This window comes from Amphiura filiformis, chromosome 5, assembly GCF_039555335.1.
Source record: "Amphiura filiformis chromosome 5, Afil_fr2py, whole genome shotgun sequence".
Lineage (NCBI taxonomy): Eukaryota > Metazoa > Echinodermata > Ophiuroidea > Amphilepidida > Amphiuridae > Amphiura > Amphiura filiformis.
The window spans coordinates 53,227,681-53,288,882 of record NC_092632.1 but is presented as its reverse complement, the minus strand read 5'-3'; the positions used below and the strand labels follow the sequence as shown (position 1 = coordinate 53,288,882).

General features: G+C 35.4%; 1 protein-coding gene across 1 annotated transcript; it reads right to left on the bottom strand.

Annotated features, from left to right (window-relative positions):
- Window positions 1-12,599: 12,599 nt before the first annotated feature.
- On the bottom strand, window positions 12,600-42,290 carry LOC140153355 (lysosome-associated membrane glycoprotein 5-like). Its single transcript, XM_072176084.1, has 7 exons — window positions 41,920-42,290; window positions 30,110-30,282; window positions 25,036-25,194; window positions 23,517-23,681; window positions 21,160-21,253; window positions 18,022-18,216; window positions 12,600-15,082 (listed from the first exon to the last, which is right to left on the bottom strand). The coding sequence occupies exons 1-7, from the start codon at window positions 41,978-41,980 to the stop codon at window positions 14,916-14,918; spliced, it is 1,014 nt and encodes a 337-aa protein (XP_072032185.1). The 5' UTR covers window positions 41,981-42,290; the 3' UTR covers window positions 12,600-14,915.
- Between the last annotated feature and the right edge of the window lie 18,912 nt (window positions 42,291-61,202).

The following is a 61,202-nucleotide window of genomic DNA, read 5'->3' as shown; positions in this document are numbered from 1 at the left end:
CTCTGCCCTAAAGCTGAATTAAATCAAGCATATACTATATACGTGCGGGCGTTTCAATGTGCATATCATTATTGCACTTCGTGGTACCAACTGTTTGTATGATATTGCTTGGTTTTGGTTACCCTGGCAGCGTTCATTAGGGTGATAAGCATACATTGCTCTGCTTGCGTACGGCATAATTCGCAAATGTATGAAGAACTGAACAAACCGTATTAAACAAACGCACACGCAGTATACTATATACTTGTGTGTGTTCACACAATGTGGAATGTTTATGCTGTTATATTGCCTTTCTATAATAAGCCAAAACTTTCTGATGACTGTTGAACATTTTTCGTGCTACAAAAAGCCAGAGCAACAGGTGTATTTTACAAGTGTGATTACGTTTTTGCCTGTAATTGAATAATGGGGGAAGTAGAGACAACGGCTAATTATAGTCCATCTACAGCCAAGCGTCCATCGCCTTCATCAGTTGCTGAGGTGCTAGGAATAGTGCATTTGCAAAACCAACCAACTACTCCACCACAGAACCGTAAAGGATTTAACAATCCATTACCAGCAATCGGAAGAAGTGCCAACGAACCAACTCATAGTGGAAGTGACACTCTAGCTCCAATAAAAGGCCTCTCTCGTTCATTTCCCTCACCACGATCGTTAGCGAACGACGATTATGGTTACGAAAATGGGAAAAGCCCTCGAACTGATGGTGTTCTTTCTACGCCAAGAGGAGGCAAGTTATGCGGTACACCAGGATCAATACAGCATCAACAAGGAAGAAAGGACGTTAATCAATTACCACCACTTTCAAGTGCACCAACTGATTCACCGGCGAATCTGACTCGATCCAAAACGACTTTAACGAGAACATATTCTGGTGGAGAAACGAGACCACGAAGCAATAGCAATCCACGTCCAAAAAGTGCGCGAGGAAATCGAACCAGATCATTTCATGGAGAAAAATCGCATGACAGAATTATGGCAAAGAACTCTTCTGACAATTTAACATCTCCAAGAAATAGACAGATTGGTAATAAAGAGAGTACACTTGGACAACAAGTGTTGCTGACACAAAGAAGGTCAATAGGACCATCAAGAGGTGGTAATCCCGCACCGATGCCACAAGACACGAGAACACAAATGAGACCAAGTAATCCAAGTCCGAATGTAAGCGATGACGAAGAAGGATTGGAAAGACCTAGTGCACCTTCGCCTCCAAGTCCTGGTCTTGACAGTGATTCGGAAAGTGATACGGAGTTTGATAATTATGTTGCTGATCTTCATATTGCCGGCAGATGAGATTTACTTTTGTTCTGTGTTTCATATTTGTTAACAAGATACTATTGAAAGCCTTGAAGATTCCATGATCCATGAAGCGGTCCAGTCATGGTTTCAATCCCAGAGTTAGACTCTAGAATTCACAAACACTAGAACAACTCAATGAGTCTTGTGTTTCGCGTATCATCAAACTTGTTGGAAGTATCATGTTCAAGAAAGTGAAGAACTCAAGGATGAGCTTAATTATACTGATTAAACAAGTTTGCAAGTCAAGAAAAAGGGATGTGTTACAGTCGGTTTAGCATCTCCTCCACGTCCGTATACCACTTTCCAAAACTATGCTTCGTCTTCGATCCAGTCCGTATATTAAAGCCATAATGTACGATCTTACAATTTGAAATTGCTTAATTTTTATCAAACCTGATTTTTTGGCATATTTGTTATGTTTACACATGTCCCAACTTGCAATCAGCCAAATTTGTTGTGTTTGTACGTCAACAGAGCAAAGTTCGACATAATGTCATAATTCAAAGAATTATGACATTATGTCCGCGTGTTAAACGGCCAAAATAACCAGCAGGGTTTCTTTCACTTTTCCTTGTTATTTCAGGTCAAATGGAAACCCTTCCCGATAATTATTATACTAGCATTATTTCAGCATTTTGAGCACATAATCGTACATTAAGGCTTTATCACACAATTTTAATCCTGAAATATCGAATGGTGATATGAAAATACTATGTTTCAATAATTGGGGTCGAAGTATCCATTTTGTTGGAAGAGATGTTTATGGGTATGCTTCAGATCAGATGCATTATGCTATATCATCTGGAACACATTCCTTGTAAAATCATGTCTAAACACCATGCATTTGTTTTGACTCTAAAGCGTTTGTGCTGGTAATTTGTGTTGTGTATAACATGATAATATAGTTAAGTATGTCTCAAAGCTGAGACTCAGAAATTTAAAGGAGTATGGCCCAATTTCACCACATGTTACAACTTATTTCCTCCTTGGTTATGACCTTGACTGTCACTCCCAGGGGTCACTCCCCATGGAGTTTTATCCTGTCTTTAATTCCCGTTTGATATGAGAGCCAGTGGCTAGCCACAAATTTGGATTTGAAAGCTTCATAAGCATGATAAGTGGTTTAAACCACATTCAAGTTTCAACCATCGTTTTGAATAATCCTAACATAATTCAATCAGCAAATCTTCCAGCCCTATAATATTGCCAAAATATGGCCTTACCATTGAGATACCAAAACCTCCATTTTAATGGCGAAAACGAAAGATGGGGTTCTTAACCGGACCAGGTCAACACAACAAAGCAATTTTGACACAATGTCGTATTCAGATGACTCCAGATGATTTCGGCTTAAAATGGAAACCTTTCCTGACCGTGCTGACAGTTTTTATTAATTTATTTCAGCATTTTGAATGAAGAATAGCAAAAATTAAAATTTGATGGAAATCCTATACATAATAGCTTTAAAATTAAAACATATGCCGCTGGATGTCATGGTTTATTTTTCAAAGATTTGACTTTAACTCCATACTCTGCATGCAAACGGAACATATTGTTCAATCTGGTGTGCCAAATTTTGAAAATTGAGGAAGATCAGTATAGGCCTATTGATTGTTTCATGCAATCTTTATCACGGTGGTGCAGCGGTACGGGCTCGGCTTCGCGAGTTCGAGCCCGTCGGTGCCATCGTGTTGTGCACTTGGACAAAGCGCCTTACCTTTATGCCTCACTATACCCAGGGGTGAAATGGGGAGCTGTAAGGTATATTGTCCATTGACCGCCACCCACCCAAAGGTATGCATTGGACATTGTATGGCAGCTATCAGATTCTAACGATACTGGAATAAAATGTATAGCGATTTGATACACGTGTAAAAGGCGCCGTATAAATGCCATCATTTTTTTTTGTTTATCGTTTTCACATTTTTCTTCTTCGTGTTACCAATCTGATTTTTTTCTTCTATTTTGCTACTTGTCGGTAAATCTTCAACTTTTTTACGTGCAATGATCGAGTGTCTATCATGTTCATTTATCATAAAGACAATCCAACAACATTAATACAATTACAAAAGACTGACGACTGTTGTATGTACGTCGTATACATTGATTCACCTAATTGCATTCAGTCCTTTAGTATGATATTGTTTTGTGATGTGACGCTTCTGTAGCAATAAAGCTCATTGTTTTCGAATATTGTATTGATAATTATGTTATTTGAAATGTTATGTATAAATATTAAATGCAATGCAAGAATGCATATTATTGATAGTTATGTTATTTAAAATGCTACGTATTTGAAGGCCATGCGTTTCGAGCTGGGCCGGTGTGTTACATGTTTTCGCGAGATGAAACGTCCAAATCTGTCACACATTTATATACCCAATAATATATAAAAGTATACATTTTCTTGCAGCAAATGAACCGATAAATCCAAAAATGTACTTTATAATGACACAGGATGTAAAACTAAGGAGTTATGATACTGAAAATGCCAAATATTTTTGGAAAAAATGGAAAATTTGACAAATCTAAAACAAAATTAGGTGCACCCCACATATTTAAAAGTTCCATATTTGAATTGCTCTCAGTCAGTGCTTTTTATACATAACATCATATAGTTCAATAAAATTAAAATAATTTTGCGCCAGCCTCTTTCATGACATATTTTCCCGTTGACTTCAATGTGTACCCCGAACGGAAACTAAATGCAAAATTGCTTCTCAAAGCAAATTAAATTACCTGGAATATGAATATGATTGTATGGTGTTATAGTATGGAGTTTATAGTGAGTTGTAAAAACGTGAAAAAAGAAATGGACCTCTTGCATCATATGACCCCTGGGGGTCAATTTGCTCCTCTTGATGCTCCTCCTCCCCTATCCTCCTCCACCCCACACATTATGCTTATTTTAATGCTGATTATTTAAATGTTAAATACCTTTTTACAACATTTATTATGTTTACTGTTTTGGTTTCATCGCAAGCTTTAATTTGACAACAAATTTAACTACATAGGCTGCATATTAACTGAGAAAATTAAAAAGTTGAACCCAAAAATGTCGCGCATAAATGACTCAATGTATATCAAGAAAATGACTAATAATTTGATCGTGTATTTGAATAATACGGTCTTATTATGCGCATAAATTAACCCACATACCATATGACGAGGACGAATGAAACCAATTAAGAACATATGATTTTGCTGTACAAACACTCTCTTAGTATGCATAATTGTTCAAGTATTTTAAAATGCTTTTAACCTATCGCTGTTTAATCTATGTTGTCATATTTTAACATCGATCGCTTTTGGAACCTTGGCCTGGATAATATTATAACATAACTTCAAATTTGCCTGTGGAGTAATAGGCCTACTCAGTAATTTGACAATACATGAGTTGTTAAAAATAGTACCAAGCATCGTACAGCAATAATAGTTTTGTATGCCTTCCTCGAGTATTTAGATATTGCTTTTTATTGGATCTTTAAACGTAATGAGAAGAAGTATATAAAAGTATACATTTTCAGAAAAGAAATGATTATGGCATCCAACTATTAACATAACAGGTACCTGCAAAAACAAACAGTTTTTGAGAAAATCTCAAAGTTTGATTTTACTTTACTGACACGAGACAGGTATATTGGACTACCTTTGATAGAGTCCTTCTAGGATCGAAAGCTCAGACCAAACAAATTTGAACCAGTTTGAACTTACTCTTTAAACATAGGTAACCAATCATGTTGGTTTATACGTGTATTGTGTAAATTTTTAAATAATGAAGATTTTTCGGTAATACCAAATTAATTCAAGTATCAGTTTTATTACCTATTATTCTGTTAGTTTGATTAATTGAATATATCTGCCAATTCTTGGTGTAAACATGTATCAGTTTCGATACATTTTGTCATTTTCACATCGAGAATGAACGTAGATTTCATTAAAAAATACAGCAAATTGCACGGATCTCCATTTTTTACGCTGCTATTCACTTTTGTTACTGAAATGTAAGAAGCGTTCAATCTGTAATACCAGCATATTTTCCCATCAAAACAAATAACCAAACAAGATTTGTTTACATCGTATCACTATGGCAACTGCTCAAAAGAGCGAGTCATTTGTGCATCTCAATGGATGCTCGTGATCAATATTATTCGCGTTACTTTCTCCAGGTTACTGCTGCTACCAAAATATTAGAGTACTCAACGTATATGTTAATTATGACATACGTTCACAATGCATCATATTTCCCCGCATATTTCATTTTTATTAATTAATTTTCAAATACTACTTCAGATGGCATCAAGCCAAACAATGCAGATTTTTTATTTTATTTATTTATTTTTTGGTATTCATATGTTTTTTGTTTTTGATTGCAAAACAACAAGTAGGATATCAACATACTCTCTCCGGGAGTACTCTTTTCTTGTCTATTGGGTGTGTGGAGGGGAGGTACTTGGATCGGTGTGCTTTTTTGTCTAGTTGTATTCAGTTATAAAATGAATTTATTATAACTTGATATGATTTAGGCGGGAAAGTCATCTGATTCTTAACAAGTGGAACTTGGTGTATCGCATTTTGGCAGGCATTTTGGTTCAGCTCAGAGAGCAAAAGATAGGAGCTTGGGAGAACTCGAGAGAGCTCGAGGAAGTAGAGAGAGGGAGAGGGGAGAGAGAGAGAGAGAGTAAGAGAGGGAGACACACATCACCCCACACCAACACCCCACCAGATCATTTTTATTACATAATATTGATTGAAATATTGTCATTGTTATTACACAACATTAATAATTATCTATGACACATTGTTCCATACTATCAACTTAAAGTATTGAATTTTACGATACTAGCTGTTGATGCATTACCATGGTATCCAGCTTCAGTAATTAGATCTATATTTGATTTGCACAATATGCGCGTACTTTTGTCTCCCATTTATAATATGTAGGCTATAGCGTAAGCGTAAGTGTCACAATGTATACCGTATTACTGTAAAAGAACACGTAGGTGTTTTGTTTACATAATTTCAAAGTTCTAACATTTTATATATTTCATATTAAAATGATAAAAGCTGACAAGAATTATATAGAAATAGGCATGTCGAATTGATAATGAGTAAACAGCCATATTCATAAGCAATATTGAGAGAAAACAATAAAATAGCGCGCACATGTTGAACAGGATGCCGACGAACAAGCCATTTGAAGTGATTGCTATGCTCATATCGACGTCAACATGGTTACGTACTGTCACCGGAATTGGATGTCAGAAGCAGGTGATGAAAGTTAACACATTAAGGCGAGGATATAGATGCATGGTGGGAGCAAATAGCCATTTAACTAAAATACTGCAATGTAGGTCTACTTTTTAATATTCATATAACTGATCTTGTAGGATGACTCTTTTTTTCTTAATTTTTTAACATTAATTTAGGCCCTTCGTAATTAATTCTTAGTTTACTATGTAAGGTTTTACAAAAATACACGAGGTATATAACTTTCAATTGTTAATTGTTAATTACTTATTAGTTTCTTTATTTTGAAATGAGCGGTAACAGCCCAATATCAACAGTACATTTTGGCACTGCGTATTTATTATAATTGCAATTATGGTTGATTTTATACATTGATAATAATGTAGGGGTGTTTTTTGTTTGTACAGCATCATATTTAAGATGATCAAGGTAAGAAAGTAGCAAATTAATGTAATTAAAATGTTAACAGAGAAAATGTCAAATAAAAATCGAATAATTAAATATTTTGCAATTCTCAATTTTGGATACGGGATGGAAACAATAAACTAAAAATCAACTGCATGCGAATGTCCTTAAGGGCTGATTAAGGGATGGGGTATGAACGTTTGGACAGTATTTATTGAGGGACATTAGAGCACATCAGACATATCGAATTACATTCCGAATACGAAGAATGTCCTTCTGATATCAAATAATTTTGATTTTTTTGAAATTCGCTATGTAAAACACATTTTATGGCAACTGATTAAAAATTGATATTTTTGATATTTAACAGTACTTGAAGTAAACTGTATAAATCTGACGATTTATACTTATAGTGTATGTAGGTGGGATAAAAAGCCGACGATCAATTGAAAATTTTGACCTTTCGTATTGAAGATGTGGATTTTTTTTTCCAAAACACCAAACAAAATTTGGTCTTTTTGGAAAAAAATCCATATCTTCAATATGAAAGGTCAAAATTTTCAGTAGATCGTCGGCTTTTCCTCCCAGCTACATACACTTTAAAATATATCATTAGATTTATAAAATTTACTTCGAGGACTGTTATATATCAAAATGTGAAAAATATCAAATTTTAATAATTTGTCATAAAATTTGTATTATATCGTGAATTTCAAAAAATGAAAATTATTTGATATCAGAAAGACATTCTTCATTCAGAATGCAATTCGATATGTTTGATGTGTCTCATGTCCCACAAAAAATACTGTCGAAACGCTCATTCCAGATCCCTTAAAGTTAAAAACACATTTCACTCTGTTTTGAGTGGTCTTATAAGTGAATCACTCTTTTGGGGAGTTAATTTTTCACTCTTTTACATTTAGAGAGTAAGAGATGCATTGTGTTGAAAATGGCAGTCCTGTGAGTAAATCCAAAGACAGGAAAATCTACTTTGCTATCACTGTTGCTTCTTTGTGTTCAGAATTGCGAATGTGGCGGGTATTTGTGTGTGTTCTTCTGTAGGGTGCGTCTTGTAAAGGACAGTTCTGTGAGTATATCCAAAGACAGGAAAGTCTGCTTTGCTATCGCTGTTGCTTCTTTGTGTACAGAATTGAGTATGTGGCGGGTATCTACGTATGCTCTCAGGTGGAGGTGCGTTTTGTAAAGGACAGTTCTGTGAGTACATCCAAAGACAGGAAAGTCTACTTTGCTATCGCTGTTGCTTCTTTGTATACAGAATTGAGTATGTTGCGGGTATTTGTGTGTGTTCTTCTCTAGGGTGCGTTTTGTAAAGGAGAGTTCTGTGAGTAAATCCAAAGATAGGAAAGTCTACTTTGCTATCGCTGTTGCTTCTTTGTGTACAGAATTGAGTACGTGGCGTGTATTTACGTACGTTTTCAGGTGGAAATGCGTTTTGTAAAGGACAGTTCTTTGAGTGCATCCAAAGACAGGAAAGTCTACATTGCTATCACTGTTGTTTCTTTGCGTACAGAATTGAGTATGTGGCGGGTATTTGCGTATGCTCTCATGTGGAGATGCGTTTTGTAGAGGACAGTTCTGTGAGTACACCCAAAGACAGGAAAGTCTACTTTGCTATCACTGTTGCTTCTTTGTGTACAAAATTGAGTACGTAGCGTGTATTTACGTACGTTTTCAGGTGGAAATGCGTTTTGTAAAGGACAGTTCTTTGAGTGCATCCAAAGACAGGAAAGTCTACATTGCTATCGCTGTTGCTTCTTTGTGTACAGAATTGAGTATGTGGCGGGTATTTGTGTGTGTTCTTCTGTGGGGTGCGTTTTGTAAAGGACAGTTCTGTGAGTGCATCCAAAGACAGGAAAGTCTACTTTGCTATCACTGTTGCTTCTTTGTGTACAGAATTGAGTATGTGGCGGGTATTTGCGTATGCTCTCAGGTGGAGATGCGTTTTGTAGAGGACAGTTCTGTGAGTACACCCAAAGACAGGAAAGTCTACTTTGCTATCGCTGTTGCTTCTTTGTGTACAAAATTGAGTACGTAGCGTGTATTTACGTACGTTTTCAGGTGGAAATGCGTTTTGTAAAGGACAGTTCATTGAGTGCATCCAAAGACAGGAAAGTCTACATTGCTATCGCTGTTGCTTCTTTGTGTACAGAATTGAGTATGTGGCGGGTATTTGTGTGTGTTCTTCTGTAGGGTGCGTTTCTGTGGGGTGCGTTTTGTAAAGGACAGTTCTGTGAGTACATCCAAAGACAGGAAAGTCTACTTTGCTATCGCTGTTGCTTCTTTGTGTACAGAATTGAGTATGTGGCGGGTATTTGTGTGTGTTCTTCTGTGGGGTGCGTTTTGTAAAGGACAGTTCTGTGAGTACATCCAAAGACAGGAACGTCTACTTTGCTATCGCTGTTGCTTCTTTGTATACAGAATTGAGTATGTGGCGGGTATTTACGTATGCTCTCAGGTGGAGATGCGTTAGGACAGTTCTGTGAGTACATCCAAAGACAGGAAAGTCTACTTTGCTATCACTGTTGCTTCTTTGTGTACAGAATTGAGTATGTGGCGGGTATTTACGTATGCTCTCAGGTGGAGGTGCGTTTTGTAAAGGACAGTTCTGTGAGAACACCCAAAGACAGGAAAGTCTACTTTGCTATCGCTGTTGCTTCTTTGTGTACAGAATTGAGTATGTGGCGGGTATTTGCGTATGCTCTCAGGCGGAGGTGCGTTTTGTAAAGGACAGTTCTGTGAGAACACCCAAAAACAGGAAAGTCTACTTTGCTATCACTGTTGCTTCTTTGTGTACAGAATTGAGTATGTGGCGGGTATTTACGTATGTTCTCAGGTGGAGATGCGTTTTGTAAAGGACAATTCTGTGAGAACACCCAAAGGCAGGAAAGTCTACTTTGCTATCGCTGTTGCTTCTTTGCAGAAATTAATATCTGAATTATCTGTGTGTATGCAGTAAGATATGTGTTGTGTTGAAAATGGCAGTCCTGTGAGTAAATCCAAAGACAGGAAAGTCTACTTTGCTATCGTTGTTGCTTCTTCGTGTACAGAAATAAGTAGGAGTGAGTATCAGATCAAGGGAGGGGGTGGGGTGTTCTGCGTTCTGCAGTTGAGATATATTCTGTTTAAAAGGACAGTATATCCAAAGACAAGAGTGTCTACTTTGCTATCATTTACATACAGAACTGCACATCTATATGGGGGATGTGGTGTGGATGTGCGTCCCGGGGATGGGTGTGGGGTGGTGTGGGGTGTATGTGATGACGCTCTAAAAATATTTCCTGAAAATGCACAAAATGACAAAATTGCAGTTCAAATCGTGCCTATGTTTAGTATTGTTTACCTCTATACGGCCAGTTCCTTTTTTACTCGTCAATATATAACATATACCACACTGCACGTTGATATTTTATTTGTTACGTCGCAACTTTATTGGTTGTTATACCATTAACCATGTTAACATTAATTGCAAAGACAATGACAATAACACACTAAACTTTTCTCTTCACTATGTCCTCACACACATATATGATTCGTTCAAAACGTAATGTAATGACCTTATAAATAATACGCAATATATTATCAATGCATTATGTGCTTCCTAAAACACTTTACGACATTAAAAATCACAAACCATCTACATGTACAAATATTCATGTCTCTCTATATTGCTCTTGTGTTTAGGGTACGTATATACACACACTGTTAGTATTTTCTTCGTTTTTCTACACTGATAAGAAAATTTACATTACTTGTACATGTACCATCTGATATTTTGTTGTTTGTCAAAGTGACGAATAACAATAATAAATTGTTTGCGCCGTATTCCCGGTTACCTTATACCGTAAAACGTCGTCTACAAGCATATAGTGTTTTTGATGAAAGACACGATATTAATACGATACATGCGTAAATATGCCAACACAATAGATTGGTCTTACAATAATGCTTGTTTGTATATGCTTGGATCTGTAATTTATTTGCTCAAACTCCATAATGGCGCCTGTGTTAATTTAGCTTTCATCAGAAGCACTCTATATGCGTGTAGAAGATGTTTTGCGGTACTACAAGTAGCAAGTGAATACCTATTGTCTTATTGTGTCAAAAACAAATCTTATTCTGTAAAGTTTATCATACTGTTATACTTATATAATACAGTTTGAATGCGATCCGATCAAGCAATAGTCATAAGTCGAATTTGAGGCATATCTCCCAAATAAGTTAACAAACTATTTGCTTTTTACATTATTTCATTCCCAGCAAGCTTATAGAAATATTGCCGGGAAATATTGGTCGTCTCCGGAACAATAACTCCCTCTTTTGATGGATTCTACAACAATTTGTTCGCCTATTTGGATAACATGCAGAATAATTATTCAATGGATAATTAGCTTTGTGCAACAAATGTCTCATTTAGCTTGAGCGTGTCACATTGAAGTAAACGACCCTTGAGCATATACCATTAAGCTAACCATAATAATTACGAGCATTTCAAAACCAGAACTTGTTAAAGAAAAATATCGCAAACAGCTTCTCTGGGGCGTATGGAGATGGTGATGATAGAATATTTTCCCCTTTATAATACTTCATATATAGATTAGAATAGCAGTTTCATGGAAATAAAGGCGCTAATGAGAGAGCATTCGTTGTGATTCACATGATTATGTTTACATGATCACACACATACTTTGGCTGGACTGTCTCAACGTTTGTTTTAATATCCGCTCAATATCAAGCTCAAGCAAATTGCTGAACTTTAACTTACAGAATACCACAATGGTAAATGGAAACAGAAATTAGACGATAGGCCTACATTTAATTATATAAAAGGGATCAATCATGTTACCCCGACAAAATAAGTGAGACCACAGATATTTCCCATATCCGTGGTGAGCCGTTTGCTTCATAAGATATTGAATCTCAAGAAAGGCATTTCTAAATCCGATCTCAACTGCCAAAGAGGGGGTAATGTACAGCAGTTTCAAACATGTGACAGCTAATTATCTCGTTTATACAGTGACGTAGCCAGGAGTGTGCCCCCTCTTACAACCCGTTGGTACATTGCAACCCGTTGCTGGTATTTCTCCACAGAACTTTACTCTGATGGTATTAGAACTTACAACGTCATCAAAAGGGAGATTAGTGATGTAAAATTTTCTAAAATCATTATGGCCGTCTAATATCTCTGAAAAATTAAGCGATGTCAATGAAGGCGGGTTTGTTCATCTTAAGATTTTGGAACCGGTTTATTTGATAATCAGATAACCGTTCAAAAAAGTGTCGCAATGTCAGGCCGTTGGTGCATCATTACAATTGCACTACAAGGCCCTAACCTCAAAGACATGGCTACGCTACTGCGCTTATATTTATCTACTTAATGTATAAAAACGCTATACATGTATATTAACATTATTTAGTACGCAAATTTACAAGTCCACAACATTTTTAGGAAAGACAATATTAACGCAACGACACTATAACGATACAGTGCGGTAGACAGCAATTCTTCCTGTTTTAGTGATCGCTCCCGGTTTTTACTCAGCTAGCGGGGGCCGCGGACATCCCGCCAGTGCAGAATAAAGACTATTATAGGACCCATTTTAAAAGGTTTTTTTTAAATATAAATATCCATGGAACAAAACCTGTTGAAGATTGCTTCAGATATCGCCTGTTGAAGATTGCTGAAGATATACTACGTAACCCGGTGTTATTTCAGATTATGGATGGTCCCAAAACATGAATGGTCCTAGATACTATAACTGTATAGTGATTGCATGACCCTGACGCAACAGAGGACCCGATGACGGCATCGACGGCGATGCATTCATCACACACGCGTCAAGATATAAATATATATTATTATGTATATAATATATATATAATATGTACATATATGATATTCCCGCCTATATCGGCTGGATTAGCGACACGTCTTACCATTCAGCCTTTCTGTGTCTAAAGTGGTTATGATGTATGCATGGTACGTTTGCATGGTACGCAGGAGGAGTCCCCGGTTCGAATCCGGGCGAAGGGTTTTGCTTTACGTTCCTCGTGTTATTTCTCTATTCTTGTATTCTTGTGAACATTATATAATACAATTGTATACAACTACTCAAAACATTATATTTAAAGGATCAGGAATTGACAATCCTGAATTTCCTTCTTTCTTTTCTGTCGCAGGATTTCAGTATTTGGTAGTGCAGTGTTCTGTTGCCTAAACATTACGGAATGCATTACACTCATTTGATATATAATATTACTGCTGCCTTCTAACTACAGGCTATAGCATCGCAAGTGTAACTCCGAACCGGCTTTTATAACTATAGTCTCAGGAAAATATTATGCTAGTGTCAGGCCTATTGAAAAACAAACAAACGAAAAACAATGTCTGTCTCAGATCTACTCGCATAGTTCTTCCTGCCAGGCCTCCACCAAAAATGCTAATAAATAAGTTCGATCCTGTAATTGTTTTGAAAAGTATATTTATCAGTGGGCGCCTTACACTTACATTTATACATTCACACCTTATACAATGGTTGCATAATTTACAACGATTAGGTCATATGCATAAAACATGTTTTACATGTTTTGATTGCAACAATTCTGATTTCTACAGGGCAACTTAGAACAGTTACATGGTATGATACAATAATATAAATTAAATTATTTAACATTTTTAAGGCTAAACTAAATTGATCAGACAATATACATGAAAGCATAGTGCATTACGATAGTATATAGGTTTCAGAGGAATCACATTTTCTTCGATTCGGGTCTGGTAATGCATAAGATATATAATAGAACATTGAGCATAAGTTTTTCTTCAAGGTTGTAAATCAAATAAAAATCAACAATTTGTAAATAAATTTTTAAAAATTACATCCTAGCTATCTTACTTGTATACTAATGAATAAAAAATAAATTCTAGCTAGCTATTGAACTTTTCTACAACTATAATGAATTATATATTGCACAGTGGGTTCTACCCGTATTAACAAAATTATTTTGTTAAGCGTTTTGCAAAGCGCTATCAATGCAAAAACAATATTTTAAGTAATTGCTAAATAAATCAACTGTTTTATGGTAAACCACACAGGTTTGATGTTTACAATTATCATAATGATAAAACAAAATGAAAACAAAAATGAAAACAATATTGATATAAAATTGGATAGATTGAGCACATCGGTCTCGCTATGAGTTTTCCAATATTGTCACACACTTGGACTCATCAAAACTTAATCATGTTTGAAGTTGTATGCGAATTCTTTCGTTTATCATATAATTTATGGGCATATTTAATGACCGATTCAATCAAGAATCAAGATTCATAATCAATTCAAAATTATTGAGTCCAGTTTTTATAATTAGTTGCTTTACATCAAGACGCTATGCTATGACCATACACGACGAGTAATACAGTGCAAAAAATATTTTACTCAACATTGAGTAAAAAGGTCACAACTCAACAAATGAGTAAAAAATTACTCAACATTGAGTAATTTTTTACTCATTTGTTGAGTTGTGACCTATATGAGCTCAATGTTGAGTAATTTTTCACTCATTTGTTGAGTTGTGACCTTTTTACCCAATGTTGAGTAAAATATATTTTGCAGTGTAGCAAATAAACTATAGGGTCTATGGTAGAGTAGATATGCAATAATATAATGCTGTTTTGCAAGCAATTTTAAGTATGAAATGCAATTAAAACTATTAATGATACTTCATAACTGCAAATAAACCTAATTTTATGTTTTTTAAACAAAAATGCATGTCAAAAAGAGATTTTGAACTTGGTGGTGTAAATGAATCTAGACACTGTTAAATCTGCAAGCATTTTGTGCACATTTAAAATGCTTCAAGATGTCATTTGAAATATGTGTTTTAAAATATGAAGTGAAATTTAATAATTATGTAATAACAAATTATAATTGTACACCTTATTCTACGGCTTTATATCCTGTTCTGTCTGTGATACTTCCCATTCGTCGGCCTACGGCATAGATAATTATGACTATAAGAATAAGGCAGCCGAGAGTTGCTCCAACTGCTATAGAGGCTACGTTACTGGTTGGTTTCTTCTGTTTATCCGATTCACAAGGCTCTTCTGTAAAAATAGATAGGAGGAAAAAAGGAGGAATTACTAGTATTATGCGCACACCTGCACCATAGAGCATTGCGTTATATTGACGTCATGCAGGACAGTGCTGGTCATGCGCAGGTAGGTAAACGCCCGAGGTAACGTCATGAGGTATAAAAAAACGTATTGGCGTATATAAAATAATAATAAAAAACCTTTCCTTAAAAGCTCTTAAAATATTATAGGCCTATATAGGGCAGGTCAAAGCACAATCCAGGAAAAAAATAGTTGGCACACTTGCACTTAAAACAATGGAAATGCGTGCCCTATTAAAATTGGGGAGGCGAGTGAAACATGCATGCAATATGTGAAGTAGCCTACAGACTCCCCCTATATCTACTCACCCTTCCCCCATTCCCCATCTTTCAATGTTGGAGGGTCTCACGGACCTGTTGACAACATGGCTTGGTCCAACATTGAATTGGGGGAGCGGGGGCAGAGATATACCAAAAGACAGGCAAAGTGTGCCAACCTTTTTTTCCTGGATGGCAGGTCTATTATACGCTGTCCGTGTATACAGCCTATTTAAGAAATAAAGGGTAATGCATGATCCTTTACACGAAAATAATGTGTCCGAGGCAGTAAAAACGTAAATAATGGGTGAGCAGCATCCATTATTTACTGCCGAGGACACATTATTTGCGTGTAAAGGATAATGCTGCACCCCTTATTTCTATTCTATTACCACAAAATAGTGTGATTTAAAGGAAAATATCAAATTTGTTGCCCAAATATTTCAAGTTGTTTACCTCAAGGTGGAGCGCATACGCGTAGCCAAAGCGTATGCACATCAACACACCAATAACACAACCTAACATTCCATTCTCCCCTACAAGCAGGTATGCACATACAATAACACACCCCTGACATTCCATTCTCCCCTACACAAGCAGGTGTGTTGTGCGCTCTGATGATAGAAGAACATAAAGTTCGTTGCCCTTGACACTTTATCGCTAATTAATGGTCTGTCACGTGACGCGTTTCAACAAATCACAGTGCGCGATTTTGAATAATGGGTCGTGGGGTAATACAATTATTTATAAAGCAAGATAATGTTGACGTTCTATTTTGTTTTTATAATTATAATTGAATTATTCATTCTTATGCATGGGAATAACAAACAGTATTTATTTTACGTCACGTCAACAGTGGAGTCAAAGCGGTTTGGCACACAGAAATTGTGGCAGTCGACTTTTGAGTTTTGGCCTATAAGTAACACGGGGAAGAAAATTATTTATAATTATTGGCATAAGGAATTCTATAACATAAATCTATAATTAAGTTAAAATGGCATATTTAGGCCTTATTATTTAACTACAAATATCTGCTAAATTTAACTAAATATGATTCAGATATCATTGTTAATTACGCCTCCTACATATTCATGAGCTAATGCACGCGCCAACTGATTCAACAAGATCACGCACAATAAAAACAAAAAGAGAATCAGCCACCAGCATTTGTGCGATTTTGGCCCGATAATAATGGTCAAGGACTTAATGGTTCTGTCCTGGACCATATGGTCCTGGACCATTAGCCTATTAGGCTCATTTTAGAAAAATGAAAGATAAAATATATGTATCTTTCAACTCATAATAATATATGCAAGTTCAACGGACGCCGATAAAAAAGACTGGTAAGTAACCGGATATTTAAATTTGAATTAAAAAGATAGGATGAATTGGCACATTTAGCTCATAAATATTTAAGAGGTGAAATAAACCATATAGGCCCTACTAGCCTACATGGTTTATATCCGGGAACCTCCGGGTTCGGTGTGATAGGCCCGTATAGCCACGGTACCTCTGGAAAAACAGTTTGCCCTATTTCCCGTTTAACCATGTAGTATGTGTATAATGTTATATTTTTATCCCTTGTCGCAGCTTGATTTATTACGTTTACGTGATTTTTAATTTCAGTCAAGCCAAAAGAATGGGAGTTGTGATTGAGTTACCTATAGACACCGGGTGTCATGATATCCGACGTACGCCTACAAGATACAGGTACGTGGATGGCAGGTGGAATAATTATAGTAAACTAATACAACATGAGAATTGATCAATTTATGTTCACCCACTCATCATGCTCATTCATCTTAACCTTTTATAATGATGAAACCATTATGTTAAAAACATCGCGTAAGTTAAAACAACAAGTTTCTTTCCCGTAGGCATTTTGTTTTTGGAGCCATTTATCGCAATTGTGTTTGTTTGAGAAATCCTCTTGAATGAATGACACAATTTTGCATTTTTTCTCGTTTTGTTTTACAAACAATAATAAAATCAATAAATCATATGAAAAGCAATATATAAATTTCCTAAAACTCCGAATTTTTTTTATGTCTAACCTACTCGGCACTATCGACACTGATATTGGTTGTAAACTATAGTTGTTGCAAACGTAAACAATATTTGTTGCAAACTTAAAATATTTGTTGCAGACTTTAAAGGCCAAAAAAAAGAAGAAGATAGTTTGCTTGTCCTCCACAACTTTTTCAGAATTGGCTCGGTTGGTCGTGATTTTTTCCCCAATTTTTTTTAAAGGTCATAGCCACAACATGACTGTATGCCTTTAATTAGCTTAATAAATAGCCCAAATAGTTGTAAATTGGGATATTTATCTACTGATTACCACTACATTCATTTTTTTAAACAGTTTAGAAGTGTGTAGAAACTGTAAAAAAACTTTTCACGATGTCAAAAATGTTGAAAGAAATAAAAACTTTTTTCTGAAATTGCCAAAATTTGGGTCGGCATTTGTACAGTAAAACTAAAAAAACCCCATTTATTTCCAGATTTTCCAGATTAGGGTCGGTCGGTGGAGGACAAGCAAACAATCTTTTTGGGGGGCCTTAATTAACTTTTTTTTAAATTAAAACATATTATTTGCACCAAACTTGAACCTACCTTCACTAAACGTCCCATTATTTTTTGGTTTCATAAATGGTTGCAATCTGATCTCGTCAATTTGTAGAACACTTGTGTGCATTTTATCTGATGATAACAGCTCGATTGAATCATCTGCTTGGCAGGTATAAGCACTCCTATATGGAGTCTCAAAAAATTCTGCTTTGGAATCAACACGTACTGTCACTTTTCCAGCTGTATTCAGAAATAGAAGAAACAAGAAATAAAATACAATTATTATAATTATGCTAACATCGTCTTTTCCTTTACCATTTTAAGCATATGAATACTTGAGATTTTCATGCAAAGATAGTGATAGGCCTATTTGTAAACTTACAATAACATCCACCCACCGATTGTCATCCCACTCACAAATACGCCCCAACTGAGTTCATCAGTGCTATCTTCAGCAGATAGCCATGTGAATTGAGTAGATGTTTGTGTGAATAATTGAGTTCCTTTGATGCTATCTTCAGTAGATAGCCATGTGAATTCGATGCCCCTTGGTAGATAGCTATGTGAATTGAGTTCATTTGATGCTATCTTCAGTAGATAGCTGTGTGAATAATTGAGTTCATTTGATGCTATCTTCAGTAGATAGCCATGTGAAATCGATGCTCCTTGGTAGATAGCTATGTGAATTGAGTTCATTTGATGCTATCTTCAGTAGATAGCTGTGTGAATAATTGAGTTCATTTGATGCTATCTTCAGTAGACAGCTATGTGAATAATTGAGTTCATTTGATGCTATCTTCAGTAGATAGCTGTGTGAATTGAGTTCCTTTGATGCTATCTTCAGTAGATAGTCATGTAAATTCGATGCTCCTTGGTAGATAGCTATGTGAATTGAGTTCATTTGATGCTATCTTCAGTAGATAGCTGTGCGAATTGAGTTCCTTTGATACTATCTTCAGTAGATAGCCATGTGAATTCGATGCTCCTTGGTAGATAGCTGTGTGAATTGAGTTCATTTGATGCTATCTTCAGTAGATAGCTGTGTGAATAATTGAGTTCATTTGATGCTATCTTCAGTAGATAGCCATGTGAATTCGATGCTCCTTGGTAGATAGCTATGTGAATTGAGTTCATTTGATGCTATCTTCAGTAGATAGTTGTGTGAATAATTGAGTTCATTTGATGCTATCTTCAGTAGATAGCTGTGTGAATTGAGTTCCTTTGATGCTATCTAATTCAGTAGATAGCCATGTGAATTCGATGCTCCTTGGTAGATAGCTGTGTGAATTGAGTTCATTTGATGCTATCTTCAGTAGATAGCCATGTGAATTCGATGCTCCTTGGTAGATAGCTGTGTGAATTGAGTTCATTTGATGCTATCTTCAGTAGATAGCCATGTGAATTCGATGCTCCTTGGTAGATAGCTGTGTGAATTGAGTTCATTTGATGCTATCTTCAGTAGATAGCCATGTGAATTCGATGCTCCTTGGTAGATAGCTGTGTGAATTGAGTTCATTTGATGCTATCTTCAGTAGATAGCCAAGTGAATAATTGAGTTCATTTGATGCTATCTATAGGCCTAATAGTTAATATGATGCTATTTGCTACTGAGAAATAAAAGCAAATCTACTATATATATTAAATATAACATCAAATGAACTTCACACAGCTATCTACGGAAGATTAAGATAGCATCAAATGAACTCAATGCACACAGTTATCTGCTAAAGATAGCATCAAATGAACCCAATTCATACGCCATCTACTGAAGATAGCATCAAAAGAACTCAATTCAACGACTGTCATCTGGAGATATATAGCATCAAATGAACTCAGTTCACACGTCCATTTACTGAAGATAGCATCAAATTAGAATGATTAGTTCTAAGCGGAAGCCACAAGTCTTCGACTACTTCTTATGTGAGCAAAAACTCAAACCAGTCGACACAAACCCATACCTTGGCGTCGAGATTTCTTGCATGATGCCATAGAACCTCCACATTGACAACACTGTCAAGAATGCAAAGATAACTCCGGCTTGGGTCTGGTGCAGAGAAATCGCGAAGTCCACGTAAACAAAAAATTCTAGCATACCAATTGTCAGCCCTACTTTAGAATATGTATCCATCTGGTATACGCACACACACACAAATATTGCTAAACTTGAAAAAGTACAGCGCTCCGCAGGCCGTTTGTTGTAGTAACTATAGCAGATACAGCAGCGTAACATCTATGCTTCAAGAACTGGAATGACAATCTCTTCAAAACAGAAGAGAAGCGGCTAGACTCACACATGTTTGTTTTTTTATAATAAAATCAGAATGGTGATCTACATGTATCTGCTGCGGATAGAGGGCTTATTCCAACTAAGGGCATCCGCTTACACTCAGCAAGATATAAACATCTCATATTTTCCAAAAAAAATTGTCGACTGGATCATGCCCTGCCCGCCCCTTCGGTCATCAAGGCACCTTTTACATCATTCTTTAAAGAAAGACACAAAGAATATAGGCCTATAAACCAGAGTATCTAGCAGTTGACCCTAACCCTCATCATTGGCGTGATCCTCCAGAGGAGGCGGTGCCGATTATATCAACCCAGATCCAGAACTCAATTCACACGGTTATCTGCTAAAGATAGCATCAAATGAACTCAATTCACACTGTCATCTACTGAAGATAGCATCAAATGAACTCAATTCACAAAGCTATCTACTGAAATAGCATCAAATGAACTCAATTCACAAAAGCTATCTGCTGATAGCTCAGGCTCTCAACTAAAGATACCATCAACTGAACTGAATTCACACAGCTATTATACTAAAGATAGCACCAAATGAACTCAATTCACACAGCTATCTACTGACGATAGCATCAAATGAATTCAATTCACACGGCTATCTACTGACGATAGCATCACATGGATATCTACTGAAGATAGCATCAAATTAACTCAATTCAAATGGCTCGCAACTGAAGATAGCATCAATTGAACTCAATTCACGCAGCCTTCTATGGCTGACAAATTAACATCAATATCTTGAGGAACAAAAACAAATCCATTTTGTTTTCTTGCGCGACATAATTCATCGACGCTTCAGGCCCACGTGCATGCACAGCTAGAAGCATAAATGTATCCGCGATTTTTAAACATAATAATACACTCATATTAATATGCACTTACGATCAGCAGCGTCTTCGAAATATGTGGTATCCTCAGTGTTGTAGGTAAACTCTAAATCTTCAGCAAGCCAGTCATCAGTATCTCCTGAGCGTGTCTGGAAATGATTTCAACAAATCCAATAAGTCTTATGATCAGCCTTAATTTTGTGCCTATTTTTGCATTTTTCTCAAAAATTATAACGCATTGGTGACAAGTAAGATATTATAGGGGCAAAGACTACAACTACTGCACTGAAAATTCAGCAACTCAAAGCAAGTAGTTATTGATTTATTGATCAAATACTGGTTTTCCCTCATTTTTGACTGTAACTCCATAACTGTTGTCTGTGCTGAAATAAAATTTCCAGTGCAGCAGTTGTAGTCCTTGCCCCTATAATATACATATCGTACTTGTCACCAATGCGCTATATTTTTGAGAAAAATGCAAAAATAGGCACAAAATTGGGCAGGGGTGTAGTACCCCCCTTAATGCTTCACACGGGATAAGTGGGTTTGAAATAAAATAGAACAACAATAAAAACATTTTTACAATCATATACTGTAAAAATTGTGTCTAGCTCTGATTCGAGAAAAATACAGCACTAATGTTTGGGGATACAAAAATATTATCCTGTTTTGCCGAATGAAACATTGGTAAATCCTAATCTTTAGGTTTAAGTTCTAACTGGTAATAAAAGTTAAATTTTAATTTATTTGCCATTTGAGGGAAAATGGGTCAAAAACATACAATTAATCACAAAATTTAAAGACTTGGCACAAGTCTAAGTATTCAAAATTTTGTTAAGTTTGATAATTGATTATAACAGATATTAAAAAACATGTTTTTCAAAAATTAGAATCCATTACCTGAAATGTAATGCCAGTTATACCTAAATAATTAGGATTTAGCTATATATGTTTCATTTGGCAAAATAGGATAATTATATATTATTGCCAAAATTTGAGTGCTGTATTTTACTGGAATCAGGAGTAGGACATTGAGACATGTCTTCTGGCAAGACATGTCTAACCGGAACACACAAAATAGAGACATGTCTCAAAACCGACTTTAATTGACATGTCTTACAATTTAGACGTGTTTTGCTTGGTGATATAATTTTGTGACTTTTAAGTTTTAAGGCACAAAAGACACAAAATACAACGTCTCCAAATTAAAAAAATTTGGAGATGTTGTATTTTGTGTCTTACTGATGTGAAGCGTCTGACACTGACTTGTCTTCTATCGTGTTTCAGACAAGACATATGGTTCTATTTACTCTGTTACACGAGTTTTACAGTGTGGGTCCATATTCCTAAATGTAATGAACAGTAAATAAAATTTCATTTGAGACTTTTTTTAAAATAGTTGCGTTGTTCTACTACATTATGAATATATACCGTAGCTGTTTGAACAATTTTGATTTGTATCATGCAAAATTAAGGGATCTGGAATGAGCGTTTTGAGCGTTTCGACAGTATTTTTGTGGGACATGAGAGCACATCAGACATATCGAATTGCATTCTGAATACGAAGAATGTCTTTCTGATATCAAATAATTTTCATTTTTGAAATTCACGATATAATACAAATTTTATGACAAATTATTAAAATTTGATATTTTGTGTATGTGTATGTAGCTGGGAGGAAAAGGCGACGATCAATAGAAAATTTTGACCTTTCATATTGAAGATATGGATTTTTTCCCAAAAAGACCTAATTTCTTTGTGTGTTTTGGGAAAAAAATCCATATCTTCAATACGAAAGGTCAAAATTTTCAATTGATCGTCGGCTTTTTATCCCACTTACATACACTTTAAGTATAAATCATCAGATTTATAAAGTTTACTTCGAGTACTGTTAAATATCAAAAATATCAATTTTTAATCTTTTGCCATAAAATGTGTATTACATTGCGAATTTCAAAAAAATCAAAATTATTTGATATCAGAAGGACATTCTTCGTAATCAGAATGCAATTCGATATGTCTGATGTGCTCTAATGTCCCACAATAAATACTGTCCAAACGTTCATACCCCATCCCTTAATGTTTTGATTTCAACGTATTACTATTTGTACTTAATTTATACCGTAGTAAATGCATTAGAAGACAATATAGTTCAAGAAATTGTGATCAAAATGTAATACAATCGTGCAAATCATGTTAAATGTGCCGTATTTGACAGGGTAATATAATAGTACTTTTAGTTCAACCACCTTTTCCCACAAAATATAGGACTATTGTTGTTGACGTGACATGGTTCCAAAATATTATACAGGCATATCTCTGCCAATTTTCGAAATACAGGTAAATTTAACATGACGGTTGTGGAAATCTAATGTACTATTATGTTTGTAAAATGTAGTTGAGAATACTGACCTTACTAAATTTCATTTTAAATGAATATGCTGCTTCTCTATCCAGAAAGGGTCCCCATTGTACATTGAGAATCTGCGCCTCGCCTGGCTTCTTACCGCTGTCGCAATCTCCTCCGATTTTAACTTTGAAATCTGAAAATGGTACTTCGGCGGTCTTAGGTAATTCCTGATATTGGATGAAACAATAATATTATACTGGTAATGTTACCAAGAATGATACACGGAAGTTACTGTCAGTATAACAAACTAAAATAAGTTTGGCATCATAATACGATAATCGGTGCATATAGACCAGCCATACTTTAAATGAAAAAGGAATTGTATTCAGCATGATTAGGAACTTTGGATTTATAGTTTTAATAAATTATGCGTATCAAGTTACTGAGATATTGATGAGGTGGGGTGGGGGGCCGGGGGGGGGGGGCAGTAGATGCATCACCATCTCAGTACAAGTGAATGATTTTGTACAATTTCTTGAGGTACAAATGATACGCATTTATTAACCATTTCACGCGACTAAAAAATCCCGTAATTTTTGCATCCACCCGCAAGGAAACTGAACGCGTTTTATGCACAGCTAGTAATTTACTAATGTTTACTCTGATTGGATCTCACTATCTAGGAGTGCATGAATAAATTAAATGAATAAAATGTGACGTGTCATGTCAAAAGGAGACACTTTTGGGCAGGTTATAAATTTTTGGGTTTTTACATATATTAAATATAGAGATATTTTGCTCCACAACGCCGTTTTCCCCAATGAAATCAGACATTCCTAAGCGAAGATATTAAGTTTGTAAGTTATGGTATTACAAAATTGGAAATTGAGATATCGGTCTTTAAAAATATTATTGACAATGTTGAGAGTAGGAATTACTTTGATTAATGTCTCAAAAAATACAAGATGCCAGTTATATTCCGGTCTGAAACTATCAGACAATATTGTAAACATTCATAACATCACAAATTCCCAACAAACCCAAATTGTGAAAAAATCACCCCGAGCAGATTTTTGGCTTTTTCTCCATTTACGATCCTGCCCAAAAGTGTCTCCTTTTGACATGACACGTCACAAATGCTTTGGCATGTCATTCTTCACTTGGTTTTGACTCATGGCTAATACGCAACAGCATGAGTGTTATTCTCTGAGTAAACCTAAGAGGTCCTAAAGCCATATAATGTACGACCTTATATGAAATTGGTTAATTGTTTTCAAACCTGATTTTATGTTATATTTGTAATATCTACACATGTCCCAACTTAAACCTAAAAAAATGGATTCGCTGTGTTTGTAAGTCAACAAAGCAATTTCTGACATAAAGTCGTAATTCACACATCAAGTCCCCTATATAGCATGCAACCAAATTAGCCAGTGGGGTTTCTTTCACTTTATCGCGTTAAATGAACAGAACCCCTTCCCCACAGTTACTACTCATATTATTTCAACATTTTGGGTAAATAATAATAAAATTAAAATTTGACGGAAACCGTACATTATGGTGTTAACCCTTGATACTTACCATTCCATCTGGACCCAAAGCGGTATAAGGAATTTCAAACTTTGCTTTTAAACACAATCTCAAACATACATTTCCATCTATGTCTTCATATTTATAGTCGGCTGTAGGTAGGGGTTCTTGGGTTGTTGGAGTTTGGGTTGGAACCACTGCTGAAGTAGCCTGAGGTGAGAGTAAATTGCACGAATCATTAAACAATAAACATTTAATAATCAGGAATATTGACGAGATAGTTTGAAATTTAATACAATTTTGAATTATTTTACACATAATGTTTGTGTGCAAAATAATTCTTGCAGATTCGTTCGTTCAGCAAAAATATCGTATAAGTTGTATTAATGTTCTGCAAACGGAACGAAATTACAGCACTGTGGCATATGAAGCAATGTAAAGTACATGTATAATCATGCGTAACTCGCAAATGCAAAATCGTGAATATAACTTTCTGGGCAACAATGTGCGCAAATTTGCAATTTTGAAACTAAATTTGCTACTAACATGAAAAATGTGCGAATTTGGTGTAAAGTTCTAAAAAAGGTGATCATTGGTTGTAAGCTGATGAAAAAGGGGTCATAGGGTGACAGATTTGAATAGGGGGTCTATTGACAGGTACATGACGCGTGGTAATATATGCGAGTGACCCCCGGGCACGAGAGCAATAATTCCTCTTAAAATTGCAGCAGTTTCCCCCTCCATATTGAAAAAAGAAACACATTCTACAAAAATTGTCATGGTTTGAGCTTATAGCGGCTTTGCCTTTGAATTTTGTAATTATAAGGAAAAATTCAAAATTGCTTATCTGTGGCCTTTTTTCCAAAAATTATCCGACTATTAAAATTTGACTTTTTATTGCCAGTTAATTTAGTGCTGAATAAAGAATCATGATTAGGCCATATATATTTCATTTGGGAAAGAAATATATATTGTTTTGAATCCCAAACATTATAGTGGTCTACTTTCTGGAATAGAGAGTAGATGCGCCACAATATAACCAAGGTTTTATAGCTTTGCAATGCTTTGATATAACATACAATGCTTACAAAAGAGAAATCATCTAATATTTTGTGTAAAAGAATTAAAAAACTAAAGACAATTTGCAACACGTCTTAGAATATACATGAATTAATTTTATTTTATTTCAAGCATTAACAGTCTAAGAAATATAAACAGTCAACGTTAGTTCAGAAATAACACCATCGCTCGCGAATAAGGATAGTATTTGAAGTACTTGTAGAAATGCATTACATACGCTTATCTCGTAGGGCTGGAAATAGACCGTTGTATTTATGCATCATCAGCAAGTGAATGAATAATCCTCTCAGAATAATTTAAAGCACCAGTCATCAGGCTTATTATCTAAACGGTGCGTGGGTTTTCCCAGTCATCAGTAAATGACTTTTTCCAAAGTTTGGGAAATTCAACAATAGCTCTCTTGTACCGGGTAATAGTAGGGGGATTAAGGTATAATTGTGTTATAATTTGATCTTGAACATAATTTAACAACAAAAGACATTGTTGTTATAATGTGCCATAATTAAGGCGAGTGAGATGACAGAAGCCATATACTGTTCTAGAACGGTTCTTGAATACCCAAAAAATATAATTTTGCCCTCTCCCCCTCCCGAGAAAATTCATGCACATGGGGCGGAAATGACACCCATATCATGACTTGGGACCCATAACATTCCTCTTGTGTGCCAGTTTTATTTGTCTCTCTTTCGCCAATTTATGTTTAACACAATTTATAGGCCTGCAATATTAGGGAAAACTTGTTCACGAAAGGCTGCATGGACCGCTCATTTCACACATTTTCGGATTTTTCAAACTAAAAGTTTACAAACTAATAGTGCCAAAATGGTCCACCAAATCGCTTCAATTAGGTCGTCATTTTGCAAAAGTTTCTTATTTCTCAGGGGGCACATCCCCTTCCCCCTCATCTTCAGCTATGAGTTTTCTTTCAAAATATCCAGGCTAAACCTATTTTCACTGTATTGTTGAAGGTCGAGTCTTTCAATGTCTGTATAGAATAATAAATTCAGGGACAATAAGATCACATTCCTCCGTTGAATATATGTGTTGAAAGAATATGATAAGCGTCACTGTGCGTATTGAAAACCCAATCTGTATCTTGAAAACAAAAACTGACCAAAAATAGAATTTTCTTGAGTTGGCAACGTTAAAGAGGGTAATGAGCATGCGCAGATTGTAAAAATAAGTCATTTCAGCTGATAAATGGCATTCATAATGGGGGAAGAAACGTATTTTTTTTTTATCGTAACCGGTGGTGTGCTTATTCTGAGTCGATCGGCCTTTCTCAAACAAAATCGCCATACGTGGCTGTTGAAGAACTAGCGTATTCGCCCTACTATCATGGCTTTTTCTGACACGAAGATGTAGGGATGATGACGCTGTGTCATGCGCCTTGAAAGGAGCCTTCTTTTGTCCTCCTCTCCCTTCTATAGATTCCAAATTATCTTGAAGATTTGGGAAAAGTTGAAAGGTCATTGGACCTCGGCCATTGCTCGAAATAGGGAACATAATTAACATCATTATTATTGATTCCTTCTTAAAGGATGACTCCGGCAATCCGGATTAACTACCATAGCATAGGTTAAAACAATTTTTGACTATAACGCGCTGCACTATTGTCTATCCAATTAACTTAGACACCCAGTTTTTGTTACTTATTTGAAAAAATATCCACTTTTAAAGAAAGTCATGAAAGAAAAGTGTTAGCATTCGCTGAGACCTAACGGGATTTTTGTGTTTCCAAAGCATTGAGTGAGAGTTTACCAGAAATTCTATTGAAATTGGAAGGTTTTTCTCAACACTTTAAAAATAATCCGGTAGAAGTTGGGTACCATTATTTTGGAAGGTCTCATTATACAGATTTGTAGGTATGGTGATTTTGGATAGTGAATGGATGAATAGTAAATTAATTATACTCCTCACCAAAACATTTTATAAAAATTAAAAATATAATTCAGTTCATAAAATGCAGACAGTGTTTCTTATTGGCATATTTATTCTTAGTATATTAACTATAAGTGATCCCAGCAGCTGTCCCTCAACCAATTACAACAATTCGTTGCGGTATTTGAATCTTCTTCTGTGCATGCTTTTGGCTTGGCCCAATTCTAAGAAAATACAAATTGTATGCCCTATAAATGTTCTGATGTTATTGGTGAGGAGTATAATTCACAATATGTACACGCTCCAGACGCATAGTAACTTGCCATATCATTTGTTATCATGCACCAACTGTGACATCTTTTGAGTTATAGAGGTTGTGCATGAAATTATTGATTGGCTCCAAACAAAGGATTTGAACCGGTGTCCTTCACCGAAATCATGGCACAGTGTAGTCCATTCAATCAAATATTGTCATCAACCTATTTGATCGTAGTGTATTTGTTATGTGTGTGAGACGACCTCTCGCGGTAGATTGCAAACAAGCTTTTGTTGAATGCATTTGAGTAGACCGCCATTATTGTGAATTAGTAAAAGGATCAAAGAAAAAAGGGTGGAATCACTGATCAATATGCATGATTATAATGTTCAAACACCCCTTACTGTAAATAGATTATCCCATCAAAAGTTTCAAGTCATTAGGAATATTCGGCTGGACCCAGATATCTTGCTGTAAATCGGTCAAAATTGAATAAAAGTAGACAAGGAAGAATATTTTTTCATCGCTTTACTAATAATTTCTGTTAGGTCTGACCGTGTTTAGCAACTTTTCTTTCATGACTTTTTGCCAAAGTGAAAACTTTTCGAAATATATCCTAAAAACCGGGTGTCTAAGTTATTTGGACAGACAATAGTACGTTCACGCAATATACCTCTCCATTGAAGTTGAACCATGCATATTATACGGCCCATGCGCGATCAATTTGATTGATCAATATTGTAAACCCAAGATGCAGGAAACTGGATACAAAATAATATTTCTCTTCAATATTATTGTAGAGATTTAATTTTATTGACGGTTGGACAATAAAATCACTATGTTCCGTGTGTACAGTGAAAAATGATAGATTTTGTATTGACTCTTGTATCTAGGGTCTTTGATATTAGTCAATCAAATCTGAAATTGATCGTGTGTGGGCCGCATTAAACTGAGCAGGAATAAAAACCTGGATCGTAATTGAATATTCATACCATGCTGATCACTCGCACCTGTAAGATAAGTATCTTTAAAAAGAGCGGTATTGTATTCAATCTATGGTTGCAGACATACACAGGTGATGAGTGCAACCTGCTTGTAGTGCAGCGCGATGTATTCAAAAATTGTTTGAACGTATTGCTATGGTAGTTAATCCGATTATTCCATCACTTCGACAGCGAATAGTGTGGTAGAGCCAAAAAGCTCCTCAATGAGACCTTCCATTTTTATAATGCTGGTAACTTATTCCAAATGAACGTGAAACGAATTACAACTTCTCTTTTTCTTTTATAGACGAATCCAACGAGCCAAGTCATGGTCAGGATTTGGTCGGCCATTATTGGGTCCCCGCAGCACCTAACTGGTGTTGTGCTTGCCCAATTGGGTGGATTAAAGCCGCTTAAAATTCGATGTTAGATTATTTTGTGTTGTAAACTGTCATCATTCTTTGTCTACGTGTAACATGGGTAATAGAATGCAGTTTAAAATACCTTCCAAGGCCGCATCATTTCACATTTTAGGAGCTTTGGCGGCCATTGAGGTGTAGGAATGCGTGAAATTGGATTCGTCTATAGACGTCTATAGACGAATCCAACGAGCCAAGTGATGGTCAGAATTCAGTCGGCCATTACTGGGTCCCATCTGCACCAAACTGGTGTTGTTACTGCCCAATTGGGTGGATTAAATCCGCTTAAAAATTGATGTTGAATTATAATTGTGTTGTACACTTTCATCATTCTTTTGTCTACGAGTCACACGGGTGATGGAATGCAGTTTAATATCCCCGCCAAGGCCACATCATTTCACATTTTATGTGGTATAGACCAAAGGGGGGACCCAGTAATGGCTGCCAATGAGGTGTAGGAATGCGTGAAATTGGATTCGTCTATACGTGAAGCGCAAGATACGTACCTCTCCTTTTTCTGATGGTTTCGAAGTTGGTGAAAAACCAGGATCAAGAATATCTAATGCCGATTTTGGCGATTCTGTTATGTTATTGTTTTGATTAAAATCTGGAAGGTGCGGGAATTTGTCTTCGTATGCACTAGTATCATCTTCTCCTTCGATTTGGCACGTCCCTAAAGCTGTTCAATTATATAAGATATATATATAAATATTAGTATGGTCTTTCTCAGAACCAAAATTGGTATATGTGTTGTGATCAAGCAAAATCAGTCGGAACTCGGAAATATTGATTTTGAGATATAGCTATATACAAAGGAAATATTTCCTTTTGTTTCCTGTTGTTTTGAAAATTCTTTAATTGCTCATATCTTTAGATGGAATTGGTTGTTCAATTTCAATGGGGTTTTTCTGCAAAATCAAAATTTGTAAATCCTTTTTACTATACTATAGTATAAGAAACTGAAAATTTAAATTCCCGAGTTCCGACTGATTTTGCTTGATCGCATCACATAAAATATTTCTTCATCACTCTGGTGTTTCTGAGATGTTTGTGGATTTATGCGACACTTTTGCGATATTTTTTTAAGTTTAATTTATTAACGTGTGTTATACATACATCGAACACAATTTTAACGTGGTTATGCGTCAATATAAACATCTCAAAAAAAGTAACTAACCTCTCTTAAATAATGGCTATTATTCAAAAAGGGGCTATTGTATTACAGATCTGTAAAATGCGTTGGAAGCATAAGTTATTTCTGCGCATTTTGACATCTCATTTGATACGATAGCCCAGAAAACTATAAAACATTGGACAATTTAATGTAGTGAAGTCTAGATTTGAAAGTTGCACTTACATACAAATTTTAACAGTACAAAAACACTCAGATATCATTACACAGATTTCCTTCCATTACACTGAATACAAAATCAATACAATTTACTGCAACTTTCAAATCTTGGGTTACATTGATTTAAATGTAAAGCTGTGACGTCAATATTTAGTCAATTACTGCAAATGAGGTGTCAAAATGTGCAAAAATAAATTCTGCTTCCAACGCATTTTACAGATTTGTAATACAATCACCCGTTTTTGAATAATGGTCATTATTTAAGGGGGGTTGGTTACTTTTTTTGAGATGTTTATTAACACATGTATTAACGCTTCTGTTAATCAAGTGTTTTAACATTTCAGGTCACAGAAGTGCCTATTAGTGTTAAAATTGATGTTGTTCAAATTGGTGTGCATTAGTGTTTATTTAGTGTTATTCTCAAAAATGTAATATATATCAATTTAACATGTTTTTGCAGCATATATATCTTGCACTCGAGAGGCCATGTCGGATTTTCAATCAGAAGAAATCACATTGAAAATCAATACAGAGATGGGACACAAGAAATGCATATAGCGTGCTATGCTTTTAATTTTTACTTCATAGTGTAATAATTAACTATTATTGGAAAAATCATATTATTGGATTGTATTACAATAGTGTAACATGATGCTGCACATTGCATGGTACGAGAAAAGCAATAAAAATGACCTTAAAAGCAGTATCGGATTTAACGCGTGACAATGCTGATAACAATTTAGTGTAATTTATTAACAAAATATTATACAATTTCAATTAACGATACTGCTTCATGAAATGTATCGTTGTTTGAAAACATGAAGTGAAATATTGTTATGCATTAGGCCTATATTTATAATATTTTTGAGGAAGACTATATATACGATTATTCGAGAACTTGATCAATACTGATTCGTTAAACATTGTTGGCATTAGGCTTCAGTATTATGTGACGTTTTGAGCAAACTACGATTATTCGAAGAATGGGTCAATGCAATACTGACAGTCAGAATTATTATAGGCACATTTTCTGGACACGTGACACCCATGGGCGCAGACATATTAGCATTATGGAATGTGACCCCGAGCACAGCGGGTGTTCTTCCAATGTATTTGAATAGGAAGAATTTCTCCTTTGATGCAAAATAAGTTACTTGTCGCAAGTTGATAATATTATGGTAAGAGTTTCCGTAGATAAATATTTTTTCCGTAGATAGATATTTTTGAAATTACGTTTTGATGATACTGTGAAGAAATTAAGATAACATAATATTAAATAAATTTGCAATGCACAAATTTCTATCAAAATTGCGGTCAAAAATACTATTCCAATTCAAAATTACTAAGACTTGAATAGCGAGGTCACCGCCGAGGGTCAGAGATCAGGCTCGAGGTTACACTCACATTGATACGCATTGGGGGTCACGTGTCCAGAAAATGTTCCCGTGAAAATTTACCTATTAATGTTGACTGACTGATTACTCTGATTAAATAATGGCGTACATGTCAACATTTCCATTTAGATAGATATAGATTTAAAAAACCCAAGTTTTTATGACATACCATTTACTATTGACCCTGTACAAATCGGTAGTGTCTATACCTTATGCAATAAAAAAAAAATGCTGCAAAAGTAATTCTTATCGCAAACAATATTAGTATTATGTGCATGCACTTTTTGTCATTCAGTAATGGGTAGGCTAATTGTCTATAAATAAAACCAAAGTATATGCCTCTAAAAGAGATCACGGAAGAAATCAAAATGTTCTCTATGGATTCAGCTCAAAAGGAAAATGTCTTAAATTTCTCACTTGGTTAAATATTCATATAGTCACGCGTTACAGTCATCGTAGTAATCTAAGTTTGAGTAGGTAGGCCTACTATACATCATGTCTTGCTTCATTTACATCAATACACTGAATCCCATGCTGCTCGTTTTGTACTTGCATAATTCGACTGCTGAGTGCCAGAAGTGGGTAAGTGCAATAGTTGCCCTGTGAACATTTAGCAATTTACACATTATGTGTATAATATACTTATCTACACATGGTAGCTATTGCACTTACCCACTCCTGGTACTGAGCAGTCTAACTATTAGTGTTACTAACATTACGCAATGACACATGTCTGGTCCGGAGAAGCCGATTTGCTATAATTATTCAAAACTTATTATAAAGGTATGGCTATATTAAACAATACAATCATTCTATAAGACCTTTTAGTTTGGGTCCCAAAGTTCGGACTGACAGTAGATATTTAGAGAAACGTGGAAAATGCTATTATGACGATGGGTTTGAAAACCCCAGTCAAAACAGAATGAAAATTTGTATGCCCTTTGTAAATATGACCATGCACGAGTCCTTTGGTACCAAATGATGTGCATATCGATACTCAATAGGCCCTATATTTACTCAACACTGAGTTTACCGCTAGAATGTACCTCATTTCTTTATATATATAATGAACACTTGTCTTTAGTCACTGAAATTTCAGTGAAGTAATTGGATTCCTTGTCCCTATAATATACATAACTTTTGTTACCAGTGTGTAGTTATTTTTTTGGGAAAAATGCAAAATTACTCACAAAATTTATCAGGGGGGTGTATAGTACCACCTTAAATTTGTCAAATCAAATAATAGTTTTCTCGTTTTCCCACTCAAATTATTTGAATATATGGTTGATGTATAATAGGCCTACTTGCGTTATCTGGGTTAAGGGTTGGAGGTGATGCAATATGCGGCACATGGAGTATGTCCCAGAAAACCCGCAACATTTTACTTGCAGAGCTTCTGATTTAATTTAGAACCACAGTACTGCTGATATAATAACGCAAATGGTTATATTTTCTGGCTGGTGTGATGTGAGAGCTACTACTTTGTTGCAAAAATATCCAAAAAAATCCCAAAACATGGACCCTACGTATACGCCTGTTGTTGTATCACCGCCATTCCGTCATTTTTTGGTGTCGTATGCCCTATACCACCTTTGACACTTATTGTCTTTGGTAGAAATATCGTGGATGATTTCCCACGATGTGCCAAATATCAACGATTTACTGAAAACCGATTAGAATGGTTCCAGGCATGCCAAATAAACCACAAAACTAGACATTGAAAATTATATTCATCTTTGGATACATCATATTTGCAGAGATTGATTCTGGATGCTCTGCGTGCTAGCCATAGGCCCCTAACCTTCAACATAAAAAAATCCCAGTTTTGAGATATTTTCTCAAAATATTAAGAGCTATCTAAAGAACCACTGAACCAATACTGGGCTTATTTGTACTCATTTTCTTGCATTTTTCATGCTGATTCCAAATATGGTAATGAAAAATTAACATTTTCTTGAAATTATTATTTTTTTTTATTTGTCGTCTGCAGTCGACACCCGCGTGGAGAGAGTTAAGACGGAAGCTCTGTTTTCTGGGACACACTGTACAGTGGCGTCCGATGTAGCAATTATGTTTAAAAAAAAAGAACTCTTATATTTCATCACATCCTATGTTTTTTTTTTTATCAAAAGAGTAATATAATGCTCTACTTCATATGAGCTTGTAATAAGAGCATACTATTGCATTGATTTATACAAAATATATAAACTCCATTATACGGTAGGCTTGGCTATTTTTAGATGCAATGATTACATCGTACAGCTACAAGAAATTAGAAATGCGTGTGTTTTTCTTCAGATTTTGGCGACATATTTTGAATTCATATTCGATTCAACACTGCACGCATTAGTATGTCATCTAAGCATGTCATGGCAATGTCATAGCATTCTTTTACTTTGGTTGAAACATAATTTATCTAAATTGATTGATGAGTGTGTGTAATAAAATTAGGCAAGAGGGAAATTGAGCTCTTGTGAACGGTATAAAATATCAACGAAAGAAAAACACCACGTCGGGTGTCAGCCATTTTGAAATGAATTGTGCTATAAGGTTTATTAAAATATGCTAAACTTTTACCAGCTTTTTCGCAAGGAATTTAATTAGTAGGCCTTTGTCATAATAGTATATAAATTATATAAATATATAAATTATTCATGTAATTATAACTCTTATGCAATACGTATTAACATGTGTATATGTTAATATGAATAAATAACATTATTATCAAATTAACAAGCTTCCACATGAACCAACTATTTTAAGCCAATACATAATTAAAAAATCATTATGTGCTTAGTATAGTTTACACAGTGGGAAAGTGATTATAATGTTGTACAAATCACCGTTTCCACAGGGTGTTTTTTGTTATCATGTTTTACCAAATTAATGCTATTATTGTAAAAAGGATAATGCCCCGGGGGATAATGCACTTTCTCAACTTCTCATGCAATCATTTTCTGTATACATGTATGAAAAGAAGAAAATCAAACAAGGAAGACAAAAGGAGGAGGGAAAAAGTAAAATGGGAAATATATAGTAAAAGAGAAAATAGTATGAGAAAGAAAGAAGGAGGAAGCACAAAAAGGCAACGATATATAACCAATGCCAATTCACCTCAACACTATCTCTATACTTATATCCATGGCAATGTTTAAAAAAATTGTCTGACGATGCCCAGGTTAGGTATATTGGTCAGTATAGGCCTACTTATTGATATTTGATTGTGTTATTTGGAGACTAACATCATAATCCAGAAACTTAGTTTTGTACTCAGAAATGCAAATTTCACAAGTAAATTAGACCTTCCCGATCTAGGCACATTTATTATTAAGGTAGGGCCTACTCAGAAATCCAAAGATCACAAGTAAAAATAGACTTTTAAGATCGCGAGTAAAAAGATTTTCCTGAACTAGGCACATCTTTTATCATGGTCAGAAATGCAAAGATCACAAGTAAAGTAGGTTTTCCTGAACAAGGCACATCATTTACCAAGGTCAGAAATGCAAAGAGCACGAGTAAAGTAGGTTTTCCTGAACTAGGCACATCAATTATCAAGGTCAGAAATGCAAAGATCACGAGTAAAGTAGGTTTTGCTGAACAAGGTACATCTTTTATCATGGTCAGAAATGCAAAGATCACAAGTAAAGTAGGTTTTCCTGAACTAGGCACATCATTTATCATGGTCAGAAATGCAAAGATCACGAGTAAAGCAGGTTTTCCTGAACAAGGCACATCATTTATCAAGGTCAGAAATGCAAAGATCACGAGTAAAGTAGACTTTCCTGAACTAGGCACATCATTTATCAAGGTCAGAAATGCAAAGATCACGAGTAAAGTAGACTTTCCTGAACAAGGCACGTCATTTATCATGGTCAGAAATGCAAAGATCACGAGTAAAGTAGACTTTCCTGAACAAGGCACATCCTTTATCAAGGTCAGAAATGCAAAGATCACGAGTAAAGTAGACTTTCCTGAACAAGGCACATCTTTTATCATGGTCAGAAATGCAAAGATCACGAGTAAAGCAGGTTTTCCTGAACAAGGCACATCATTTATCATGGTCAGAAATGCAAAGATCACGAGTAAAGTAGGTTTTCCTGAATAAGGCACATCAATTATCAAGGTCAGAAATGCAAAGATCACGAGTAAAGTAGACTTTCCTGAACAAGGCACATCAATTATCAAGGTCAGAAATGCAAAGATCACGAGTAAAGTAGACTTTCCTGAACAAGGCACATCATTTATCATGGTCAGAAATGCAAAGATCACGAGTAAAGTAGGTTTTCCTGAACTAGGCACATCAATTATCAAGGTCAGAAATGCAAAGATCACGAGTAAAGTAGACTTTCCTGAACAAGACACATCTTTTATCATGGTCAGAAATGCAAAGATCACGAGTAAAGCAGGTTTTCCTGAACAAGGCACATCATTTATCATGGTCAGAAATGCAAAGATCACAAGTAAAGTAGGTTTTCCTGAACAAGGCACATCATTTACCAAGGTCAGAAATGCAAAGAGCACGAGTAAAGTAGGTTTTCCTGAACTATAGGCACATCAATTATCAAGGTCAGAAATGCAAAGATCACGAGTAAAGTAGGTTTTCCTGAACAAGGCACATCAATTATCAAGGTCAGAAATGCAAAGATCACGAGTAAAGTAGGTTTTCCTGAACTAGGCACATCAATTATCAAGGTCAGAAATGCAAAGATCACGAGTAAAGTAGGTTTTCCTGAACAAGGCACATCATTTATCATGGTCAGAAATGCAAAGATCACGAGTAAAGTAGGTTTTCCTGAACTAGGCACATCAATTATCAAGGTCAGAAATGCAAAGATCACGAGTAAAGTAGGTTTTCCTGAACAAGGCACATCAATTATCAAGGTCAGAAATGCAAAGATCACGAGTAAAGTAGACTTTCCTGAACAAGACACATCTTTTATCATGGTCAGAAATGCAAAGATCACGAGTAAAGCAGGTTTTTCTGAACAAGGCACATCATTTATCATGGTCAGAAATGCAAAGATCACGAGTAAAGTAGGTTTTCCCGAACTAGGCACATCAATTATCAAGGTCAGAAATGCAAAGATCACGAGTAAAGTAGGTTTTCCTGAACAAGGCACATCATTTATCAAGGTCAGAAATGCAAAGATCACGAGTAAAGTAAACTTTCCTGAACCAGGCACATCATTTATTAAGGTACTCAGAAGTGCAAAGATCACGAGTAAAGTAGATCTTCCTGAACCAGTCAAAATATTTATTAAGGTACTCAGGAATGCAAAGATCACGAGTATAAAGTAGATTTTCCTGAACCAGGCATATCATTTATTAAGGTGCTCAGAATGCAAAGATCACGAGTAAAGTAGACTTTCCTGAACCAGGCACATAATTTATTAAGATACTTAGAAATACAAAGATCACAAGTAAAGTGGACTTTCCTCAACCAGGCACATCATTTATTATCATCAGAAAATAATTACAGAAAGTAAAAAGCAGAATCGCAAGGCACGTCATTAATTTATCAAGGTCAGAAATGCAAAGATCACAAAAGTAGATTTTCCTGAACCATCCACATTATTTATTCAGGTACGGTCCTCATAAATCAAAGATCACGAGTAAAGTAGATTTTCCTGAACCAGGTACACCATTTATTAAGGTACTCAGAAATGCAAAGATCACGAGTAAAGTCGATCTTCCTGAACCAGGCATGTCATTTATTCAGGTACGGTACTCGGAAATCAAAGATCACGAGTAAAGTAGACTTTCCTGAACCAGGCACGTCATTTATTAAGGCCCACAGAAATGCAAAGATCACGAGTAAAGTAGACTTTCCTGAACCATGCACGTCATTTATTGAGGCACACAGAAATGCAAAGATCACGAGTAAAGTAGACTTTCCTGAACCAGGCACGTCATTTATTAAGGCACACAGAAATGCAAAGATCACGAGTAAAGTAGACTTTCCTGAACCAGGCACGTCATTTATTAAGGCACACAGAAATGCAAAGATCACGAGTAAAGTAGACTTTCCTGAACCAGGCATGTCATTTATTAAGGCACACAGAAATGCAAAGATCACGAGTAAAGTAGACTTTCCTGAACCAGGCACGTCATTTATTAAGGCACACAGAAATGCAAAGATCACGAGTAAAGTAGACTTTCCTGAACCAGGCACGTCATTTATTAAGGCACACAGAAATGCAAAGATCACGAGTAAAGTAGACTTTCCTGAACCAGGCATGTCATTTATTAAGGCACACAGAAATGCAAAGATCACGAGTAAAGTAGACTTTCCTGAACCAGGCACGTCATTTTATTTAGGTAACCCAGAATGCACGTATCACAAGTATAGTGGGCTTTCCTGAACCAGGCACGTCATTTATTAAGGTACGGTACTCAGAAGTCAAAGATCAAGGGTAACGTGGAATTTCCTGAACCATGCATATAATTAAATAAGGAATGTAGAAATGCAAATATCACGAGTAAAATATACTTTCCTGAACCAGAACCAGGTATATCATTTATTAAGGTACTCAGGAATGCAAAGATCACGAGTATAAAGTAGATTTTCCTGAATCAGGCACATCATTTATTAAGGTACTCAGAATGCAAATATCACAAGTGTGGACTTTCCTGAAACAGGCACATTAATTATTAAGGTACCCGGTACTCAGAATACAAAGATAACAAGTAAATAAAGTAGACTTTCCTGAACCAGTCACCTATTTAGATACTCAGAAATACGAAGATCACAAATAAAGTGGACTTTCTTGAAGCATTTATTATCATCAGAAAGTAAATGTATATCAAGCAGTGGACACCGTTGTTGCAGAATCACAAGGATAATGTAGTGTATTAAACTATGTTTCATTGAAAAAGGCTGAACTCATGTAAGTGGGGCTATGTGCAGTATATAGGCCTACTTTAATAACATTGTATAAATCGAATTATTGGTAATTGCCATTTTTCATTTAAATAAAACATTCAATTCGTGCCCACGTGAAGGAATCACCAGAGTTAATTAAAGCTTCTTTAAAGGTCAAGCATGGCCAATGTGAGTCATGAATTGCAGCAAGGATTATTCATTTTAACCTAAATGAACCTGCATGTACGTACATGTATAGTTTGAACCATATTTATTAAAATATCTATTTAATGTGTTGTCATGCATGCTCTCATTGCTTCGAAATTTATAACAGCTAATATATCAATAATTGTACTTCAAAATCGTGGCTACAAGCTGAATCCTTATTAACATGCGGAAGCACGAATCCACTTCTTCCCATCAAGTGTCTTGTTGTCTTTATTTAAACTGAAACTTCACTACAGATTGCTCGTGTTGGCATTTAAACGCATTTTTTGATAGATAATAATGAAACTGTATTTCTTTTGATGCGTTATTTCAAATTGCTAATATTTCTTGACTCATCTGCTCAGTATAGAAATAATTCGATGAATACATCTCACTGAAATCATAAAGATCCATGAAATAATATTATAATGAGCTGCGTAGGTAACCCCGAAAGATAATTTCCAAAACGTTTGTCACATTGGCCGCATTACACTTTACCAATGCTATTTTCATTGCATTTGGTTATTCAAATGTATACACTCCGATGGAGTACATATTACAGGTAACATCATTTGTAATTCATACTCATTTGTGTGGGAGATTTAGGTCATGTCTTCCACAGGGTGTGTATGGAATAGCATGCAAAGAAGGTAACTCTAAGGCGACGAAAACAGAAAACCCTGTTCTACGGACCCGACCGACCCAGATTTTGAACAAATTGAGGGAAAAATATTCCTGTACAAATGAATGCCGATCCAATTTTTAAAATTTTTTTTTTTATTTTCTCAAATTGCAAATTATTTACAAATTTTTGGTTATTTGGGTCATTTCAAAACAACCAAAAAAAAAACCGTTTCTTTTTTTCGTCGCCTAAAAGAAGATTTATGACCTTCCCCTTTAAAGTATAATGATATACCTTCCCCTTTAAAATATAATAATATTAATAGGCCTATATAAAATATTATTAGCATCTCCACAGACCATTAAGAGAATAGAAATGCAGGCGGTAATTTATGTTAATAGAGCACAAAGTTTTAACAGACAGTGTTAATTATATACATTTGTTGAAAGTCTACCCAATTGCAGACAGAAAGCTATATTAATGTGAGCTATATTTTGGTGTATTGAGAAACAAGATTTGTTCAAAGCCTCCAATATTGAAATCTGGGTGTCATGTTTCTAAATTTAAAAAAAATAATGTGTCCAAATATTTAGACAACATGTCGTATCATAGTGATGTTCTGCTAACCCCACAACACATGAAAAGAGCTTCGAGTGCTTGTATTAACTTTTCTATAAGATACACAATGTACAATCATATATCAGCATTTTCATTAATTATATAACATGTATCAAAAAAAGGTTGTACACCTGAACGTAATGAAAATAAATTCATAATTTCTGTATGGTGTTTTTAATCAAAACTGACGCTGCACAGGTCTTTTACTCAAATGTCTATTTCTGCGTTCTAATAAGTGTAATGAAGGTAACATTATACATCGGATAGAGCTTGAGGCTTTTCCAAATAATTATTTTAAATTCACAGGACAAAGCAGTGTCCTTGTAAAGTAAATGCCCGTCGCTTTTAATTGTACTGGCAAAATAAATCTAGGCGATTTTTGAAGAGGTTGCCTTTAAAAGAAATCACGTAGAAAGCGTAAAAAGGTTCCTCATAAGAAACTGAAGAAGATCTCTGCAAGATCTTTTTATCTTTATAAAACCGGCAAAGACAAACAAAATAGCAAAATGATGATAATGATAATAATAATAATAATAATAATAATAATAATAATAATAATAATAATAATAATAATAATAATAATAATAATAATAATAATGATAATAATGATAATAATAATAATAATAACAATAGTAATGATAAACAACAACAACAACGAAGAAGAATGATAGTAATTATTTTACTGGCAAGTATGAATTATGACTGGCGAATTATGAAATATAAAAATAAAATAAGATAACGGTATGTGTTTAAAACATGTCTCCAAAGTGTTTAGTGTTTCTTGATGTGTCATGTGTGGGTGTGGGGGTGGGGTGTGTGGGGTTGGTTGGTGAATATGTATGAGTTTTGGTATACACGTGTAAGCCTTAATATATTCTAATAAAGAATCCTTATATATTGTAAAATAACGTATCGGGGTAGCGGGATGCAGCAAATCGACTTAGAGCGGCGATGTACCTTGGACGATATTGGGTCACAAAAAGGTGCCCGGTGATTTTATTATGCCTGGCGTTTTTGTGGTAACTGTCAATAACATTTTGTTACCTAAAACTGACAATAATTGGCATATTATACATTTTTGTATCAGCAGAATAGATTGTAGTATTTTCAAGACATTGCCTATATAGTATTGTGTTTTTAATTATAAAATGTACAGCCACTTGTAATATAAATGCCAAATTAATTATCATGTATTAATAATAAATTATAAAGATACCTGCTAACGTTTTACAAATGTCGTAAACATGGATTACATCACTTACCACATAACAATATAAGCATAAACGTTGACACAAGATGCCTCGTATAAATTACCATCTTCATCGCTTATTTCCACCTGCTAAAGCAAGCTTACTATGTACTCAAAAATAAAGACAATATTTTTTCCGTTCGTGTACACCTTTTAACGATCCCTGAGCTTGACCTCGTTGCAGAAAGACGATCAATGATAAATGGTCACGTGATTAGGTTTTCTTTCTTTCACAAGATGTCTGTTCGTATCGAAGACTGTGACAACGATGGAAATTATTGATCCCGTGCATTATTTATTTGGTTCTATGCTGTGGCGCGCCGATACTGCAGTTCAGGGAGTACCGGTATATTGGCGACGACATTAGATTGCCTGCGACGGGCATGACTAACGCAATTACCCTCTGCGCATGCGTAATATAGATTACGTTGTACGTTGAAGCAGTACTTTTAACCTCGGCATTAACATCTATAATTTATATATCTTGATACGTTTTGGCTGTATTTTATTTCACTTGATGATTTTGTCATGAATTTGATGCTTTATACGATAGCTATAACCACCTGGTGAAAAATAAATAATTAAAATCTTCACGTTTTGAATCGTGCATTTTACTGTCCTCAGTCTTTTAATTAATAAGAAATGTTATATAACTATCACTATCCATTTATTTGAACTATCAGTATCCAATGTCCAAGGTGTTTTTTTTTCACTCCGTGAGCTTCATAAAATAATATTTAAAATAATCATAATAATGTAAAAACAAAACAAACAAACAAACAAAGAACAAAAACTAATAATGCTAACAATATTGTTACCACTAAATGATAATAATAATAAAAATATTATTAATGGTAATAATAATAAAACAATAATCATTGTTGTGTTATTATTACACAATTTTTAACATACATGAAGACTTCCATGGCACAAACATGATAAATGCAAAACAGATCTCTTGAAAAATACGCTCATTCACCATGTTCAATCATGTCATAAAATTATTGATGAATTGAATGTAAATGACATTTTTTAGAAATATATAAAACAACTATTATAATAGAGAAACATGTGAAACAAAAGACGAGGACCAGGTAAACACTTTATTTTAACTCTATTAACATTACTACTTAAACATTGTGTTGAAGGAGGTTTTTTTTATATCGTTAGTGTTTATAACCGTTTATAACATCTTGGTGTGTTTACGTATAACTTTAGAGTGCGATTATTCTAAAAGGGAATGAAAGCGTCTTTATTTTGGATTTATAATATGTAGGAACGTAGCTTTCTGAAATTTCTAGAAAATGTGGAAATGAATTATTTTCAGTTGTTAATAAACACGTTCGTTAAAAAGTGTTACACAAACCTATATAGTTTTATATTTAGTAATCGAGCCACCATGTGGCACACTACGACCCACACCCCGACACACCACCCCTACACCCCTACAGCCACACCCCGCACCTCCACGCACACCCGCCTGTTTGTAAATGCGTTCAAACGAGGACCTCGACTTTAGAAGGATCTAACCGAGGACTTACACACCCGTTTTTAATCGACACACCGTGGACCTCACGCAAACACACCAGACAACTTACTATCCAACTGAGACCCGTCCTATACCCGCTATGGGGGACCTATCTTATATGCTATCTTATATGCATATTTGCATCATTTACGTCATCCTGGGCATAGTTTCAAACCGAGGACGTCCTCGTTTGGAGGTGTGTCCTCGTTTTACGGTGTGTATCCATATGTAGGTCCTCGTTTGACGGCATTTACAAACGCACCCCGCACCCAGACAAACACTGAGAGAACAACCAATATATTGCAAACTGGTGAACTTTTGCTGGTAAAGGTTGAATCACTTTTCAATACACTGAATTTTATTCATTTATTTAAAAAAACTTCTTGGGCTCATCCACTAAAATATATTACTAAAATATAATACGAATACTAATCATGCTAATACTAATTATATATAGGGGGCCTACCATTAATACTAATATTAATTCAAAATATTAAATTCTTAAAGTCATACCACTTCCTGTTGTAAATTACTTTCTATTCCCATTTTGAGAAATTTATTATAAAAATGAATCGAAAGTACGACGAATGTTACCATAAGAGAGACTTGAATATATCCGTTGGAGCCTCAGAAATGTCACATTATTTACCTACTCAACTTGATAAACACGTTCCTTTTTATAAGACAGACAATCAAAAGACATGAACATGTTTTGAGTCAAAATTTTGTTATACTTTGAAGCAAACTTAAGTCACCTTTGTTTCAGAGTAATTGTATAATATGTACAATGTGCTATGAATTAAATTAAATTTATAGGAGACATATGTTCATTATTACAAAATGCTTTATGAAGCTCATTAAAAAAAACGATTCATGAAATTCAATAAAACGCATATGGGTAAAATTGACATCATATAAATTATGGTCGGAAGAGATAAACACAACATTTGGAACAGAAGCCATTCAAAAATGTGAATATAATACGTGTATCTTTATTGCAACAAATCCGACGGTAATGTAAACTTTACGTTACCTGGGTCGCCTCGCATCGTTGTATTTTGAATATGTATCGCCATCTAATATTAGAGGATTGTGCCACTCAGCTGAATCGTTACTAATCCATGGCCAGCTAGCGCTTTGAAATCAGTTCTGTTTAAAATCGGGAAATCAAAACTTTTAATTAACACATCAATTAACTGCTTTTGCTAAAGAATCACATCTAGGGTTGGGGGGTTGGGGGGGCTAATCTAAATGTTCATTGCATGGGAATATGCCACCCAGCTCAATCGTTACAAGATACAAGATGCATAACCATTAGCGCTTTAAAAGGTTACTAATTATTTTAAACTGTTGTGATTTGGTAGTTCACAGCATCTTCCGAATGGTAGTGAGCTTTGGCAAAAACTGCATTGCTCAATTCATAGCGAGTGTGTAGAAGAATTAAAATATCACAGATATACTTTTATAGGTGCTGCGGTTCTTGAGTTACGTTGTAAAGAGGGCTGAAACAACAACACTTTTGTAAAACGTACATAACTCATTAACAACAATAAATTAAGCAAGTTTGCAAAGTATACGATTTGTAGAAGGAACTTTTGCAAAACATCAAGGTGTTATTTTTCAATAATATATTGATCTAGATAATGAAAATCGAGTTTTAGGTTGCTTCGACCAACAATACCTCGTCTACCCTTAAATCGAACAGAAGCCGTTCAGCAAACGTGAATAATAAGCCTACGTTATTGCAACAAATGTGACGGTAATGTAAACTTTCCGCTACTTGGGTCGCCTCGCATCAATACAACAACCAAAGTTCCACGGTTGTTCTTTGATTAGCGCCATCTAAATATACAGGTAAATAGGGGGAGCTGTGCCGCTCAATCGTTATGATCTGAATCAGTAGTTTTGAAGTCGGTGCCTTTTACGCCTTTTTCTGCCTTTTACGTATAATATCAGGAAATCATAGCTAAAAGTAACACAGAAATTGACTGATTGCTACCTATCCATTAATGTGTTTCATGTAGTCAATGCGAGTTTATTTAAACGAAAAGATTTAAAAATGGCCAAATCGTGGCACAGAATAAGAATTCTCAATTTCTTATTTCTCGATCCATGGGGTAGGAGGAGCAAAATTATACATGTTTGTCTTGGTGACTGCTTCAATTTAAACCATCTGAAGTGTTCAATTGGCATTTTAAGGTCACATTAATTTGGTCTACTTATGTCTTTTTTTACACAGATTTTGTTTATGTCCGCCGAACTAAATTAATTTTACGTCGCATACAACAGAATGGACAACTATGCGAGTCTGATATTGCAAAATACTGGAATAGGAAACACCCGACTGCCAGAGAATGTGCCGGAGTCGTGTATATCGGGCGTGTACATACTTGGTTGCCCCTCATCAGAACATTCTTGACGTCCCATCTATAATATTGCATGGCGCCATCTGCATAGTAAAAAAAGTCATAGCGCATGAACATTGAATGTAAAGACATCAAAAATGAGGCTTTTGCTAAAACGATTAATCGCTCGCCTTACAATAATATACTCTATATAATATTAACCACAATTAAAATGATTGACTTTCGTACTGAGCCATTTTTTGTAACACAAACTATACGAAAATGAGCGTTGTTTCAACCCCTGTAATTTTCTATATCAGATATTGAACGTCATAGCGCATAAATATTGCAAAGACATTAAAAAAAAGGACTTGAAGCTTTTGCTAAAACTTAATTCATTGCTTGCATCTCTATAGTTCTGCGCGGTAGTTATGTCAACCATGATTGTAATGATTTAACCCTCGTACTACTGTGTCATTGTGTTATAAAACAAACTACGAAGAACCTGCTTAATTTCAACCCCATTACTGTACTATATTTGCTATACCATCATTCAAATTATGTTTGATGTTGTGTTACCAGTAACATTATACATTTTGTGTCAAGGAGCGTACATTGGGATATTTCCCCGGATATTTCAAGAAAGAAGCTCAAGAAATACAACAAACGTAACGTAAAACACAACTCAACATTAAATCGAATGTTTCTATTCAATAGTAAAGAAACAATCGACCATTGAAATAACACTCCCCGTATCACATTGCACTCCCCGTATCACATTGCACTCTCACTCGGTTTTTAGCAAACATGCGAAATCGTGTGTTTCATTTTTTTGTTAATGAATAATTTGATCAAACTAACAATGCCTATTGGCAGGAGTAAACAACATGAAAGGTGTTTTTTTACCACCGGAAACACGCAGGTCCTTGAGATAATGGATGTTTTACTAATTTATATAGACGAAACATGTATCGTCCTTAAACAAATTTGCTGTATGAACTCGCCCTGTTTTCTACATACAGTATAATATGCGAGTGTACAAATGGTTCTTGATGAGCACAAAAGGATTTACTTCTGTTACCTATCTGGAAAAAAAAGAAGAAGCTGAGATGAATGTAAGATTGTCTTGCAGGAAAATTTACATGGTCACTCACCACTTTCTTCCTCTATTGTTCTCACTCATCCTTTGTCTGCCTCTATGTCTGCCTGTGTGTCTGTCTGTGTGTATCTCTCTTTGTCTGTATGTTTGTCTCTTTGACTTTATCTGCTATATACTTGTGTGACACACATAAGTATAGTGCTCATAAAGAGTTAAATCACCTAATTTAAAGTTCATTTTGTCAAAATCAAAATAATAAAAAAACCTTCAGTTTGTTTGACAGTTTTGTTTTTCTGACAGTTGCGCCAGTTTCTGGCTTTCTCAAAGCGTTGATGATGTTATTGATCCATCTGCTTGAAGCGGCACCTTGACGGATTTGTAAGTGTTACTACTGCCTCCAGCGTTGATTAGAGGATCAAAATATGAAGATAAAAAATGTGCCCTCGTCTCTGTTCATGGTAATGTCTTCACTCTTTCGAATCCAAATTGCTTCTTTGATCTATCTTGCTCTGCGATTTTCTTCTATATCAATAATTGATGAACTCTAACAGCAAACTTATACCTTAATCGACTTTGGAATGCAAAATTCAAGATTTTGCAATTCAAATCGATTTGGAGCGCAGGGTTTGGAGATAAGAAATCTTTCAAATTAGGTCAAATTGGCAATACCAATGTAATATAAATGTATAGACGATTCTTAAGTTACTCCGTGTGTTGAGATTTAGAGAGTAATAAAACCATTTGCGGCTTCGTGCTTCAAGATCCATATAAGGCAATATATAAACCAAAAAGTATGTACTCGACCTTTATATCATAGCCAATATTAAAGCAATAAAAAGAGGTATGTTATTCATGCTGTCATACAAAGATAGCCAAAATGTGAAACTCACTTGTGCGTAAGAGCCACTTATATAGTACTACGAGTAAGGCAAGTTGTGGAATGATATAAATAAATCGCAAATTCTATGTATGTATGTTAAATTGCTTTTTCGCAGCCATTTTGTATACTTTAGAAACTTCCATGACTCGCTGTGCATCTCAATTCCTCACGGCCATACTTTGAGAATACGAATATTGACGAAGAGTGAACGTGTACAGCATCACGTCACAATGTGCCTCATAATATATAATGGAGTGCACTAGATGATGAGTGTTCTCTAGCCTTATGATATTTGGAAACTCATAATTTGTCATTCTTAAATAATGTATCATATTTATTCTTATACTTATATCTTTTCCAAGTGCAGGCTCAAAAACTGTATTATTTTTATTCTTATCTGGAAGGATTAAAAAAAATGTACTTTCGTCGTGTTCAGACAATCGTAGGTAACTTATATAAGCAAAATCGAATAGTTAGGTATTTTCGAAAGTAAGATCGCTAGGTAGTGGCAATATAAAAGACGCACTCATTGTTAGATATAGCTACTTACGAGTAAAATATGGTATAATTTCCAAATAGCGTGCCAAAGGTTGCTTGCCACCCCGGCTGCCACCCCACTCGGCGAACCCAATATGTAAACCTCAAAATGATTGTGTGGTCTATATGTATGATGCGGCCGTTGCGAGCAGGATATGTGCAGTTGTGCTGCACAGTAAAATGATTCGACCTTTGCAGTACTTAAACCTGGTTAACACGCAATTACTCCAGCAAAATCAATCGATAAAGTCTAGCCCATCCTCCACATTGAATGGTGGACTGCACTTATGCCCAAATATGGCACTTGCCAATCAATAATCACCCTCTTGAAATCCCCTGACTCGCTCCACTGACCAAAGTTATGGACAGATATGGGAGTTGTTTTTGCTGTTATTTGTCATTTACATATCAGGGAGGTACAAACATTTGCAGATGCCCGACCTACTCAGTTTTAGCCTACATGTAATGTATACATTATTCTTGATTGACATCAAGTGCAAAAAGTATCCGTCAAGTGGTTTAACTTTAATGCCCTTCGGAAGAGAGCGGTCCACAAGTGAGTGATGGTCACTAAAAGTTGCATTCGATTTACACAGGAAATTTTGTAGGCCATGCCGTGCCCTTCCTTACTAAAACACCAAGTGCGAATATTTCCAAACATCTAAATTAGCTAAAAATTTGGGACATGTTACAAAACTACATTTGCTAGAATGTCAGAGAGTACAAAAAACATTGGCCGCTTATTTTTTTACATAGTGACGTTAACTAGGCAATGTCAACATCATTTTACCTTTGACTTTGATTTCATTTATGAGTACAGCAGCACAAGCACAATGTAGCAGTATGTCGTCAAATATTGGTACGTTCTTTGATCATACTAAATTGAACCATTCCTCTACATCAGTGAGGCAGGCTATTTCATTTTAAAACATTATTTTATCTTTGACTTTGATTTGATTTATGAGTACAGCAGCACAAGCACAATGTAGCAGTATGTCGTCAAATATTGGTACGTTCTTTGATCATACTAAATTGAAGCATTCCTCTACATCAGTGAGGCAGGCTATTTCATTTTATTTTACCTTTGACTTTGATTTCATTTATGAGTAGCAGCACAAATACAATGTAGCAGTACGTCGTATGTCGTCAAATATTGATACGTTCTTTGATCATACCAAATTGAACCATTCCTCTACATCAGTGAGGCAGGCTATTTTATTTTAAAACATTATTTTACCTTTGACTTTGATTTCATTTATGAGTACAGCAGCACAAACACAATGTAGCAGCATGGCGTCAAATATTGATACGTTCTTTGATCATACCATTGAATAACATTTTGCAGTGTCATGTTTCTGCTGCTGCTGATTAAGCTCTCGAATGTCAACAATTATTTATATTACCTTGAAAATTATAACAATATTATTCACTAGGTAAGATATTTTACCCTTCCCAGAATCCTTTACAACATGACACATCACCTCATTTCATCAAATTACACTCTCATTAATTTTAATAGGTTCCCTTTATTTTCATCTTGAAAATAGACTGGTTAAACATGGGTCGATAGTAAAAAAAACCAACATATTTTGCAAGATCAGGATGTGTTCTACGGTTCTGTTCCTTGAGGTACATTTGATTACTATCGACCCATGCACACCGACATCGCCTGGCTAATAATCATTTGGTGCAGCAGAGACATTAAAATGAATACACGGGATCGATACACGTGAATTGCTATGCACGATTTTGATATCAGACGAAAATCTTCGGATACTTGGTTAGAAAATGATGAATATCTCCCGTAAATGAATTTTTCTCAAGAAACCAGATGTGGTCTCATACACTTGAAAATACGTGTTGAACAGATATTGTAGTCGTTAGCGTGCGCTTTGAAAATTGGCCGTGCGCTTTGAACTCAAAATTTGTCCAAAACTCTCAATTTTATATTGCGTTGGTCCTGTATGGACTACAGCGCGCAGCAGGCTATGAGCGGCACTCACTCAAGTGGAGAGAGTATAACCATTGACCGCAATGTCGTATACAAGCTTGCTCACACAGCGAGAAATCGATTACCCCCGCTACTGTCAGTAGCCTTAGTCAGGTCACTTCGCTAATAATATGCATCTCATAAGGTCCGAATAAAATAGCCATGGGTGGCTGTGGATTCAACCTACCATGGCGATTTCTACTGTGAAGATATCGGGGCGATGTCACTGTGCCATGATGCACTAGATAGGAAATCATTACAGGAAATTAGATGAGAGAAATGCATCATGGGAAGTGTTAGATATCTTCTCTGATTATTCACAAGAAGAATGTGACTGTGCCTCTGGTCTGGATCAACACAAGGCTTGTATTAATTTTGTTGATTATTGCAAACAATATCAACACTGTTAAAATACATGTACTAATCCAACATGCTGAAATGCTGATATTCCTCTATCAATGTCTATATACAAAGAATATTCTAAAATTCTGTCTCCTTTTTTGTTCTCTTTTAAATTAACTTAATGTGACTCAATGTTATTTTACATCGCAAAACAAACAGAAACCTATTTACTATATAAAGTTAGTAAACTATTCTCGAACTTGAAAGCGAATGAAATAACACTGATATACATCCATTATTAAATTATGTTTGTTCTTTACCTCATTGATGTGTGATCAGTAACACAAGCTTATACACTTTATATTTACATCATGAAATTGCGGAACAAATTAATATTCGTTTTGTTATCATCTGATTCCAAGAGGAAGACTAAAGAAATGCAACAAATTTAATTTATTTTGCATAGGGTATGTAACGTTAGACAGAACGCAACATCAAACTGATGTTTCTATTCAATGTTAAAGAAAAATCGACCATCAGTGACATTACAATGTCATTTAAATAACACTCGCAGACTCACATTGCACTCTCACTCGGGTTTTAGCAAACATACGAACTCGAGTTTCATTTTTTTGTTCTGTTTTGCCAAACTAACAATGCTTTATATTGGCAGGAGCAAACACCGGAAGCACACAGGATTAGGGTAAATGTTTTTAATATTTTCTAGACAAAATATGTAGGCCTATCGTTCTTAAACATATTTGCTGTATGAACTCGCCCTGTTTTCCACAAATGCTAGTATATGGCGCTTGATGGGCCCTAAAGGATTTCAGCTACGTCTGTTACCTATTTGGAAAAAAAGGAAAAAAAGAAGAAGCTGAGATGAATGTAAGACTGTCTTGTCTTTCTCACTCATTCCTCCCTTATGTCTGTCTGTCTGTCTGTCTGTCTGTCTGTCTCAGTGGCGTAGCGTGGGTCATCACATGGGGGGGCACCGACAATGATGGGGGGGCACCGGGTCTGATTAGGGGCACAAGCCGTTTTTCGGCAATTTCCTATGGGATTTAAATAAATAAAAATAAATGTTGTTTGATTTAACGTGCGCTTCAGCTAGGCATGGCCTAATTATCAGCACACTTCAACAATTATTCCGCTGCCATAAGGATATATCAGAATCATTTCCGCTTCACCAAGTCCGCAACTGATGCGCAGGTATTCTCAGCGACTTAGATTGTGATTACCCCCAGCAGCTCCCCATTTTACACCTGGGTGGAGTGAAGCAATTGGGAATTAAGCTATCTTGCTCAAAGACGCAACACACTGGCCGTGGTGGGGCTCGAACCCGCAACCTTCCGATCATGAAGCTCGCGCCCTAACCATTGGGCCACCGTGCTTCCCAAAATTTTAAAAAAATTCAGATCGATTGAGGGGCACGTGCCCCCCGTGCCCCTATGATGCTACGCCACTGGACGCTGTCTGCCTGCTTATCTCTTTGTCTTTCTTTGCTACACTTGTAACATACATGATATAAGATCTGGTTTAGTGTTGTATGTGAGGTGAAGGTCAGAGTTTTTGCAAATCCAAAATAAGGGTATTGGTTTTACACCTACCTATGTTTACAACATCAATCTGTCTCAAAAATCTGTTATTGGTCAAGTATGTCACATATCTGTTGTCACTTACTACTATAATTGAAAGTGTTCTCCTATAGAAAGTTCTCTTCTAATAAGACACAATGCACAGTTCATATTGCATTGTACAATTTATTTATGGGAAATTATAGCACTGCTGGAAAAGGGTACGGTGTGCTACTACACTTATTATAGTGCTCATAAAGAGCCCAGTTAAATTAGATATTAATTTAAAGTTCACTTGTTAAGACCAGAAATGAGAAACTTAACAAGTTTTCTGATAGTTTCGTTTTTTCTGCCAGTTTCTGGCTTTTTCAATGCGTTGATGATGTCATTGATTCATCTGTTTGAAGCGGCACCTTGACCAAAAATGTTTTAATTATTTTTTTACGGAAGTGTTATTCCTTCGTCTCTGTTCATGGTGTTGTCCCCTCTCTTGCGAATCCATATTAGGCCTACTTCTGTTATATGTCCCCAAAATATTACATAATATTCATTAACAATTTTTGTCATCAAACATTAGTTTTCACTTGTTCTGATATTTATCTCTGTTGGTTTGTACATGGAATGTTCTGGAAATTCAATGGAAAATGCTGGCAAACAATCATCATACATAATATAAACCACTAGAATGATCATGATTGCCACAGTAGTAAGTGGGGGCGCTATTACAGTAATCATGTATTAAAATAGTGAATGATTGTGATTGGTTTGAGTTGAGATAATGAGCTGTTTTTAGATATGCTGTAATATGCCATAAATAGTGATGATAATTCTAGAATGGTAATAAATTAGATATTAGGCCTGGAGAGTAATTGATTTTAGCAGCAGTTTAGATTAGAGTTACAACATGGAAATCTATGAAATTTATGTTAGCCAGTAGTGGTACAAAAGTTACCATAATTGCCAAGCTTTTAAACTTCGGTTCGCGTTTCTTGTGTGTTGGAGAGAATAACATACGCCAAAGGCGGTAATGAAAGCCAATAGTGCTTCATTGTTTGGTCGACTCAAAGAAGCGACAGACTGATATATCTCCATCAACGAACTGTGGTATTTTGCTAGACTAACGTGCTATCTGACTGTAAAGTGGAGCAGATAGCTTGCTCATGTGATCTCTGACAGAGAAGCTTATGGTCAACATAGAAGACCATTTGGAAAACCACTAGCATATAGCAGTTAGGATAGTGAAAACATTGTCTTCAGGACTTGGACCGAGACTGTGGTAGACCATCGGTTTAACGTAAAACACAACGCAGCATTAAATAGAATGTTTCTATTCAATAGTAAAGAACCAATCGACCATCAGTGACATTAAAATGTCATTGAAATATTAACACTCCCCGTATCACATTGCACTCTCACTCGGTTTTTAGCAAACATGCGAAATCGTGTGTTTCATTTTTTTGTTAATGAATAATTTGATCAAACTAACAATGCCTATTGGCAGGAGCAAACAAAACGAAAGGTGTTTTTTTACCACCGGAAACACGCAGGTCCTTAAGATAATGGATGTTTTACAAGACGAAACATGTATCGTCCTTAAACAAATTTGCTGCATGAACTCGCCCTGTTTTCTACATACAGTATAATATGCGAGTGTACAAAATGGCTCTTGATTTACTTTTGTTACCTATCTGGAAAAAAAAGAAGGAGCTGAGATGAATGTAAGATTGTCTTGCAGGAAAATGTACATGGTCAACTTCCCTCACTCACCACTTTCTTTCTCTATTTTTCTCACTCATTCTTCTGTCTGCCTCTATGTCTGTCTGTGTGTCTGTCTGTGTGTATCTCTCTTTGTCTGTATGTTTGTCTCTTTAACTTTATCGCTACATATACTATAGACACGCATAATATAATATTGTTTAGGTATCGTGAGGCATGTTCGAGTACTAATTTATATAAGTATAGTGCTCATAAAGAGTTAAATCACCTAATTTAAAGTTCATTTTGTCAAAATCAAAATAATTAAAAAACCTTTACTTTGTTTGACTGTTTTGTTTTTCTGACAGTTGCGCCAGTTTCTGGCTTTCTCAAAGCGATGATGATGTTATTGATCCATCTGCTTGAAGCGGCACCTTGACGGATTTTTAAATGTTACTACTGCCTCCAGCGTTGATAAGAGGATCAGAAATATGAAGATAAAAAAATGTGCCCTCTTCTCTGTTCATGGTGATGTATTCGTTCTTTAGAATCCATATTGCTTCTTTGATCTATCTTGCTCTGCGATTTTCTTCTATATCAATAATTGATGAACTCTAACAGCGAAGTTATAGATACTATATACCTTAATCGACTTTGGAATGCAAAATTCAAGATATTGTAATTCAAATCGATTTGGAGCGCAGGGTTTGGAGACAAGAAATCTTTCAAATTAGGTCAAATTGGTACCAATGTAATATAAATGTATAGACGATTCTTAAGTTACTCCGTGTGTTGAGATTTAGAGAGTAATAAAACCATTTGCGGCTTCGTGCCTCAAGATCCTTATAAGTCAATATATAAACCAAAAGTATGTACTCGACCTTTATATCATAGCCAATATTAAAGCAATAAAAAGAGGTATTCATGCTGTCATACAAAGATAGCCAAAATGTGAAACTCACTTGTGCGTAAGAGCCACTTTATAGTACTACGAGTAAGGCAAGTTGTGGAATGATATAAATAAATCGCAAATTCTATGTATGTATGTTAAATTGCTTTTTCGCAGCCATTTTGTATACTTTATAAACTTCCATGACTCGCTGTGCATCTCAATTCCTCACGGCCATACTTTGAGAATACGAATATTGACGAAGAGTGAACGTGTACAGCATCACGTCACAATGAGCCTCATAATATATAATGGAGTGCACTAGATGATGAGTGTTCTCTAGCCTTATGATATTTGGAAACTCATAATTTGTCATTCTTAAATACTTTATCATATTTATTCTTATACTTATATCTTTTTCAAGTGCAGGCACAAAGACTGTATTATGTTTATTCTTATGTGGAAGGATTTTGGTTTTTTTAAATAAAATGTACAAATCGACGTGTTCAGACGTAGGTAACTTATATAAGCAAACTCGTAGTTAGGTATATTTTTAAGTAAGCTCGCTAGCTAGGTAGTGGCAATATAAAAGACACACTCATTGTTAGCTACCCAGCAAACACAAAACGTTTTCGACATCATTCGCAAAAGGTTATAAAAGGTTGTCAGAAAACGTTTAAATGTCGGGTTATATAAAGGGTACATTAAGAGTATAAAACGTTTTCATAACATTAAATAACATTTGTTGGTAATTTACTGCACAGCAAACACAAATGTTTTACAGAAAACATTTAAATGTCGGGTTATATAAAGGGTATAAAAACGTTTTAATAACATTCCAAAAACATTTGTGAAAACTTGGTACAAAACATTCTGTTTAGAAATGTTATTTTGGGGTTGAAAAAATATTTTGCAAAAAATATTTGCCCAAAATATTTTAAATAACGTTTTTATAATGGTTTCACGACCTTTATATAACCCGACATTTAAATGTTATTAAAACGTTTTGTAAAAACATTTTAAGAATATTTCTGTGTTTGCTAGGTGCAAATATTTTAACATAATGTTATTTAAGTGTTGACAAAATATTTGGGCAAAAATTTTACAATGACATTTCGAAAACATTTTAAAAATATTGTTGTAGTGTGTTTTCATACAAAACGTTTTAAAACGATTTCATGACCTTTATATAACCCGACATTTTAATGTTATTAAAACGTTTTTACCTAAACCAAAACCCAAAATATAACTTACTTAAAACGTTTTAAAAACGTTTTTGTGTTTGCTGGGTAGCTACTTACGAGTAAAATATGGTATAATTTCCAAATGGCGTGCCAAAAGTTGCTTGCCACCCCACTTGGCGAACCCAATATGCAAACCTCAAAATGATTGTGTGGTCTATATGTATGATGCGGCCGCTGCGAGCAGGATATGTTGCATATTTGAGCTATAATGTACCACATAGTGCAGTTATGCTGCAGAGTAAAAATGATTCGACGTTTGCAGTACTTAAACCTGGTTAACAGGAAATTACTCCAGCAAAATCAATCGATAAAGTCTAGCCCATCCTCCACATTGAATGGTGGACTGCACTTATGACCAAATATGTCACTTGCCAATCAATGATCACCCACTTGAAATCCCCTGACTCGCTCCACTGACCAAAGTTAATGACAGATATGGGAGTTGTTTTTGCTGTTATTTGTCATTTACATATCAGGGAGGTACAAACATTTTCAGATGCCCCACCTACTCAGTTTTTAGCCTACATGTAATGTATACATTATTCTTGATTGACAGCAAGTACAAAAAAGTATCCGCCAAGCGGTTTAGCTTTAATGCCCTTCGCCTTCGAAGGAGAGCGGTCCACAAGTGAGTGATAGTCACTAAAAGACGATTCATAAGATTGCGCACATGGAAGTACATGAAAATAACGCAATCAATCAAACAAAAATGGTTGTTTAAGCGAAGGTCACTTCCTGGAAAGCTGGACTGAACAATATCGTCTGATGTAACGGATTGCCCATCTACAGTTACCATAGGGTATTAAATAAAAGGCACTAAATTTAATGACCACGTGACCCATGGGCGCCGCCATACCAAGACCATCAAGTGATCAGTAGATGTGCTACAATGCTAAGAGATAGGAATTTTTTAGACAAATACCATCAAAATTGCTGAAAATTTAATAGGCAAAATAATTATACATGGGGAGATTCAGTTTTTTAGTATGTTTTTAAGAACTAAATTTTGAAAGTTTTGATCGACGGAAAAAAAGTTATCGACGGAAACACTTACAATAATACTACAAAGCTGCAAAATAATGACAAATTTGCTAAAAAATTTGGACATGCATCCCGCGTTTCCAATTGAAATACACAGGAAGACCACCCGCTGTGCCAAAGGTCACTTTTACAGACATCCTGTCTAGACGCTGTAATGTCAGCGCCCATCTGGTCACGTGGGCATTAAATTAAGTGCCTTTATTTAAATGCCCTAAGACGACTGATCTAGGTCATATATAGCCAATGTATGAAAAACTGGTAAACTAGCCAGAGACGGCTGGGAAAATCATTTGGAACTTTAGAGTGTCCAGAAGATTTGCTTAAAACTTGAACGGGCTTATAGCGTAATGTACTTGCAATTATACCAACTTGAAGCATTCCTGTACATAAGTCAGGCAGGCTTTTCAATCATTTTAAAACATTATTTTATATTTGACTTTGATTTGATTTATGAGTACAGCAGCACAAACACAATGTAGCAGTATGTCGTCAAATATTGATACGTTCCTTGATCATACCATTGAATAACATTTTGCAGTGTCATGTTTCTGCCGCTGCTGATTAAGCTCTCGAATGTCAACAATTATTTATATTACCTTGATAATTATAACAATATTATTCACCAGATATCTTATCCTTCCCAGAACCTCATTTCATCTAATGACACTCTCATTAATTTTAATAGGTTCCCTTTGTTTTCATCTTGAAAATAGACTGGTTAAACATGGGTCGTTAGTAAAAAAAATCAACATATTTTGCAAGATCAGGATGTGTTCTACTATTCTGTTCCCTGAGGTACATTTGGTCACTATCGACCCATGATGCACTGGATAACAAATCATTACAGGAAATCAGATGAGAGAAATGCATCATGGGAAGTGTTAGATATCTTCTCTGATTATTGACAAGAAGAATGTGACTATGCCTCTGGTCTGGATCAACACAAGGCTTGTATTAATTTTGTAAATTATTGCAAACAATATCAACACTGTTAAAAACATGTACTAATCCAACATGCCGAAATGCTGATTATTCCTCTATATACAAATAATATTCTAAAATTCTTTCTCCTTTTTTGTTATCCTTTAAATTAACTTAAAGTGACTCAATATTATTTTACATCGCAAAACAAACAGAAACCTGTTTACTATATAAAGTTAGTAAACTATTCTCGAAGTTGAAAGCGAATGGGAAATAACACTGATATACATCCATTATTAAATTATGTTTGTTCTTTACCTCATTGATGTGTGATCAGTAACACAAGCTTATACACTTCATATTTACATCATGAAATTGCGGAACAAATTAATATTCGTTTTGTTATCATCTGATTCCAAGAGAAAGACTTTAGAAATGTAAAAAATTTAATTTATTTTGCATAGGGTATGTAACGTTAGACACAACGCAACATCAAACTGATGTTTGTATTCAATGTTAAATTAAAATTGACAATCAGTTACATTACACTGTCATTAAAATAAAACTCGCAGACTCACATTGCACTCTCACTTGTTTTTTAGCAAACATGCGAAATCGAGTTTAATTTTTTTTGCTGAACCATGAAATGGTATCAGCCTATATAAGTGTATCTTACTTCCTTACTTCCTTACTGACTAACCTTTTGGTGTGAAATGGGCATATCTTGAAATGCCACAACGGTATTACCCCCGAGTGGTGTCAAATGAAAGAGAAGAAAGTAAAGAATATAATAAAAATAATTTCCCCACCGGGGGTCACACTCCTCATAAAACCTGTTAGTCAGTCAATTTGCAAAGCAATAATGTCCTATTATTCCACCAATATAAAACGAAAGAGATTTCGAGTGCAACAAAGTGCTCTTCTCTTCCCAAAAGGGGACTCTATTCTCCTGTCGATTTTTAAGTCTGGTTTATGAAACAACACATCTATGAATGTGTAAAGTAAAACGTGTGGAACAACCTGTTTCCTGGAGAAAGCGAGTGATTGGTGAAAACAGCACCATTTTGGAAATTGTCATCTGAGCGAGGATTTTATACGCAAATGATATATAAATTGCGGCTTCATGCTCAAGATGTAAACCAAAAAGTATGAACTTTGAGTGTGATCTATATTCACATTGAATATAAATAAGCAATACAAGGCGACACTGTGTTCATGTTTTCAACTTTAGTAGTTGATAAACTTAGCATTTGATCAAATGTGAAACTCGCTTGTGAGTAATAATTCTTTGCCTTACTAGAGGGGTATGATATGGAATGATAATAAATTACAAATACAATGTGTATAAAATTACTTAGCTTCAATGACTTGATGTGTATCGTAATTCCTAACGGCCATACGTTATGAGTATTGACGAAAAGAGTGTTGTTTAGTCTTGAGATAATATAATGACATGTGTCACAAGTTGGAAATCTCATTCCATTTGTGACATAGATTTGTGTACTTTTTTCTTAGCTATAGTGCAGTTTTGTCCACGGCAAATTCACCGTGACCTTTTCAGCCTTAAACCCGCTTAGTGAAAATTAAACCGAAATATGCAGTACTAAACCATTATAGTAATCGATTGTCCAATGCACATTTCTTACCACGTGATTATATTAATCCAATGAGCGATCGAATTGTTCGCTACGGTCGACTAATCCAATCGATAATGACGCTATTGGCATGTACGGGCGGAGCTCCACTGACTGAGTTTTGGGGATTTTTCACTGGTTTGCTATCATTTACTCATCAAGGCAGTCCACCGTTATTATAAGGACTATGCTAATAATTTAAAGATTGACATGTAGAAAATAAACCATACTTGATTGACAGAAAGTACTAAATTTGTACCTATTACGGTTTGGTGGCACCCCTCTTCCAAACGCGACCAAGTCAGGGCGGCCCGGTGAAGCAAAATGTGCATTGGATTAACGCGGGAGTTTGGATAAGATGGTAGATTTGCTTTATCATACAAATGCATGCTCCCCCGTTATTAAAGCTTGTACCGAATTAAATATTCAGATATTTTGAAAAGAATAAGTAATTGAACTAGATGCCACAGTAATGTGTTTTACCAAACACGAATATCTATGCCCGTGACCACACCTAACCCCCTTCCCCTATTCACAAACGAAAACTTGGTGAGCACCATGTGAAAGCACTTGTAGTTCCTGAGCAAGAGCTGTTTGAAATTTTACACATATTGCCCCCTGTAGCCTATGACCTTTAACCTCTGGGGTCGATGTTACTGCAGAAAATATCTAAGGGTCATGGGCCATCGTTGTACCAAGTATGAACCCTGAGGGCGCTATAGTTCTTGAGCTAAAGCTGTTTTAAAAGTTTACACATATTGCTCCCTGTAGCCTATGACCTTTGACCTCTGGGGTCGTGGTTAGCATAGGTTACATTTAGGGGTCATGGGTCATCATTATATTAAGTATGAACCCTGAGGGCGCTATAGTTCTTGGGCTAGAGCTGTTTGAAATTTTACACATATTGCCCCCTGTAGCCCATGACCTTTGACCTCTGAGGTCGGGGGTACCCTAGGAAATTTTAGGGGTCATGGGCCATCATTATACCAAGTATGGGCCCCGAGGCTACTTTAGTTCTTGAGCTAGAGTAGTGCAAAGAAGTGGTCTTACGGAGAAGAAGAAGGCGAAGACGAAGGAGAAGACTAAACACAAAAAATTCAATATCTATGCCCCGTTGCACGGGCATAGATAAACATAGAGCAAGTACTAAAATCAGAGGTTTTATACTTTTTGATATATGACGCTAACTAGTTCATCTCCTATACCCACAACACAGCGCTACCAGTACGGGTCAATTACCTAGGTGAGTGCCCCTGTGTTGTGTGCATACATGTAGTTAACAATAACTGCATGATGCTGAAAACATAATTTTGAAATGAATGGTTATACCGTTTTTATGTACCAATTACAGGTATGTAAAAGTACATTGCTGGAAGGTATAAAAAACCGAGATTAAAAACCTCGCGTCGAGGTTTTGCCAAGTTTTAAAAATAACGGTTACTTAATGAAATAACGGTTAGTTCATGAAAAAGAAGAAGTGAAATTTAGCAAAACGCGACGAGGTTTATTTACCCGTAAGAGAGCTCTATTGTTCCGCTATTGTATCCGCTATTGTATCCACTATTGTATTCTAT

Bases quoted from the DNA above. Each gene is read 5' to 3' on its own strand.
- LOC140153355 (XM_072176084.1), bottom strand. From the start codon at position 41,980: ATGAAGATGGTAATTTATACGAGGCATCTTGTGTCAACGTTTATGCTT. The intron at 25,195-30,109 runs GTACGTATCTTG...CTCTCACCTCAG, and splicing joins AACCATCAGAAAAAGGAGAG to GCTACTTCAGCAGTGGTTCC. The intron at 15,083-18,021 runs GTAGGTTCAAGT...CTATTTTTACAG, and splicing joins TAATGGGACGTTTAGTGAAG to AAGAGCCTTGTGAATCGGAT.